Source organism: Peromyscus eremicus, chromosome 19, assembly GCF_949786415.1.
Source record: "Peromyscus eremicus chromosome 19, PerEre_H2_v1, whole genome shotgun sequence".
Lineage (NCBI taxonomy): Eukaryota > Metazoa > Chordata > Mammalia > Rodentia > Cricetidae > Peromyscus > Peromyscus eremicus.
The window spans coordinates 72,898,512-72,970,600 of NC_081435.1; positions in this window are offsets into that span (position 1 = coordinate 72,898,512).

Sequence of the window (72,089 nt, forward strand, 5' to 3'; positions counted from 1 at the left end):
TGTGAGATTGTGTCTCCTAGTAATGTCAAAACTCGAAATCTCACCAACATGGCTGCCTAGACATGACCTGAACAAGGATGACCCCAATAGACATGCTAAAATAGGAGAAAAGCTCAGAAGGCCTCAACCCTAGACAAAAACAAACAAACAAACAAACAAAAAAACTACAAGAGATGAAAGACTGCTGAGACTAGGAAAAGTTGCCTTCCCTAACATACCAATTGGTTATCCAACACTAAATGGTCAGCTCTGATATAGTATACATGCAAGTAGCATTATATAGACTTAGCAGATTGTATTTATGTATTTAGGAATGTGTGTTTGTGCAAATGTATCTGTCTGTTCGTATAGATAACAACAGCTGAAGAAAAAGAGGCCATGAATTTGAAAGAGCAAGGAAAGGGGCACATGGAAAGTCTTGGAGGGAGGAAAAGTGAGATGGAAATGATGTCAATATATTATAATTTCAAAAATATTTAAAAAGGAAGCAGGCAAATGAACAGTCATAGCAGCAGCAGAAATAACAACAGAACTCACCATAGACAAAAGAAACTTGGGAAGAAAAGGTTTGCTTCAGCTTACAGTTTATTGTCCATCATGAAGTCAAACCAGAAACTCTAGGAAAGCAGGAACCTAGCTGTGGGAACTGAAGCAGAGGTCACAAAAGAATGATGCTTGCTGGCTTATTGTCCATGGCATGCACAGTCTGCTTTACATACAACACAGGACTATCTTCCCAGTGGTGGCACTGCCCTCAAAGGCCCACCCACAGCTAATACTAGTCAAGAAAATTCCCCACAGAGTGGTTTATAGGCCCTTCTGATGGGGGGTTTTCAGAATCGAGTTTTCCTTTTTCCGGATAACCATAGGTTGTGTGAGGTTGACAAAAAATTAATGAGCATACCACATTATTATTAGAATATGCTCTCTAGTTTGACTCTGTGGGGAGCTGTGGCTCTTCTTTTACATCAATGCCTTTTTAGCTTAGAAAAGATGGTTTTTGTTGTTGTTGTTCTTTGTGGGGTGTTAATCTGAGGGGCAACAAGTTAAAATACCAAAATTTTAGCCAAATGAAGGAACTACGACGTTTGTACAATAACAATTCTTGTTTCCTAGGAGACTTGGAAATTTGGTGTAGAAAATACTCAAACTTGGAACTACCTGCTGATGACCAGATTGCAGTCACTCTGCAGCTGTATCTGTTACCGTGTGGTTGGTTACTCATGGTTGTCAACCTGACTACATCTGTAATTAACTAAAAGCCAAGTGGCTCGGTACCCCTATTAGTGATTTTTCTTTTTTTTTTCTTTTCTTTTTTTTTCTTTGAGACAGGGTTTCTCTGTGTAGCTTTGTGCCTTTCCTGGAACTCACTTGGTAGCCCAGGCTGGCCTCGAACTCACAGAGATCCACCTGCCTCTGCCTCCCAAGTGCTGGGATTAGAGGCGTGCGCCACCACCGCCCGGCTGGGGTTTTTCTTAATTAAACCATTTGAAGTGGGAAGACCTATGCTAAATCCATATCTTCTGAGGTAGAAAGATACACCTTAAATCTGGGCTATACTTCCTGGTTACAGCCTATATAAAGGACATGGAAGAAGGAAGCTCTTGCTCTTTGCCTGCTTGCCCTTGCTCTTGTTGCCCAGGTCATTCCTCCACTGGTGTTAGAACCTACATCTTTCGGATTTCAGTGAAGACCACCTGAGACATCTACCCTTGTGGAATGAACAACTACTGGATGCTTAAGTTAGTAGACAGCCACAACCTGTAAGCCACTCTAATAAATCACACACACACACACACACACACACACACACACACACACACACGTATATATATTCTATCAGTTCTATTACTCTAGAGAATTCTGAGTAATATATTATTGTATACCTCATGGATGAATATGTTGCAGATGCTACAAGTGAATTGGAGTGGCTGGAATGCAATCACTGATGCAGACACCTGTGAGCTGTTGTAAAGAAAGCGATACAGAAGGCAAGTGGCCTTATCTGTATAAAAAACAAAACACAACTGTGGCAGTTTGGTTGAGGAATATGTGGAAATCTGATTGTGTTATTTGAATAACAATAGCTTGAGAAAAATAATTTAGTTCTATTCATATAGCCCAACAAGATGTTATCATGAAACACATAACAACTAGTGCAAACCTAAACAGCATCAGCCACTGGGAAGGGGGAAGTGTTCTAAAAAGGAGAATTCTGCAAAAGGACTCAATTCATGGATGTTTCCCTTGACTTTGTTTGGTAAATCATCCAACCAATTCCTTAGGTAAGAAAACATGGCTGTGTAAGTAGAACAACACCAAATCCTTTTGAGCTTTTTTTGTGTAGAGTTGTGACTCAGCCTCTTACATGCTGCACATGACCTTACTTTGTAATGGTCTCTGTGCAAATATGTTTCTTTTCGTGGCACAGACTCAGAGAAGACAAGTGACTAATGTAGTTAGTGTTTGTTTCCAGAAGTGATAGTCTAGAATCTCAGTGAAATGCAGTCAAATTGTATTACAGCTCATGTTACAGCTGGTTCATATTTCTAGGTCATTAAAATTCTACAGTTTTAATCAGTGTTTAGCATAACTCAGAGTTCAAGTGAAGTTTATTGTGAAGACTCATTATTTAACCTTACTTTAGAATTTCTCAGATGCAAATTTGTGTAAGAAGAACTATTATTAGCTTCTTTTATCTCCACAGAATAAGGCTGTATATGATTATGAACCGTACACATAGATAGTGATTATATACTACTGTCTGCTGCATATTACGACAGTCTAGATATGACAAGGTATTTGATATATCTCAGTTATTTCTACTATAGAAATAGAAGCAAAGCCAACAAATCTCTGATATAACACTATATATATACACATATACATACATATACATATATATATTCCATCTGAAATCTTTCTTTTAATAAATTTATCATGTCAGTTTAGGTTTAGAAACAGATGGTGAAGATAACTACATCTTGTGTTCAGGCATTAGCTTTCAGATGTTGGAACTGATGAGATTCTTCATGCTGATGCTCAGTCCAGAAAATGCCTTCTTAGCACAACAGCTGGAGAACTCCCCCAAAGGGAAATAGTTACTCAGGATGTTATGTGGATTGTAATAACCTGGAGGGAGCTATTCGCTTCACTATCCTAATGCCCTTTAGACCTAATCACTACAAACATTGAAGCTGGAGATCCTTTCTTGAATTGTAAATTTAGGCTAGTTATCAAATTATTTACTAATCCACTATAAACACACAACTGAAACTAGTACTGTTTCCCAAAAATACGAGTAATGATAGAGGTTTTGTAAAAGAAAATTAATGAGGCTTTTAGATAGCCTTACATAAAAAATAGATATCATATCATCTGTTGATAAACTATGATGGACCCAAATTTTGTATTTAGTTCATAGAAATTTCATTATCCAGAATTATAATTTAAAAGTCTCAGATTTCCTCTGATTCTCAGTTTGGATCCAGGGAATATGGGACAAGTTGGTGGGGTCAAGTACATACAAGAGAACTGTCATATGCCTGTCCTGATATAAAGTAATGTGCTATGTTTGTATTTATAAAAAGAAAATATTATTTGTGATATATTTTAGTCCATTTTAATAAATGGACTAAAAAGCATGCAAAGTATTACTGCAACTTTGTCCACAAAAAGAAATGTTTTCTTATAGTCATCCACTTGTTCTAGCTCTTACAGTCTTTCTGCTCCATACTTACCTCTCCTTTATATTGTCAATTTATTGTGTTATTCTGTGCTCACTACAACAAATGCATTAGAAAGTAAATTTTCTTTTATTCTCTTTTTCTTCATTTTTCTTTTTTCCTTCACCCATTCCCTTCACCCACTCCTTCCAGGCATTCCAAATTGGTCTCAAACTCCCTATGTACTGAATATGACCTTTTATTTCTGATACTCCTGAGTGCTTGCATCACCACAGCAGGTTTATGCACTGGGATGACCAACTTATAAGGAGAAAAGATTTACTCTCAGTTTTAGAGATTCTAGTCTGTGATTGGTTGGAGCTATCATTTAGAGCCTGTGGCAAGGCAGCAAACTGTGATGGGTGTTCATGCAAAACAGGTCACTCATATTGAAAAATCAGAATGGAAAATGATGACTCTTCTATTTTCCTCAAGATCATGATCCATATTACCTGAGGTAGACCTTAACTGGGCTCTGCCTCCTAAGGTTTCTATCATCTACCGGTAGCACCCCTCTGGGGACAAACACAAGTGTCTTAGGAACAATAAAGGTCAATAGGACTGAGGAGATGGTAGTCAGGAAAGGACTTAGCATGTGGGAAGTACTGCATTCCATATCTCTACAGAATACCAGATATTATGATAACATGCTTGTCAAGACTCAAGCTGTAGAAGCAAGAGGATTATAAATTCAAGGTCACCCTCACATACATAGCAATTTGAGTCAGTCTGTGATACATGAGTCAATCACTCTCTTTCTGGATGTGTGTGTGTGTATGTGTGTGTGTGTGTGTGTGTGTGTGTGTGTGTGTGTGTGTGTGTGTGATTGTTGTGCATGTGCTCATATGACACATACAAACCCAAATTATATCTACCAATCAGCTGTAGTGGGTAGCTGTTTCAGCTTTGACCTGGAAGTACTACCCCCATTGAGGCTTCCAGTAACTGTCACACCTAGGAGGCAGGGCCGAGACAGGAGCCTTTAAGACCACAGATCTGGATATGTGGGCTCTCTTGGCTCCTGGATCCTGGACACTGGAGGTAGACTGAGCAGAGTTCTCCAGAGAACACCGCTGGACTGCGCTACACCTTTCCCGGACCCTGTAACCTATCCCTTTACTTGTAAGTTACCCCACAAAACAAACCTCCCTTTTTCGTTTTCTATTTGTGGTTTTTCAGTGATTTATAAGATGTGGTCTGACTATCTGGTGGAACTTGAATTTTCTTTTTGTAGTAATTCCCAAGTATATTCAACAATCTAAGTGACACATGAGATATGTTGATAGTCTCCTTGCTGATGTCATAAGCTACTTGCCACAGTGGGATGGATGCTTAGGCCTACTTTGTATATGAAATGAATATGAGACTTGACTGTTACTTATGAACTCCCCACAGAACAAATAACTGTTATTTTTTAATTTATAAAATAAATTGGCTTTAAAAATAAGTAGATCACAAAATAGAAAAAAAAAAAACCAAATTTAATATGAATTGATATCTTTGTTTTGTTTTGTTTTTTTGTTTTCGAGACAGGGCTTCTCTGTGTAGCTTTGCGCCTTTCCTGGAATTCCCTCTGTAGTCCAGGCTGGCCTTGAACTCACAGAGATCTGCCTGGCTCTGCCTCCCGAGTGCTGGGATTAAAGGTGTGTGCCACCACCGCCTGGCTGGGAATTGATATCTTACTAGATTTATATTATTAAATTTTTCATTAATTATATGAGGAATGCAAAATAAACTAGCTATAATGACCTCATCTGAAAGTGCTGAAGTATTACTCAGGACCAAGTCACTGATTATTCCAGAAACATTGCTCATATTTCATTGGTGCTTTTCCTCATATTCCTTATATCTGTGAATTCTATAAGTTAGTAATTACAACTACTTTAAGAAGTATGTTAAAACAATACTGTACATTTTTCAAAGAATTCCTGATCTACTGCTATTAAGGAAGAGCAGTAAGTACATTTTAGTAGCCTTAAATGCCACTCAGTTTTCAGTTACATTGAGTGTTACCCTTAGGCAAAGGTGAGTCATGCTTGCTGCTGAGCCCTTCTTCAATGATGAATAAGCATTCATTGTTTTCCCTGGACAGCCCATTGTCATCATATCTTCACGTCATAAAAATTGATAATGACACTCACACAAGTTTATATAGATTGTGAAAGCCATTAACTTTTCATACATTTTTATTTGAAATAAACCATGCAGCAAGAGTATTGATAATGTACAATCAATAGTGTTCAGTCAACACACAGTGAATCAACAGTGTTCACTTGCACACACTTCAGGAGCTCTGTTGGAAATATTTGAGCAAGAGATGCAAGTTACAAAGGCATGCAGAATGCAAGGTCCTGATGAGGACCTTTCAGATGAGGTTATTATAGCTAATTTATTTTGTATTCCTCATATAATTAATGAAAAATTTAATAATTATAAATCTATTAAGATATTAATTCACATTGTAACAAAGAATGTTAGTTAAGTCTCTAACTAGCATTGGCTTCAAAATTATTTTTATTACATTAATTTGTGTGTGTGTGTGTGTGGCCAACTGCATGAAACTATCAATAGTTATTTCCTCTTCTAGCATGTGGGCCTCAGGGATTCAATTCAGGTTATCAGGTTTGGCTCATGCACCTTCACATGCTGTACTATCTCACTACTCTGTCACTTTGTATCTTATATTTATCAGCAAATATATGATTTAGTTTTTAACACATTATTATTACCTTTATCCTGGCAGTTTAAAATTTCAGGAATGAAGGACTTAAAATATGGCTCAGTGGTTCAAAGTGGGTACTGCTCTTTCAGAGGACCCAAGTTTGGTTCCTAGCACCCATGTCTGGTGGATCACAACAACCTGTAACTTCAGCTCCAGGGATCCAATATCTTATGGCTTCCATGAGTATTTCAGACATATGTTCATACTTACATTCATGCCTATAAACATATATAAATAAGAAATAAAAATAAAATTTAAAATAAAATACATAATTGAGAATGTAGGAGAAACAGATTCATTATAGCCTCAGTATATTAAGGACTGAAACAGGGGCTTTGTCCTTTGGTCTACCACTTGAGAAGTGGAGAATAGTTTTCTTTGGAAATGTTGTTCAATGCTCTATAGGAGAGTCTATCTATACCTGGGTTTAAAAAGTCTCAAGTTAAACTATTATCCTGCCCATATGCTAATGCTAACACCAGGGAGTAGATGTTTTGCTCTACAGAGTTTAGGCTATTTTACGAGCATGCTTCTAGTGATTTTTGAGCATGTGCTTGTGTTTTAGCTATTCATCTATAGATTTAAAGAAATAAGTAAGCAAAGTAATTGTGGAATCATGATAGAGCTATATAATTAAAGAACTTAATCTCCACTTTGTAATACTATGGGGATTCCAAGATGTTTGTGCAAAGATTCTGGAAGAGCAGTTTTTAAGAGAATGGTGGAACAGGGTACAGGGAATATTAGTCTAGTTTTGACTAATATTCAGATACTGAACATAGGATGATTTTCCTCTGGGCAAATGAACACAGATATTAGAGATGGTACCTTTGGGGAATGTCTGCTCTGACAGGAAAGCAGTCCCTGTAATGTAAATAAAGGTCTTCACAAAACTCTGGCCCAACTGTACTACATAAATATCAAAACAGTCACGAACTATGCAAGGCCATGGAGTATACATCTCTTCTCATGCTATTTGTATGCATTTCCTTTATTTAAACACTTCTTTGAGTTGATTATAGCCAAGAAGTGAGAGATACAGGACTAGCTTTCAACAACATTTAATTTGTTAACAGAATTATAACCTAATGTCAATTAAAGGTTAAATCTGAGCTAGGCAAGGGGATGGCAACTTTAAAGCTGGGCAATTTAGAAAGACCTTATAACAACATGAAAACTGAAAGCAGGGAGCCTGGCAGGTAGCTCAGTTGGTAGGATGCTTGTCCAGCATGTACAAAACCTCCTTGACTCCAGTCCCCAGAGATGCAAAAGAGTTCAGTGTTGTAAACTCAGCAGAAATGTGAGATACAAAAAGGATTTTGGAATTAGTGTAACTTTCGCTTGTTGATTTCTCTTCAAAATTAATATAATTTAATGATGTATGCTGAAATTCTAAGTAGCTTTTGTTAATTAAACATAGGTTCTATATTACGTATACTGTGAATGTCCAAAAATTACCTCATATTATCAATTGGAAGTTATTAAGTATGAGCTACAAGAATCTACTTAGGTATCAGGTGCATTCAAGTGTGTGGGTGTTATTCACTGCTGGTGATTTTCACATGCTCCTTGCCACTTATATTTTTCTTTGTCAAATATAGTGTAATAGTATTAAAATGTCATTTTTAAAAATTATCCTGGGAGAACTTAGAACAACTCCTCTCCTCCAATTTCTTACACTCTTTGATGCATTAGGATAACTGCCTTCAGTGGTGCAGTTGGCTAGGGAGATCATTTCAGTTCTTCCATTGTTGACTCCATGGTACAGTGATTTGAATAGATTTTTATTCTGACCTCATTGGATAACAGCATTGATGCTACAGGAACGTGATTCACATTTGTTGCCTTTTGTTTATGTCTGATTACTATATTGTGTGAATACCATAATATGAAAAAATTATTATTATTTTTATTATGCTTGCAAAAATACCCCCTTCAACATTGTACCTGATGTGTCATCACTCTAAGAAAAGTCATTTTCCTGATTATTTAGCGATGTTCTTACCTTTGTGCTCATGGGTTGGAAACTTCAATGACATAGTAGTATGCTATCTCAAAAGATAAGAATATAAATAGCCAATAATGATCACCTTGCATTTGACCACCACTCAATAATTGGAGAACATACTGCCTTAAAAATTATTTTGATTAGGGATAGAAAGATGGTTCAATTGCTAAAAGCACATGTTTTTCTTATAGAGCCAGAGTTTGTTTCTAAGCACCCACATTGGGAAGTTCACAATTGCTTATAACTCTAGCTCTAGAAGATTCAGCACTACCTTCTGGCCTTCCCACACCTTACATGCACATGTGCAACTGCTTACCCCATACACATAATTAAAATATAGGGTATTATACAGGCAGGGTAGCACATGCATTTCAAAATTATTTTGATCAAAATACACTATATACATGTATGAAATTCTCAAATTTAAATTAAAATTTAATTGAACTGTGTCAATATCCTTAAAAAAAATCTGTGCCTGGCAAGTTTTGATAAGGGAAGTGACACTTTAATAGCATGAATTTATTTGGAAAATTAATGTTCAATGAGTTGTGTAGGTGTTGCCTTCAGCAATAGGGCCTTGAGGTTACTTTGTGGATAGCAAACTATAGTCTTGCAAATAGCCTGGGTTGTTTGTGGATTCTTATGAGGTCCCTTTGGCAAACAACCCAACTAGATGTAACTTAATCTTTGTACTGGAAGCTTTCTTCAGTGACAAGACTTGGCCAGTTGGGCCTCTGTCTCCCTCAGTGTTTGGCTATTTAATTTAGATTGCCTTCATATATGCATATATTTTAGGGAGTTTCTACTATATTATGTTTTCATACTACCACTCAAATGTCCCTTAATTTTAGCTGTCTCTCCTAGGTTCCCTTTCTCAACCTCCTCTCTCCCCCTCTATGCTTGGTCCTCCTATTCCAGACCTCCCCTTCATCCATATCTATCTATTCTATTTTCCTTCCCTAATGAGATCTATCCATTTTCTCTAGTCCCTAACCCTATACCTACTCTTTGTGGTTCCATGGACTGTAGCTTGGCTATCACTAAGCAGGCAATGTCCACTTATGGGTGAATACATACCATATAGTTCTTCCTGGGTCTGGGATAACTCACTCGGGATGATTGTTTTCTAGTGCTGTCCATTTGCCCCCAAATTTAATGATGCCATTTTCTTTTTTAGTGACTTGAGTAATACACCATTCTGTAAATATACCACATTTTCCTTATTCTTTTGTTGAGGAGCATCTATATTGCTTCCGATTTCTGGCTTTTATGAATAGAGCAGCAATGAACATGGTTGAGGAAGTATCTCTGTGGTAGGATAAACCATCCTTTGGGTATATGCCTATATAACTGGATCTTGAGGTACATAAGTTGCCATCTTCCTGAGGAGCTGACACAGTGATTTTCATAGTGGCTGTATGAGTTTGCATTCCCACAAGAAATGCATGAGTGTTCCTCTTGCTTTACATCATTGTCAGCATGAACTGTCACTTGTTTGGTTGATTCTGTCAGGTGTAAGATGAAATCTCAAATTTTGATTTGCATTTATCTGATTGCTAAGAATGGTAAACGTTTCTTTAAGTGTTTCTCAGCCATTTGAGTTTCACTAATGTGAATTCTCTGTTTAGGTGTATATCCCATTTTTAAATTGGGTTATTTGTTTTCTTGATATACAGTTTTTGAGTTCTTTATATATATTTGGATATTAGCCCTCTTTTGGATGTGTAGTTGGTAAAAATCTTTTGCTATTCTGTAGACTGCAACTGTGTCCAAATGATGGTGTCCTTTGCCATATAGAAAATTTACAGTTTCATAAATCCTATTTTTTAATTGTTGATTTAGTGCCTGTGCATGGTTTTCTGTTCATAAAGTCCTTTCCTGTGCCAATGTGTTCAAGGCTATTCCCTTCTTTCTTTTCTATCAGTGTAACTAGTTCTTAGTCCATTTCGAGTAGATTTTTGATCAGGGTGATAAGAACGGATCTGAATTACCTCTCCTAGCCTTTATGGAGGGGGAGGAGCTAAGTCCTGCATCAACTTGATGTGCCATGCTTTGTTCAGGCTCTTGGAAGGCTTGCCCCTTTCTAAATGGAGACTGGGGACTGAGGAGGAGTGAATGAGGAGGGAAGTAGATGGGAGTCAGAGGAGGGAATGGAAGGAGAGGAGGGAGGGAAAACTGTGGTTGGTATATAAAATAAATGAAAAAATATTAATAAAATAAAATTAAAAAAGCAACGTATCTATTTGTACTCTCCTACATGCAGATATCCAGTTTGACCAGCACCGTTTATTGAAGATGCTGCCTTTTCTCCAGTATGTGTTTCTGCCTTCTTTATCAAAAATCAGGTGTATTGATTTCTGTTTGGGCCTTCTATTGCATTGATCAACTTGTCTATGTTCGTGTCAATACTATGCTGTTTTCATTACTATATCTTTGTAGTCCAACTTGAAATTGGGGATGGTGAAACCTCCTGCAGTTCTTCAGTCAGGATTGTTTTAGCTGTGCTGTATTTATTGTGTTTTCATATGAAGCTGAAATTTGTCCTTTCAAGATCTGTGAAGAATTGTGTGGACTTCTAACTATATTCCTTTTTGTAAGTACATACATATACATATATGTTGGGGAATTGAAAATTAAATTATCAAGATGATCTTCAAACATCTATTCTAATCCCAACTCACCTTTTTATAGAGAGACATTATGACCATGTTGAGGTATAACAATCTAACCTCTTACTGATTCTCTGCATATAAACACCTACATTTTTATCTGAGGCCTAATCTGTCTTATGTATTCATTTTACACATTTATAATTAATCCCAGTAATATTAAAATTAAAATCAGTGTGATATTTGCATAAGTATAAATAGTATACATTTGAAGAAATGTTTTTGGATATGTGTTGGAGAATAATATTTTAAGATGTGTTACATTTGTTCATGCTCTGGAACATTTGCTTTAATGATGCAAAGATGTGTTGCATTCTCTTATGTTGCATTTGTTTAATTCTGTGAAGCTGTGTTGCTTTGCCTGTCTAAAATACCAGATGATTTAATAAAGAGCTGAATGGCCAATAGAGAGGCAGGAGAAAGGATAGATGGGGCTGACAGACAGAGAGAATAAAGAGGTGGAAAAATCTAGGAGCAAAGGAACAAAAGCAAGAGGGATCAAGGGGGAGGACATCAGGGGCCAACCACCCAGCCACCCAGCCACCCAGCCACCCAGCCACTCAGCCACCCAGCCACCCAGCCACCCAGCCACCCAGCCACCCAGCCAGCCATAGCGTAAGAGTGAAAGCAAAATTACAGACATAAGAAAAGCAAAAAGCCCAAAGGTAAAAGGTAGATGGGTTCATTTAAAGTTAGAAAATCTGGCAAGCAACAAGGCAAGCTAAGGCTGGGCCTTTATAATTAATAATAAGTCTCCATGTGTCATATATTTGGGAGCTGGGTGGCGTGCCCCCCCCCAAATAAAGTCAAGAGTAAAAGAGTGAAAAAACAACCAACAACAGATAAGTCCAGTGATCATCAAAACGTTTAAATACAGATGAAATTACATTAATATTGTTTGTTTCTCTTTTTCTCTTAAACTAATTGTAATCTGTTGTATTTCAGAATATGAAATAAATGATCTTAGACATTTTTGTATTATTTATTTTATATATTATATATATTAACTGTATATATGGCTAATTCATGTTTTTGCATTCCTCTGTAAAGGCATGCAATGTACAATATTATGAATATTCTCTATATTTTTTGAATGAAAGCAAGTAGCTTTTGTTCAAATAGGTATAGGAATTTGGATTTGGGGGAAACTTTGGTTGATATATAATGTTGTCTTTAGAACCTTAAATTTTACTGTAATAAAAATGTTTTCCTAAAAGAGTTGTAACGTATTTTAAAGTTTTTAAATACCCATTTTGATTTTTATCCGCACATACATGAACGTAAGCTATGTGTGTGCAACACTGAATTCCCAGGAGCTGGAGGTGGTTGGGAGCCACCAGGTATCGGTGATGGGAATTGAACTCATGTCCTCTGGAAGAGCAGTCAGTTCTCTTAACCCCTGACCCACCACTCCAGCTCCATAACAGATTTATTTTTATTTTGTATTTTATCGTTTATTTATTTTTAGGGTTTAGTTTTGTTGTTTGTTTGTTTGGTTTTTTGTTTGTTTGTTTGTTTTTGAGATAGGCTCTCACAATATAGCCCAGGCTAGTGTGAAACTTACAGAGATTTACCTCTCTCTGCTTCCCAAGTGCTAGAATTAAAGGCCTCTGTCACCACGCTTGGGATTTAATTTAAATTTTTCCCTTGGTATTATTTATTACTTCTCTTTAACAAATTTTGAATATGAGACTTCTCTTCATGCCCCAGTAGGATGGCTGAGAAAAGCTGTACACTTTTATTTACTTCATTTCATTCATTATTTCTGAGGTGGCTATGGTTTCCCAGGGTTCTTGGCCATGTGTGTGGAGTCAATTATTCATGTCCTTTACATCATCCTTCACTCCTGTGCCTGTGCACAAAGATATATAGGGTATTAAAATATTTTGCATATGAATTCTCTGTTATTTACATGTAAATGACTTCTCTCAATCTATTTGACTTTTAAATTTATGTTTTCTTATAGGAAAATTTAAAATAGGAAGCAATAAACTGTATTAATATTTCCAGTTATGGATATCAGGTTTGTGTTTTGTTTAAGAAATCCTGTTTAGTTTATATTTTAAACATGCCTATATTTTCTCCCTACAGTTTCTCAAGTTTTGATTTAGGATCTTTTAAATCTTTCTATGATGTTCTTATTGGGCCATGGAGAATAACTTCATGTATCTACACAAGAACAGAGAATTGTATAAATGTCAGTATTGCACTGACTTGAATGTACACAGTACTGACCAGCTGCACAGTTCAAAGGTTCCTTTTCTGTGGATATAAGAGTTTATTAATCTACTTATGCATCTACTTAAGATATTTGGCTATTTTTCCCTGTTTATTCCAGAATGTTATAAAAGATGTAGGGTCTGAACCTTTGGAAAAATTGTTCATAAAATAAATGTTAAGTGGTAATTTGTCAGTTTAAAGAGGGAAGGTCTTATTTAGAGTCCATCCTTCTAATCTCTATTTACTAATTTTTCAGTATCCATAAGTTTCTAAGATTATCACTTAAGCTTTATTTATAGCTTCTAAGAAAGCAAAAAATTCCGTTGTAAGAGATATAAATTACATGGATTAACATTTATTAAATATAGCCAACCATGAGATTCTTATTTTTTTTAATTTTATTTTATAATTAATTTAATTTCCCATATCAGCCATGGATTCCTGTCCTCCCTCCTCCCATGCCCCAGCCTTCCCCCCCAATTCACCCCCCATTCCCACCTCCTCCAAAGCAAGGGGAGACCTTGCCTTGGAGATTCTTGTTTTATATGGCAAGGATATTCTTTGGCATGAGGTGACACTTAAACATATAATCATTGAATTTGTGACTTTACCTAGGAACTTATAATTTGAAAAATAATTAATTATTTCAATGATATTAACAATTGATATTCCATGAAAGAATTGATTTTTTGAGATAATGGCTCTGAAGGCCATGTAAATACCTCAACAAAAAAGGTCAGTACTTCTGAGAAACATCAAGCACAAATAGTAGATACATTTGTATTTCTGCCAATCTAACTTTTCTAAACAGTCCTATTAACATGACCTCTTATATATTTAAGTCCTGAAAGGTTGATTTTTATGTGATAGTATTTCATGGTCCCAGTTTATATGACATTGCAAAAATACTCATTTTTTGGGGGTTGTCAGAATCAATGATGGCCATTATCTTACTCATGAAGGAATTTTTTCAATTAAAAACATCATATATATATATATATATACACATATATACATATGGTTTTATCACAAAGCATACTTTCTATGTCTGCCCAGTGCAGCATGTACACATACACACACACACACACACACACACACACACACACACACACACTTTCACAAACTGTCATACTACAACACAGGTGTAAAATATGGCTCAGCACAGAGAACTTTGAATTAGATTTATTGCTAAGACCATGATCCTGTTTTCCATCCTTTACAAGTAATTTACTTCAGTTAAATCCCAATTGCAGTCAACACTATTTCACAAAAGTGCATTTAAATACAATACTCAAATTGTCATAAAAATAAAAACACACATTTGTTTTTAAGAATTTCTATGTTGGGTAGTAACTTTAAAATGATATTAGTGTTATAACTGCACTAACATATACAAATGTGCATTAAGAACACACACTTATAATAAATAATTGTGAGTATACACACTTATAATAAATATAGGATGTGAGTAACAGGAGCTAATTGCCAATAGATTTGTTTAAAATGCACTCGGTAAAGATGGTGATGTTGTGATTTTCTTTTTTAAACTTCATAAGTTAACAGTTTTTTAGACTGTGCTGATTTAGACATCACAAGAATTCTGCTTCTTTTCTTTTATTCTCTCTCTCTCCCTTCCCTCCCCTCCCCTCCCCTCTCCTCCCCTCCCTCCCTCCCTCCCTCCCTCCCTCCCTCCCTTCCTTCCTTCCTTCCTTTTAAACTTATCAATGTCTCCTTAGTACCTGCCTGGAAAAAACAAAACAGCAAAACAAAAAATCTGCTCAATATATTAGTTTTGTAGGGGAACCAACATATTTTATAATACAATCACAATCTATTGCGGTGGATATTGCTCTGTATGCTGTGAATATTGCTCTGTATGCTGTGAATATGTTGCTCTGATTGATTAATAAATAAAGTGCTGATTGGTCAGTAGCCAGGCAGGAAGTATAGGTGGGACAAAGAGAGAGGAGAATTCTGGGAGCGGGAAGGCTGAGTCAGGAGTTGTCAGCCAGACACAGAGGAAGGAAGATGTAAAGATACCAGTAAGCCACAAGCCACGTGACAAGGTATAGATTTATAGAAATGGGTTAATTTAAGATGTAAGATCTAGCTAGCAAGAAGCCTGAGTCATTAGGCCATACAGTTTTAATTAATATAAGCCTCTGTGTGGGTCTGAGTGGCTGTGGGCCCAGGTGGGACTGGAGAAAACTTCAGCTACAATCTATGTTTAGATAAAAATAAAGGAAACAAGGATTGTGGCATTTTAATCATACAAAAATGCTTTAAAACAGCTACTTTTCAGATGAGTAGGAAATCTGAAGTACATATGATCTTTTATTGATGATTTATCACATTACCCCTTATGGGGTTACACGACCTTGCCCTCGTTCTGTGGGATCATGTTAAGAACATGGAAAAGATGCTTTTGGAAGAGTGACATACCCGGAATGAGAGAAACATTGCTTTGCTTTTTACAGTTTTTGGCAGTGACAAATGTAGGTGGTGTCATTAAAACATAATTAAGAGATTCAATGGCATTTTATTTCATATATTTTTGTGTGAATATTCTCTCTCTCTGTTGTGTGTGTGTGTGTGTGTGTGTGTGTGTGTGTGTGTGTGTGTGTGTGTGTGTGTATGGTTGTCAGGTGTCTTCTTCAGTTATTCCCCACTTTATTTTTTCAGAGACATGTGGTGATATTTTATTAGTGTTGAAATGTGATATTTTATTTGTATGTTAATAAATAAAGTTTGCCTGGAGATCAGAGTTCATAGCAAGCCATAAATAGACATCAGGTATTGGTGACACATACCTTATCTGATCACATGGCAGGCATAGTCTCTGTGTGTTCAAGGACACCGCCAAGTGTGGTGACACACGCCTTTAATCCCAGTACCAATCATAGAGACCTGGAGGTCTGTATAGACAGGCAGTGATGGGGAAGTCATGTGGCTGGGCTAAGAGCCAATGAGAAGGCAGAACAGAAAGGCAATAAAAGCACAGGTCAGACAGGAAGAAAATCTTTCTCTCTCTCTGTGGAAGCTACTGCTGGTGGTAAGCTAAGGCTAGTCGTGGCTATTTGCTCTGATCTCTTTGGCTATTACCTCTGTATTTGGCTCTGTGTTTCTTATTTAATAAGACTGTTTAGAAATTTGTCTACAGAGACATTCTTTCATCCATGTCAGAACTCACTGGTTTGGCTGTACTCGCTGATCAGCAATCTCCAGGAATCCTGTATATCTGGCTTTTTCTCTTTTAAAGTGGCTTCTGGGGCTGGAAGTCATGTCCTCATACTTTTTGCAGGAAGCTCTTTACTGACTAAGCCATTCCGCCAATCCAAATTTCTTGTAGTGTGTTGTGTGTGTGTGTGTGTGTGTGTGTGTGTGTTTGTGTGTGACAGAGACAGAGACAGAGAGTCAGAGAGACACAGAGAGAAACAGAGAGAGACAGAGAGAGAGACAGAGAGAGACAGAGAGACAGAGAGACAGAGAGACAGAGACAGAGACTAGGCTTTGGACTCAAGGCCTCAAACATATTGGGCATGCAATCTACCTCTGAACTATATCCACATCCACCAAGATTTGAGCACATTTAAAAATACAAAAATAAATTGATATTTGACCAAAAGAGCCAGTGTTTTCCTCTTATAAATGTGGCCAACTAAGTTGTGTTTGTCTATTTCCTGCAATTATGATCACCTCTTCTTAAAAGTCTTAGGTTTTTTTTCTTTACCCTGTTGCCACTGAGCACATCAGTGTTTTATAGTTAAAACCAAAGCATAAACTCTTAGAAGAAAATAAAATTCTTTGATATTTGTCAGATTAAATACATTCTTATCATACTGACTGAGGGATTATCTTTTTTTGTGTGTTCTTTCTGATCTTCAAGAGATATCTGATTCCCTAATTAAACAGGGGAAGCACAAACATCTTGTTGTATGCCCCCTCTGGGGTCTCACTTGGGGCTCCTTTGACTTCTTTTCAAATGTGTTCTTCAAGCTGTTCAAATTAGTCAAATTAATGTCTGACATTCCATGCAATCAGAGCGCTGGAAGGAGTCTTTCAAGTTCTCCTAAAACTAACACTCCAGCCTTACTAGATAACCAAGAAAGGGGCATATTTATACCACGATTTACTTCAAGCTTGTACTGAAGAATACTGCTTTATTTTTATTGTCAAATGTTCCTACCTAGTGTGTCTGTTTGTACATGTATGCAAGTGTCCCTATGTCTGCATATAACATAAAAGTTTGTATATATACATATATATATTCATATACACACACATACATCTCTCTCTCTCTCTCTCTCTCTCTCTCTCTCACACACACACACACACACACACACACACACACACACACACACACACACATTAGAGAGGATAAATAAGGCCAACACAGACAAAGAGACAGAGATCCTCTTCATTCTCAGAACTGATCACAGGCAGTTTCCATAAACAGCATTTTCATGAACAAGTTTGTATTCTCTTTTCTGAATCTGCACCTGCAGATCCATGTGTCATTTCTTCAGTGAGCTTTGGTTGCAGTTTTAACTTCCTGATGGTGGTCTTTGTGTGATTTTGCTCATCCAACCAGACCCCATTCTATAGACACACAAAGAATCCAGAATGGATGGAAGTAGAAGTCTGATCATACTCTGGTGATGATTTTGTCAAAAATAGTCATGCCCCTAGGTAAACTATGGATCTCAGTCTAGGAGTGAGGAAACATGAAGGTCACCTTTCCAACTCCCCTTCAACATAAATCATCTCACTTTTGTTTTTCCTCATCTACAATGATGATGTTACAGGGATGTGACAGACTGAATTAACTAGTATACATGAACAGCATTCTGTAAACACTAGCTACTTTGTGGTGAGATGTAGATGTGGTGGATGCTTAATACAAGCAACTGAACCTGAGTGTATAGGTATGTTTACCAGGTGAAGAGAATAAGATGATAAAAGATTCCCAAACTTCAGTGTCTGATAGAGTAGTCACTAGCTACCTGAAGCAATTATTTAAATTAATTAAATAAAAGCTTCCCTAATCAGGCATGCCATCCACATTTAAGTGTTCAATATTTATGCATGTTCAGTATCTACTAAATCAGAGAAGTAGATAAAGAACAGATTTCACCATTGCTGGAAGTTCCATAGGAGTTATTGTCTTGAATAGAACTTTATGGAACAACTCTAAGTCATGATGGTAAGGCTAAAGGTCAGTGAGTGTTTACCATGTCAGGTACCAGGCTAAAAACTTTAATGAGTTTAACTGGTATTTGGATAGACCATTTTCCTTTCAGAAACTCTGTGAAATACTCATTATCACTATTCACATTTTATATCTGAGGAAACAGAATTCTATGGTTTAATGAACAGTTTGTTTTTGGCATGCTACTGCGTACTTATAGGCTCAGCACTCAGGAGGCTGAGACAGGGGGATTTTGAGTTTGAGGTCAGCCAGGATTATGTATCAAAGGGTCCTGAAAGGGAGAGTGTAGCTTAAGTTTTCCTGCCTTGCCCACAGTCAGGACAAATCTTTGTCACCCGCCAGTCCCACAGCCGCTCAGACCCAACCAAGTAAGCACAGAGACTTATATTGGTTACAAACTGTATGGCCATGGCAGGCTTCTTGCTAACTGTTCTTACAGCTTAAATTAATCCATTTCCATTAATCTATACCTTGCCACATGGCTCGTGGCTTACTGGCATCTTCACATGCGGCTTGTCATGTTGGCGGCTGGCAGTGTCTCCCCCACCCAGCTTCCTGTTCTCTCAATTCTCCTCTCTGTTAGTCCTACCTATACTTCCTGCCTGACCACTGGCCAATCAGTAATTTATTTATTGACCAATCAGCAACACATTTGACATACAGATCATCCCACAACACTTCCCCTTTTCTTTTCTTAAAAAGGAAGGTTTTAACCTTCACACATCTCCAAAGTCAGCTTGGTATATTTGGGAATTTGGGCGTAGCTTCTCTTACTACTTCCTGCTGGAGGGGGGCACTGTATCTTATGGGGACACAAAGAATATTTTAGGATTATGGAGTAGTCCATGAGGGTGTATCGTCTGAGCCAGTTGCCTTGAAACGGTTCTGGATGTTGGATCATCTGGGCCATGGTGTCATCAGAGACCTTTCAGGGGGTCTTGGCTGGTCAAACCTGATGTATCTTAATCTGGAACAAATCCATAGCCCCTGGCTTTCTGTGGAAACAAAAGCAGAGCCTCCTTTCCAAAGCAACATATCCTTACATCCAAATTTTGAAGTCAAGGTACCTTTAAAATATACATTTTGGCATAACTCAACAGCTTTTATAATCAAATGTTTTTCTTCAGTTACGAATATCAAAGAGAACATAATCCAGATTCTCTGTGTGGTAGCCATCTTTACGTGGCTTATTTTTTTTTATATTAGCTTGAGCCTATTGCTTTAAACTGCAGCCTTCTAAGCCTGAAACGGCACTGGCGCTATGGCTGCTGGGTCCGCCCACTTCAGCTTCCCAAAATGGCGGTGGTACGTTTTCCGCCAGCTCTGGGAGCCATCAACTCTCAGAAATAGTGGGTCTATGCTTCTATCAAAGCAGCGTGTAGCCCAGAAACCTCTTTTTTTTTTTGTACTAGCAAAGGCTAAATCCACCACACAGCTTAATGTGCCACTTGTAGAGGCCTCATTCCTGCCATACTGCAGGTCAAGCATGCATGCCAGGAACTCGCCAGTATCTCAAACATGCAGGCTGCCACTAGCTTGAAAGAGACAACTAGGAGCTGTTTTTGGCTCCGTTTTAGAATCTTTTTACTCAAGTTTTAGGTGGAAACTCTTGCCAACACATTGGGTGCCATATTAGATATGTTTTAAAAATTGAGCAGATATATTTTAGATAGGTCATCTTCAAACCCTTCAGAGAACTACAGAATATGGCATTTAAAATGTTTTAATAACTTAGAAAATTTTTCTTTTTTGTTATAACTATGAGACATGTCGGCTCCTGGCAGTACCAATCTACTTCAGAGAAAATATGGGCATTGAAGAAACTGCGTATGGAGTTAGCTTTCATTGTGGCAAAAGTTAGCCACTGGACAACAAAGTATCCTCGAATCAACTTCTGACAAAATGGACAGACAGGACATGAAACAAAGGACTACTGATTCTTGCCTAAACAAGCGTGGTTATGGCTTTATCAAAAGGCATCTTCTGAGGCCAGGACAATATGGCACCATCCCTGAAGTGGGCTTCGCAATCCGGAAAAGGTACAGTGCCCTTTTCTTCGAAGGCAGCTGAACAGGCAGTGGGCCGATGGCTTCTGATGTGCAATGGAACAGCAGCTGAAACAGTTATTCTTGAAGAGTAACTAAGCTCATGCCTCTCAATAGTAGACTGGCATTTGATAGAGGGATGTGGAGAAGAACGGGATGCTGAGATGAAGCCATATGTACACAGCCAAGAAGAATGGACAGCTGAATTAAAAAACCATCAACAATTTCCAGAATTTAAAATCCTGAATCATGACATGACACTAGTGGAATTCAGGTATTTCTGGTATATGGACTGCTCTTACCCAATGTGAGGTTGAACTGTTGACCCTGTGTACATCCAACTTCACAAATGAGTCTGTCAGATATGCTAAGCCTATAGACTGAAGATGATGCCCCAGCATTGCGGAGAAACCTCAGGCGACTGTCCAGGCAGCTGGCTGTTTCTGTCAACTCACAAATTTTTTGGAAGTTGCTTGCATGCACTTTCTATTTTTATTTTTGTTAGCTAATATTATTTCCTTCTTGGGTCTCTGAGGGAGTTAAAGATTAGTTAGTTATAGTTGAAGGTTAGTTAGTTATAGTTGAAGATTAATTAGGATAGAAAATGAATTAGATACATTTTGGACTTAACAAAATGGGATAATGAAATTATTATCTCTGAATTTGTCAAATACAAATGGACTAGACATTGTTTAGACATTTATTATTTGTATATATTGTATATAGTTATTGTACTTTTATTTATAGTTTTTCTTTTGTTAGTTATAACCTGTTTCTTTTTTTTCTTTTTTATTAAAATAGAAAAGGGGAAATGTGGTGGTATTTTACCTGTACTGAAATGTGATTTTAATTGTATGTTAATAAATAAAGTTGCCTGGGGGTCAGAGCTATTAGAGCCATAGCAAGTGCGTGGCGGTGGTGGCGCATGCCTTTAAGGACCTGGAGGGCGGTACATACAGGCAGTGACAAGGCAGTCACGTGTTTAGGTTTACAACCAATGAGAAGGCAGAACAGCTAGACTATATAAAGACATACACACAGGAAGTAGGCCCCTTTTTTTTTTCAGAGAGCTCTCTTGACTGAAGAGGATCACTGAAGCAGGAAGGGTGAGGCTCTTAGCTCTGACCTCTTGGCTTTCTTCTCTGAATCGGCTCTGTGTATCTTATTTAATAAGATGGTTGGTTATATCTACAGGAGAGGAGAAGGAGGAAGAAGAGGGAAGGGGAAGAAAAGGAAAAGACAAGATATGGATTCAGGACACTTATGGAGATAAGATCTCAGAGAGTTATACCTTATACATAATTTTTTCATCCTCTTCTCTTCTTTCCTTTTCTTTTCCTTTATTATTCCCTCTTTACTTTTTTTGGGGGGGGTGGTTCTCATGTAGCTCAGGCTAGCCATGAGCTCACTATGGATGATCTTGAATTCCTGATACTTCTGCCTCCCACTTTGTTAGTGCTGGAATTAGAAGCATCTAATGCTATACCCAGCAATGAGACTCTTTTTCCACTTATTAAGTTTGTTATATCATCTGTTATTGTGCAAGGTGATTGTAATAAGATAAAGATTTTTAAAATATTCCAACTTTCACTCTTCCTAAACTGAATGTGCAGAAATTCCATCTTCCCCAGTCATACTTGCTATCTTCAAGAAACAGTCAGCAAATACCAACAGAGAAAAAAGGGAAAGAAGTCCTTATACGCAGCTGGTAGATTGGTGCAGCCATGTCAGAAATGGAAAGGACTTCCATATGGGAAGTTCTGGGAATATACTCAAAGTAACCCAATTTAGCATTCCAAAAACTGTTTATTATAAATTCTGGAATTGGCCTGGGTGTCCATGAGCAGGTGATGGACAAATGAGGCTTTAGATGAAAGGACCAGGCAGATGCCATCATAGGCTGCTCAGTCTTCTCTCAAAGATCAGGACTCAATTTCAGTTTCCTGAGACTTGAGCAAGCAGTTTCTGGGAGGGCCATGAACAAAAGGCTTAGTTCTTGAAGCGGCTCTGTTTCTGCATGTACTCTAAACGCTCAAGGTTCAGCCAATTGTTTACTGTCTGGGACCCCTCACAAACTTAGAGCTATATGCATGTGTCAAGGACAGGGCCTGGGCCACTGAGTCAGCCCCCACAGTCAGTACATGCTAGGCCAGCCAGCCTCCATGGCAGCTCAAGGACAAAGCCTGGGACTTGGACAGGCCTTCCCAACTGTAACCTCCAACTAATCCTAGCCAATTAAAAGCTACTAACATGATTGCCTCTTGCATAAACCAATCCTGATAAACAAATCTGTGGGGCTCCAAATGTCTTTCTGATAACCATTGTTGAAAAATTCCTCTGGATTATGACCAGTAAATCCAATGGTTACGTACCCTCACCCAATCATATGACGCAAAGGCTTGTGACATCCTGCTTGTGGGTTTCCCTTTAAAACGCCTCATTCTAAGAGCTCAGGGACATCCTCCTCCACTCCCTGTGTCGGAGTGCTGGAACACAGACCAAGTCCAGGCTTGTAATCAATAAACCCCTGTGTGTTTGCATCGGATATCAGCTCTGTGGTGGTCTTACTAGGGGGTCTCATGATGTGGGCACAACAAGATCAGCTACAAGGATTAAAATTATATAGAAAGTGGATTGAACTGAAGATTATAATATTTACTGATATAAGCCACTTCAAGCAAGACAAATATCACAACTTTTTCATTGTATATACTGTCTCTCTCTTTCTATCTCTCTATATCATCTATCTATCTATCTATCTATCTATCTATCTATCTATCTATCTGTCTATCTGTCTATCTGTCTATCTGTCTATCTATCATCTATCATCTGTTAGTCTGTATGTCTATGATCTATATGTCCTCTACCTATTGAAACCATCCATCTATGTTATATTTTCTTATGACCATATATTTTTGTCTTTATTTATCAGTTGTTTATTTATGGTATAAAGATAGGGTGGGGGATTTAGGACAAGGAAGGGGACCAGTAGAAGAAGAAAGAGTATAAGAGAGAGTAGTTCAGGGAGAACACACACACACACACACACACACACACACACACACACACATACATGCATGCACACACACAGAGTTTTGTTCAAGCAGGGTTCCTCTGTGTAGCTTGGTTGTCCTGGAACTCGCTTTGTAGATCAGGTTGGCCTCTAACTTCCAGAATCTGCTTGCCTCTGCCTCTCATATGCTGGGATTAAAGGTGTGTGCCACCCTTGCCTAGGCAATATACTTATATTAAAATGTCATAATGACTGGGTGGTGGTGGCACACACCTTTAATCCCAGCCCTTGGGAGGCAGATCTCTGCAAGTTCAAAGCCAGCTTGGTCTACAAAGCGAGTTGAGGATAGCCAAGGTTATACAGAGAAACCTTGTCTCAAAAATCAAGCAATCAAATAAAACAAACAAATAAAAAGTCATAATGAAGCCCACAATTTCATACAACTAATATATTCTAATACATTTTTTTTTTGTTTTTGTTTTTCGAGACAGATTTCTCTGTGTAGTTTTGGTGCCTGTCCTGTTTCTCACTCTGTAAACCAGGCTGGTCTCGAACTCAGAGATCCGCCTGGCTCTGCTTCCTGAGGGCTCGGATTAAAGGCGTGCGCCATCGCCGACCAGCTGCTAATACAATTTTTAAAATTTTACCATGTTGCCGGGCAGTGGTGGCGCACGCCTTTAATCCCAGCACTCGGGAGGCAGAGCCAGGTGGATCTCTGTGAGTTCAAGGCCAGCCTGGACTACCAAGTGAGTCCCATGAAAGGCGCAAAGCTACACAGAGAAACCCTGTCTCGGAAAAAAAAAAAAATTACCATATTGAGATATTGAGTATCTAGCCTGGGAGTCAAAGTAGCTATTTGGACATTGACATAAAAACAAGAGCCAGTTCTATGGATCTTAAGTCTGATTCTTTTCTGAGTGTTATCAGCCCCTTTATCTCCCTCAAACATGTGGGCACATATTTGGTGTATTCCTGATAAGCTTGATCTTTAAAAACCCACAGTCAAACATTTCCTCAGCTAACAATACAACCACAGCTCTGCATTTTTTCCCTTCCTGCAGAAAAGGCAGCTTGATGAAGCATCATGCTGAGCTGGGCCTCTGTTTTGTCTCTTTCTATCTTACATTATGTCAATAGTAACAAATGTTTCACTATTTGGCTTACTGATGCTTTGACAGTGTTACAAATCTTCTAACATCAATCATGCTAATGATAAAATTAAGACAATCAAAGCTGATTATTGAACTTCTGAAGGCAAACTGCTTTTTCCAAAGCCATAATAGTTTTGTCACAAGACTATGAATTCCCTGTTTCTGCAATCTGCTCTTGATTGGCATATGTCAATCTCCTTTACTCTGCACACCTTCCTTGCTATTTTTAAGTGACATTTTGATGGTACGTGTGACTCATGCAAAGCTAATAATGCTCTTCACATTCAGCTCAACTTGGTTTAATAAACTTACATAAGCAGAAAATTAGTAGCATTTGTGTAAAAACAAATCTACAGAATTATCTTGTACCTAGAGAATTACTGCTTCAATGTGGCCTAAAAATGTCTCCGTCTGATTACTTCTATCATTCTATCAATCATTTTCTGTGATATTATTTCAAAGTAAGATAAAAATGATGTTGTCACATAAAACACAGCACACTATTTACACTTCAATAAAACTGTGCACCAGCAATATGTTCCAGGGCTATCTAATCATAAAAGAGACATGCCATTTATTAACCTAGGAAAGAGTAACAGGCCAGGAAAATTATTAATAAAGATTCTCAAGTGACTTATAGAATTCTTGATATATATATATATATATATATATATATATATATATATAGTCAATAAACATTTCTTGATTGACTAATAAATTTCAATTTCATGCAAAATGCCATTCAATGATGTTGTACTTAAAATATAAATGTCTTTAACAATATCCCTGTAATCATGATGATGTTATACAGAATTTCATGTTCATATATTATCTTCATGTACTTGTAGGAAATTTGAGAAGGAAATTTAACTTGTTTGATGATTTCATAGTTCTTCAAATAGAATCAACTTTATTTTTAAAGAAATCCTATTAAGTATGCTTGAAATAAGATGGATATTGTAAATTAATCAAGTGATTTATATTTATGCCAATCTCTAGGCAAGGTAATTCATATATTATAATTTTTACATGATTGCATGCTATAACAGGAGACAGGATGACACAGGAATTAATGTGTGGAATGTCTAATTTTGATATCAGAGAGAGAGAAAATTTGTGGACTATATCATGTCCAAAAATAAAACAGGGATGTAAATGTTTCTATGGTGTAAATTATTAACAGTAATGAAAGAGTGTGTAAGTGAACAACTTCATACAGCATTAAGGGAGCCAACTTTAAACAGAACTCAGTGTGAGACACTGAGGACTCCCAGTCACTGTGCGTTTACTCTGAGAAGTTTACAAGCTATAAACAGGAATAGGCATTTTCAGCTGAGATGTATGGAAGCTCTCTCAGGGAAACTCCATCATCACAAGTCATCCACAGTGTGGACAAAACAGTTCAGTGGGGTCTGAAGAGAAAGTACAGTGCGGCATAGACCAATGAGTCTCAGGAGCCTCTAGGCTGCTGTAGCTAGGCATCTACAACCCAGTACGGAAGTGACAGAGTTCTCAGTCCTGGCAGTTAGAAGCCTCAGACCACACTACTGCAGGGTTGGCTGTTCCTGAAGCTAACGGAGGTGACTAGGTTCCAGTGTTATCCCTGTGTTTGGCTTTGGTGGTGAAGTCACATTCTTTGCCTTGTTCGTGTATCCCTGGGTCTCACACATCATTCTCTTTCTGTACCCATATGTCTACTTTTCCCAAGGACACCCATCACCCATTGCCAAGAGGAACTTATTTTGTATGTTCCTTCAAAATTCTCCTGGAATTCAAATCAGGTTACACTAAGAGTATAGCACTTTAATAGTGAATTTCTGGGAGACACAGCTCAAATGGTAGCATGGGAGGATGGAAGGCTAAATCCAGAGGGCCAGAGTGTTGTGGGATAAGGCTCTTGTACACTGTAAAGATCTGTCACTCCAATTTGTTTAATAAAATGCTGATTGTCCAGTAGTCAAGCAGGAAGTATAAGCGGGGAGAACAAGCTAAGAACGCTGAGAAGAGGAAGGTCGGAGTCAGGAGTTGCCAGCCAGAAGCAGAGGAAGCAAGATGAGAATGTCAAACTGAGAAGGTACCAAGCCACATGGCTAAACATAGAAAAGAATTATGGGTTAATTTAAATGTAAGAGCTAGTCAGTAGCCTGAGCTACTGGTCAAGCAGTTATAATTAATATAAGTTTTTATGTGGAAATTTGGGAAATAGCTGCTGGATATTTGGGAGTTGTTGGTAGAACAGAAACTTCTGCCTACAACAGAGTTTGGAATGACTTGGAGAGCCTCCTTGAGACCTGTGCTCTTCTCTTTAATACTCTGAACAGACCGCATTCACCTCTGATTTAGCCATCTCTTGAACAAAACACATAATAGCACATACCTCAGGCAAAATGAAAGGGAGGGGGCTTTAATCTACTTCTATAACAAGCACATATTCTGTGGTTTAAAGCAATCCATATTTATTTTCTTATGGTCCCTGTAGGTTACTGTCTTGATGATATTATGCAAGAATTTATTTTTATGACTTTTTTAATTCTCTGCAACTGAACATGGAATTCAAAGGGAATTTTTAAGTGTTCCCTTAGAACTATCTGCACAAACAAAACTAATATTCAAAATTAGCTTCATTTTCTTAGATAACACATTAAATATATTATATAATATCTGCATCTTAAAATAGGAAAGTGACAGTTATGTCAAGCTATATCTCTATGAGTTATCCTATAAACTCAGATATAATTCAAGAATGATGAAGTATAAGATCTGTAGAAAATTATATTTACTGTTTTTAGTGTAAGATAATGTCTTTGGGGAGCAACAAAGAACTTGATACCTAATCCTGGCCTTGAAAAAAATGAGAGGATTCGGATGCAAGTCTTCAAATCAAGTGAAAAACCACATATAATGGCTAGAGACAAGCAGTTAGTATTTTAGTTACTTAATTGATTTTTTTAAATTAAGATGTCATTCAGGTTTCTTCTTTTAGGAAGTCTTGGGAGAAATCTAATTCCTTCCCTATCTCAATCCTGAGAGTTCACCCAGCTTTCTTAGCTGTGGTCCCTTTCTCCAGCTTTAAAACCACAGACCACACCATGCTGACCTCTGCTTCCGCCACACATTTTTTCAACTCACTTCCCTGTTTTTAATCTCTCTCCACAGAAACTGATGCTTAGATGGTTAGACGTGGCCATTCTGTGTGATCCAGAAAGCCTCCCGTATCAAGGAGATGCCACCACTTGAAATAAATGTTGATTTCAAACATGACTGTTCTCTCAACCCCATGATGGATACTGCTAGTAGATACTACCATTATCTCTATTCTCTGTTTTCTCAGAGACGTAAAACAGCATTTCCGATGACATTTGCCTTCTTGATGGTGAGCTGTGGCTGAAGGTGACCGCAGTGGCTAAAGTGACCACTCCCTCCCAGACTTTGGCATTGAAATCAGGTAGGCACTCTCTCCACCCTGCACTTCCTCTGACGAGTGACTGGGCAGCAGGTGCAGCAGCAGGAGCATCTAGTTAGAACTCTCAAGGATCAAGTCCCACCAGAGACTTCTCATTTACATCATAACCTTCCTGCATGTCTTTAAGATATCCTGTGTATGAAAAGATAATTGTTGGAAACTAAGCTACTGATATGCAGTTATTTTTCACTGCAGAAAAACTATTCAGGATTAATATATTCTTTCAAATACATTTAAAAATTATTGTTTTTCATATGTTTGAAATTAATGTTTAAATTTTTATACCTTTTTTCAAAGTTATACATGATGTAATTTCTTTTTGTTTATTCTGGGCTTGGGGAACACTGTGGAAGTGGGGGGGGAAGAAGGATTGTAGGAGCCAGAGGGGTAGAGGACACCAAAACAGGCCACAGAATCAACTAAGCAAGGCTCACAGGGGCTCCTAGAGACTGATGTGGCAATTACAGAGCCTGCATGAGTCTGTACTAGGTCATCTGCACACATGATGTAATTTCTAATATTAAAATATTAATATTCTAATATTAATATATATTATAAATTTATTTGAAATGGGTTAACCATATTTCTTATTCACAGAAACTAAATATCATAACTTGATATCTATCATCATTTATGCTAAGAAAATAAATAAGCTAGCTTTCTGTAACACAGTTTCTATATATTTCCTTTATTTTCTTCAGTTAATGTTTTTTTTATTAATTGTCTCATAGTGGCATTTCTAATAAAGCATTCATCAATGCTTTATGTTATTGCTAATATGAAATGCTTTTCGCAAAAAGTGTTACATAGTAAAATGTCTCTTAAAATACCACAGACAGTTGTTGGAGTTCTGTTATCATTAATAAAGGTATAACAAAGTCATTTAAAATATACTCAGTGTCTGCAAATTTACTGGTTGCATTTTATTAAAAGGTTATTACAATTAAATAAATGAGATTTTAACTTTTTTAACTAGTTCAAGAATCAGTGTATGAATGTAGCTTACTATTAGAATTTTATTTTAATCTTTTTAATAAAAAATGCTTAAAACTGTTGAATTAGCCATTTTTAAAAGCAATAACATTATTCAAGTTATATTTTTAGCTAAATGCTAGATTTTTTTAAGCAAAAATTAAAGTATTATTCAATTGTGCTTCCTTTAATTTCTTACAAAATAGCCATAAATAATTAGAATTCACCAAATTTGTACAAGAATATGTTAACCTGACCAAACTACTTAGAAAACTCTTTCTGTGTTTCAAGAAATTAGTCACACTGTTAAAGTCATGTCACAAGGTGACTGTGACTTAGGGAATATGCCTAAGAAAAGACACTTGTATAATCTGCAGTGTGATCATGATACTAGATCAGGCCTCACACTTGCAAGGTCTGGAGGTGGGAACTAACATGAGACTTCCATCGTGACTTCACCAAGCGTATCTGCTCTTTTGAGAAGTACTGAGGTAGTCATAATCTTTGAGGAACGCTGATGGTTATCTGTGGCCTTGAGTCCTTTCTTCCTTCACGCAGGGCCCCTTAAACTCTTCCTTTCTCATCGGCATCAGTGGTGTCCAGCACACCCAACACCTGTGCTGTCACCCACAGCTTGATCTCAGTAACCAGGCCGTTTTTGTCTGTCTTCCTCTAACTGAGCATCTTAGCCAGGTCTCAAATACATCATTCTCTCAAGGAAACCACACTGACTTCTCAAACGTCTTTGGAACTCTTTGTCTCTGACTCTTTCTTTTTTCCTTAATTATTTTTAACTGTTGGAACAGCCTTCCAAAACATTTTACCTTATTTAGTGCTGTTTTCTTCTAAGAAATTTCTCAGTAGTCTGCAACACTGTATTTTGAAATCCATACTGAAAGATGTCACTCTATTCCTCAAGTTCTTAAATGCTTCCCAGTCTCCTTCCAAGAAGATGAAAGTGTTCCCACTTTAAAGTTATCTAGGAGACATTCTCAACTGGACCTGAGGCACATCACTGTGTCTTATTTTTCAGAATTCTTCAAGTTCTCTAATGTTGCACAGTCTTGTTCTGTTTCCTTAGAGCAGTTTTCCTCATAAGCATCCCGTGACTACAATACAAGCTGAAAAACAACAACAACAACAACAGCAAAACCTAGCTCAGATTCTCTGCCTTTTAAAGGAGCTCATCCGAGCTCTACTACTTTATTCCAGAACAGCTTCTGTGTCCTTCCTGTGGACTTCAGTGTCAGCCTCCATTCAGTTGAACCACAGCATATGCATTCATTTTCTAACATGTGTCTTTCCCATGGACCTCAGTGTCAGCCTCCATCCAGCTGAACCACAGCACAGGCATTCACTATCTAACACACCAAGCCTCTGAGAGTAAGATCAGCAGTTCTTTTCATGATGTCCCGAGTGATGAAGGAATATTTGGCTTAGTCAGTAGTGGTTTTACAAAAATGAATTCATGAAATTACAATGTATTTCAGACATAACGCCCGTCGTATTCTATCAAGTTTCTATTCTCATTAGAAAAGAAGGTGAAATATGATTTAAAAATCTGATTTAAGATAATTTGTACATTTTAAAAGAAAATTCTTGCTAATAAAAGGTCTCTTTTATTAAGTTATATTTCTTTTAACAAAAGTAAGTCATAAATTGCTATGCTCTTTTGCTTTTCAAACTTGAAAGTCTTGATAAGAAAGGAAAGAAAATGTGAAAACTCATTTGCCATCCACAAATGGTACTTGATGATTGATGTAGAAAGGCTAGGAGAGAGAGAGGAAAGAGGAATGCGGATGGAAGAAGGATGAGAAGGAGAAGGAGGGGGAGGGAGAGACAGAGGGAGGGAGAGACAGAGGGAGGGAGGAAGTGACTTGGACTGACTCAGGACCTCTTAAATGCTTCTGAATTATTCTTTGAGAACAGAATAGTGTTTCTCTAGTCTTTTTGTGTCATAAATGAAAGAATATGAAACAATTCACTATCTATTTCTGGCAAAGGTTTTGTTATTTTTTTTATCATAAAAATCTCGAGAGTCATATTTCTTTGAACTAATTTCTCATATAAAAGGATTCTGGAGTTTACAATTAAGTGGATTAAGTAATGAGTATAAATATTTTGAGGAATAACAATTTTAAAGAGCATAGTACTTTTGTAGACAGAAATAAACTTCATAGCATTCAGAATTCTGTTGATTTTTATTTTATTTAGGTTCAAAGGTCATATTGAGACAAATGAGATTTTTTTGTGCATATGTTGAGGCATTTATAATAATTTGATGACAGTTTTTCTTTTTGTGTTTCCATTTTAGTCTTAGGAATGGAATAAAATTTTCAAGCACCACTCTATGAGTCTGTTGAGTTGTGTATCTTTAAGAGTAAAATCTATCACATACTCAGAGTTCTGGGTACAGGTCAGCAAATCACACTCAAGTCATTGTTTGTACCAGCTGTGTGTTTCACTGATGTGGGAAGACACAGCATCATGATTAAGAAGAGATATTTAGAAATTGTATTGATGATGTAAGCTATTATTTGATCAACAAGAGCACCTGTAATTTAAACTTTATTTTAATAAAAACTTAAACTATACTGTATGTATACCTTTTAAATATCAGCACATGGATGGGAAATTAAGTTTACGGTATTATGTAAAACAAAATAAAATGTTTATAAATCCATTATTTTATTGAAAGAAGATCTAAAAATAAATCAGTTCTCTTCCCCCTCTCTCTTTCTCTCTTTCCCTTTTCTCCTGCCCTCTTCTCTCTCTCCCTCTTTTCCTTGTCCATCTCTCTCTCTCCTTCTAATTATTCCTCCAGTTCTCTCTCTTACTTTGTCTCTCTCCCTCTCACTGTCAACTTCCACCTCCCCCTTCTCTTTCTGTCGTCTTGTTCATTTCTCATCCATTCTATATTATTTTGATTCCTGTTACTTTCAGTGTTACTATAAATTTCTAAAGCCATGGGATCAGCTGCTGAGTGACTTGATGTTTCTATTATCTTGTCTCATTGATAAGATTTAGTGAGTTTTGTTTTACAAAGTCTGCATGTTCTTAGGGAAGAGTCTCCAAGCCCAAACATGCTGTTCCTTTTCTGTAGGGTTTGTATGAGCTCATCAAACCTCTAAAAGGCTCTGTCCTGACAGTCTTACCAAAGAGTGTGCTATGTCCAGAATGTCAGATGTTCTCATGAAGTATATGAACCTGAAGCATCTGCTGTCCTTGTGTTAGAAAAATGTTACTTATCAAATAATTGTTTTATCTTTATCATCCTATCCAATGAAAATGAAGCTTTTCAGCTACCTGTGGTTTTGTATTTAAGTTCCTTTGGAGAGAGTGAGATTGAAGCTAGATTCTTCCTGTAGCACTAGGTATCCTGTATTGACTGTTAAATCTGTCAGTGAACAAAATGTCCCATCCCTGTACCAAAGATGGATAGATCCTGATTGTGAAAACACCTCATTTTAAGATCCCCTACTTCTACTATGACTATAGAAATTCCTGGGTGGTTATAAGATGTTTTGGGACTATGTGCAACAGTCCATTTAAGTATGATGAGGTTTAAAAGAAGATAGCAGTTAGCCACCTCTGTGAATAGGACACAAAATCAGTACAATGCTTAACTACAAATTAGCAGATAACTCTACACAGAAGGAAAAAGATGAATAGGTTCATGAGGCATATTAACAGGCTGTGACTGCATGCTGAAGTGTAAGGAACCCAGTGGGATTACATTTTCTTGATATAGAAGATCTATCTTTTCTCTTAGGAAAAGGAGTGCCTATGGGTAGGAGAAATGACTCATAGAGGTAAGAGTATTTCCTGCTACTCTAAGGACCTGAGTTTGGTTCATGCATCCCATGTCCAGTAGGTTATCAACCATCTGTAACTCCAGGGTATCCAATATCCTCTTCTGGTCTCTGCAAGATATTAACATGCTCTTTGATCTCATCCTTAAATAGTAGTACAGGGACCCAAGCTTACAGTTCTACACAGTACAGATCACAGGTGCTATTTACTATGGCACATGCATGGCAGGAAAAGCTGGTGATGTGATGATATTTACTTTTGGTATTCATGCATTTCTCATTTAGTGCAAAATCAAAGTTTATCTTTCCAGATAATATTTACTGCTCCTTGGGATCACTTCCATTACTGCTAATATTCTTTTCCTACTAAAGCCTCCTAAATGATTAGTGAGAACTTACCTGCTCTGCTAGAGACACAGTCCACTTAAAGAAAATAAATGGAGAAGACTTAATTCTTCATGTAATGTTCTTTTATCTTTCATAAATATTAAAATTATATTTATACAAAATACAAATTAGAGAAAATACACTTTGTCCTAGTTACTTTACTTTGCTGTGATAAAGAACATGACCAAAAGTAACTTGGGAAGAAAAGCTTTATTTGGCTAATAGGTTATAGTCCATCATGGTGGAAACCAAGGCAGGAACTCAAAGCAGGTGCTTAAAGGTGAGAACTTGAGCAGAGACCATGGGGGAATGCAACTTTTTGGCTTGCTCTTACTGGCTTGCTCAGCTTGCTTTGAGATACAATCCAGGACTATCTCCCCAGGAGTGGCAGTGTCCATAGTGAGCTGGACCCTCCCACATCAATCATGAATCAAGAAAATTTCCCACAGATATATTCACAGATATATTTTTTGGAGGCAATTATTCATTTGAGGTCCCCTTTCCTCCATTTTTAAAAAGTTACCAGCACATGCATATAATATCACACTCCTTATGTCTAAGGTGTTTTCACATAAAGGTTCTTCTAGTATTCACCTAATGTTAGAGGAGACAGTAGTGCCATATACGTCACTTTCTACATCTTAAAGTTCTGCTGTGTCATCTTAGATGGTAACAAGATAGATCTTATTGCAAAAATCCACTGAATTAAAGTGGATTCATTGCAATTATACATGTTGCAGTAAACTTTACCGTATGCAATTGTGTGTCTTTATAAAAAAAATACTTAATTATATATATTGTATTATATATTGTATCTAATTAAATTCCTAGAAGAGCACTTGTGCATGTTTGGCAAAGAGGAAGTTGGCCAACACCTATGATGATATATTGTGTGCCCTAATAAAGCTTGCCTGAGGATCAGAGGGCAGAGCCAGCCACTAGATTAGACATAGAGGTCAGATAGTGGTGGCACACACCATTAATCCTATCACTCGGGAGGCAGAGATCCGCCTGGATCTCTGTGAGTTCAAGCCCACACTGGAAACAGAGTCAGGCAGTGGTGGTACACACCTTTCTTTAATCTCAGTACCGGGAAGCACACACAACTTTAATCCCAGGAAGTGACATGGCTGGGCACTGAAAGGTACGTAAGGCATGAGGAAACAGGAACTAAAGCAGTTCAGTTGAGACCCTTTTGGGTGAGGACTCGGAGGATTTCAGTCAGAGGAGTGGAGTTGGTGAGGTAAGAGGTGGTGGCTGTGGCTGCTCTGCTTCTCTGATCTTTCACCTTTCACCCTGATATCTGGCTCTGTGTTTTTTTTTTTTTTTAATTAAGAGACCATCTAAGATTTGAACAACACACACTTCATGGTATTATTCAGACAGACCAGCACACAGGAGAGCTGCTGATCTTGAATAGTGTTACACACAAGAAACAGAAGGTATCCCATTTCTAAACAAAATTAATTACATTTTTCACAGTTATTCAAGCAGATGGGTTTATATTTTCTCTCCACTACTAAATATGATGCCTTTTTGAAGACATTTCCATCCTTTTCTGGGATGGTCTTTTTGCTGAATTCTCTTGTCCTGCATTCTAAATCTATCAACATACTTGGTTATATGACATTCACTCTTGACATATTTTAAATGGTGTTTGTGTTGAAATACTGAATGGAATAGGATAACTCTCAGGACACCTATCACTCTGCTCTCCTCTCTCTCAGATGACACACTGTATAATTAGATTAAAAAGAAGCTAGCATATCATCTCTGTGCTGGCTCAGAACCCAGCGTCAGCCCCGAATGCCTTAACCTATTTGCCATTTGAATAAACCTAGAGATCAGTTGCTCAATACTTAATTTGCTAAGATAAATCCAAGACCTTCACATCAAAGCCATTTTAATTATGTAATACAAAGCTGCACATGAATTCACATATCAAAGGAATATTAAATGCTCACGTAACGCATTCACCATCTCTGAGACGCTATTAAGCCCAAGACGAGAACTAAGCAGGTTATCTAATTACAAACATACATTACAAACTCTATTGCCTCATTTTGAAGCTTTATATGTCCTCTCAACATTAAAGTTCCCTTCCCGAGCTTACAAAGATGAGCAAAGAATGGGAGTGAAAGGTTACACGCACCTGTATTGACCCTGTCACTAGCTGCCCTGTGCTGTGTGACAATCCCCACATTTTCCTGACAGCTTTAACTACGCACTTATTTTCCTTAAGCATTTAAGTGTGACTAACTGTCAAGCTCTTAAACTGAAGTCAAATACTATTTGGGCTTTTATATTCTGGAAAATGAGAGGCCTGCCATAGAAATGAAACCAAATACCATAAAACAACTGAGTATCGGGCACTTTCTCAAAAGAGAAGAGGAAATAGTAGAGCAGCAGAAGGTTAAGACAGCAGGGATAGAGGCTGAGGAGCTCTCCAGGTGCAGGCAGGGGCTGGGACAGCAGAGATGGAGGCTGAGGAGCTCTCCAGGTGCAGGCAGGGGCTGGGACAGCAGAGATGGAGGCTGAGGAGCTCTCCAGGTGCAGGCAGGCGCTGGGACAGCAGTGATGGAGCCTGAAGAGCTCAGTGGGCGAGAGCAGGGGCTGGAGCACATCCCCACTCTCTTTCTCATTCTCCCAAATGACTTGATGGGCTGGACATATTTTAATATCACTCTAATAAGAAGGAAACTGAGGAGCTGGGATGCTGAAAAATGACTAAACAGTCATGTGTCCAGCAAGGAGACTCATTCTGATGTGACCATCTTCGGCTCTATGATACTGAAAACTGAGTGTGCACTCAAGGCCTCAGTTCCTTTGCCTGCATAGAACATGTGACATGCCAGACCAGAGACATGGACATGGCTGCTGATGGAAATCCAAACTCAAAAGTTTCACTGCATATCTTCAGGAAGGATTTTCTGCTTCTGGGACCAGCAATTGTTCCGTTTCACTGAAAATGGAGACAATGATGCTGTAGGGGAAGTTTGGACAGTTATTCCATTGCACATATCTTCCTCAGTTCTTGATTTATTGACAGTCAGAGTTCCTGTTTTCCCAAAGGAGAGATATCCAAGGAAACTTAAAACTCTCCACCAACAATCCTAAAAGATTTCCATTATGTGGAGAAGCGAGGAATGTAACTGATGAAAAACAATAGGGGTACTTAAAATTGCAAGTGATTCCAAAGTTGTTTTACATATTTTAGGAATAAATAGCATTAGAATTCTTTCCACTGCATTCAAATGATGCTGAAACATAAACCATGATTGTGTAAAATGTATTTTATATGTTCAATGTAGTCCATCATAAAATGAAATCATTAAGAGTATTCCAAAACTTACTCTGATGGTGATCCTTAGTCAGGGATGCTGCAACTGGCTGCCGTTCACCTAGTGAGGCACCGAGGAACACATACATGCACATGAACACATACGAATAAAATAATATATTTTTGTAATCGCTATGTTTGTGAGAGAGAACACTCAAATCATATGTAGGTATAGTTTATAGTCATCATGCTGCAATTAATGTTATAGTTTCAAATTCAATGAAAATACTTTTTAGCAGTAAGAAGTACTGAACTTATAAGTTTCTCTAATATTTCTCCTTCATAAAATACCTGTCACATATGTATTAACTCAAATTGGAGAAGGAAAACAATTATATTTTCTTACATTTTGTAATGTATCAACAATTAGATCGATTTCTTTATAGCCGAACAAGTATGATTGGTCTTACTTACATCTTGTTTGCTCGGACATGTCACTTAATGAAGGAAGAAACTGGTAAAGGAAATGACTAACTTTTCAAAAATACCTTGAGCTGTGGTTACAATTATCTGTCTCTAAAATGAATATCAGACTTCATCTACTAAATGTGTGAATAAACATTTTAAAGCATCATTTTGTTTGTAGTTTCTCTCATTTAACTTCTGACAAGAATCTCAGTAGCACTTCAAGGTCTATGCCAGGCCTGTCTGTGCTATGAACATCAGTAATCAATTTCTTTATGGGTTATATAATAGGGTGTCCAAGGTCACTACCCCTGAAGTGAGGAACAAACTCCTTTTAACAGTTCCACCATGAGCTAGTAATTTATGTTCTCTGAAATTTATTTTTCTTAGTTGTAAAATGAGAGAAAACCATGATATCCACTCAGAAAATTACTGGAAGATTTGATGAGTATAAATATTTTGGAAAATGAGTGGCCCAAGAGTAGAACTTTTGAAGTCCTATATAGATCTAATTATTGTTATGATCTTATGTAAATTTATCAAAACTGTATGAATTAGCAATTTACATTTCTGATTTTTAGTATTAAGAACAAACTCAAGGTTGAGAAATTTGGCTTTCATTATCCATTGTCACAGATCTGAGAGACACTGTATACAGAATTATGACTCAGGCTACTTTATACAATGTCTCTTTGTTTTCTTCCTGAGCTGTTCTCTTGCAATTCTCCAGATGAATTCTTCCTAGTCTCTAAGCTTTGTGACTATGTATCAGCAATGACTAAAGTTACAATGAATTTAAAACTTACCTATAAATAACGTTTTCCATTGCGTTGATATTTTAAACATAGGGTGTCATAACATAGCCCAGGGTGGCCTTCAGCTTGTGATTTTTCTTGCTTCACTCTTACAGAGACTAGGATTATAGAAGTGTGCTTCCGTACCTGAGGTTGCATGCATATTAAATTCTTTCACCAAAATAAAAGCTAGAATTTTGCTGGATGGTGTGCTTGGGAGGCAGAGGCAGAGGCAGAGGCAGGTGGCTCTCTGAGTTTGAAGCCAGCTCTGTCTACAGAGACACCCTGTTTCAAAAAACAGAAACAAACAAACAAAACAAAACAAAATAAAGCTAGAATTTCATCCAAAGAATGGCTGCAGCTTTAAATAACAAAATTCTTTCAGAGCCTGAAGAAGCAGCATTTTTTTACAACTGAAAAAGTATGTTTAAATTATGTACAAATTAAAATTATACCCACAGGTGTTTTATGGATAACATTGTCAATATATTCAGCACACGGTTTTTTATTTAGTAGACATTATTTCATCCTGAAGATTTTTAATATGTAAGTTGAAAATTGACAAAAGAACTCCTGTGGGACTCTAAGACTAGCCTAAGCTACAAGAAAGCAGTAACAAAATGATTCTACCCATCTCAAAGCATGTATACTGACTTAACTATGTTGCAATCACATTAAAAAAATTCTGTTCACGTTAGTTGACAATGTTTTGTTCACTTTGTAAAACAGAGTTGAATTTAGAACCAAATGTTGCAAGCACAAAAACATTTGCACTCTGGTATAATAAATGGGGAACATGTTCACTCAGGGTAATACAGAGTAAAATCTCACTCCTTGACCTTGTACACAGAGGGATAAGAATTTAGTCTTGTTCCAGAAAGATCCATACTCATGCTTTGCATTATAGAAATGGTAAATAAATGATCTTGCTGTGAGTTTTAAAAGTCATATGTGAAAGACTTGTAACAATGAGCCACAGGTTGACACTGTAACTCTGGGTAGGTGTCTACACCTAACTGCTGTGAGAAAAGAAATGTACCTCAGGACACATTCAAAGCAGGAGGAAGTGAAAAAGAACCTGAACACAGAGATTGATAATAGTACACTAAATCTTCTTTATGAGAACCATTTATAAAAGGGTAGAAAGACATGCAATTATAAAGTAAGATTACTAATGTACATGACCTTACCCCATTAACTTATATAGGCATATTAAATATTATCTTTCCCAAACTTCCTTTTGAAGATAAAGAAGATGAAAATGTTTAAAAAGAAGTGTCATCTACCTGTTTCAGTGTGAAAACAAAAATAAATAAATAAAATGTATGTGGATGTGTGTGGAAATCTCTTAACTGATAAAGCTCTTCTTGTCAACAGGAAGGCTCGATGTTATAAAGTGATAATACATTCAAAATTTGACTACTTTGTATAAAACTAACAGTAAATCTCACTAAACAACTTTAAAAACACTGAAATCAGTTATTAGGTCTAGTTTTGTGTGGCACTAAAATATCTGAATTGAGCTCTACATGATTCATGGAGACAAATATCAGTATTAACCTAAATTGCTACAATTTTCCTTTGAAACAACAGCAGGAAACATGCCACATAATGGTCTTCTTCTTGCACATCATTTCAGAGCAAAGAGATTAAGGTACAGTTTGTCATAATACTTTTCCATTCCTTTTGTTCTTGGTATTTTATTATTATAAATAATACATTTAATTAAAATATAGGTACAGCATTTTCCTCTTTCCCTTTCCTACCTTCAGCAGCTGTTCTCAAAAATATCCTCTTTTTCTTTTATTATTGTTATATATATTATTCATGTGCTTGCATGCGTGCGTGCCTGCGTACGTGTGTGCGTACGTGTGTGCGTACGTGTGTGCGTACGTGTGTGCGTGAGTGTGTGCGTGTGTGTGTGTGTGTGTGTGTGTGTTTGTGTGTTGACATGTGCTTTTCTGTCATGGTCTTCATGTGCTGTAAAGAGAAACTTGATTGATTAGGGGTGCTAGCTGAATTTTTTCTGGTGGGATAAGATTTAGAATATAGCTGGAATTATGCTGCCCTGGCAAAGTGGAAGTAGTAATTTTTTTTCTCTCTTCCATAACATCACTATCCCTGGGAAGTTGTCTGGGTTTTTAGTACCAAGTATAATTTCCCTACTGTTGAGTGGACCCTGAGTTCAATTACCAGCAGGAGGTTACCACCAATATGTGAGTGACGCTTCCTGCACCTTTATGACTATCTTTCCACTCTGCCCATTGCTGTACTTTGTAGGTGTCGATACTAAGTAAGACTATTAATTGCTTCCATCTCCTGGCAACTTGTAGAATATCTTCTAGTACCATATAAGAAAAATAAACAAAACATGTATGGATTGTAGCTTGGGTATGTAGAAATCTCTTAAATGATAAAGCACTTCTCCCATATCAGCAAGAAGGTTCAATGTTATAAAAGTGATATTATATTCAAAATTTAACTACTTCATATAAAACTAACACTAAACCTTGCTAAACACCTTTGAAAAACATTGAATCAAGCCGGGCGGTGGTGGCGCATGCCTTTAATCCCAGCACTCAGGAGGCAGAGGCAGGCGGATCTCTGTGAGTTCAAGGCCAGCCTGGTCTATAGAGCGGGTTCCAGGACAGGCACCAAAACTACACAGAGAAACCCTGTCTTGAAAACCAAAAAAAAAAAAAAAAAAAAAAAAAGAAAGAGAGAAAAACATTGAATCAAGTCATTACCCTTAGTTTTATGAGGTACTAAAATCACCCTGTACAAAAATGAGCTCTAAGTGGATCAAAGACCTAAATTTGAAATCTGAAACCAAAACACTAAAACTGCTAGAAGAAACATAGGCAATACCTTATTAGATACAGATTTAGGAAAGGACTTTCTGGACAGAATTACATTAGCCAAGAAATCAAGGCCAATTGCAAGCTGGGGCCTCATAAAATTTAAAAGCATCTGTGTTTCCAAGAAAATAATCAAGTGAAGAAGAAATGCACAGAACGGGAGGGAATCTGCCAGGTATGCATCTGACAGAGGATCAATAGACAAATATAAAAAGAACTCAAAAAACAAAGAGTCAAAGAAACAAATAAACCTAGTAAAATGGGCTAGGAATCTAATCAGAGAGCTTTCAGTAAAATAAATAAAAATCGCTAAGAAATACATCGCAAAGTGTTCATCATCCTTACACATTTGGAAGATGGCAAATTAAAACTACTTAGAGATCTCATCTTACCTCAGAATGGCTTAGATCAGTAAAACAAATGACAACAAATGTTGGCAATGCTGTGGGGAAAGGAGAATGCACATCCACTGTTTATGTGAATTCAATTTGGTGCAGCCATTTGGAAAATCAGTATGGAAAATCTATGAAAAGCTAAAAATAAATCTAACATATGACTCAGCTATACTGCTCCTTGCCATATGTCCAAAGATTAAACATCTTACTCCACAGATACTTGCTCAGCCATGTTTATCACTGTTGTATTTAATAGCCAGAAAATGGAAACAACCTAGATATCTTTCAGCATATGAGTGGATAATGAAAGTCCAGGACATACATGCGATGTGATTTATTCAGATTTCATGAAATTTACAGGTAAATGGATGGATTTAGAAAGCGTAAAACTGAGTAAGGTAACCTGGAGCCAGAAATACAAACACTACCTGTTCTCTGTTATCTGTGGTTCCTAACTTCATACCTATCTATCTATTAATGAAACCTTCCCCAATTGGCCGTTTTTTGCCTTCTCCTGCATGATGATCTTCTGTAAGAAGACCTTCTCCACATCTCACCTTCACTGAATCCTCCTCCTCCATGTGTGTTATTTCCTTCTCTCCAACATTACTATTTTCTGTTCCATGAGTCCTTTTCAGTTCATGCCAAGGATTCCATCTCATCACCTGAGAAAAGGATGTTGAGTAGTACCTTTCTGCTCTGTTTAAATGAACTTCCACAAATAGTGCAGCTTCAGTAATACCCACTGTTCATCTCAGTGTTCTATGGGTCAGAATGTCTGAAGTCTATTGAGCTCAGCTGGTTGTGACACTTGACATCTCAGGGCAAATGGAGGATTGTAGGTGAAAGACCCTAGCCCTTCAGGCTTACACCCCCAAGCCTTAGGAAAAGAGAAACTTCAAGCACTAGGAAATGAGAAACTAAAAATCTAGTTCCAAGGGCCACCTGACTCAGTCACTACTCAATCACCCCTGTAACAATATAACAATGTAAAAATATTTCTGTTAAGAGATGTGCTCAACTGTGACTGGGATAGTTGCAGGTGTTCCAGGAAGGACCACCATGACCTCTGTGTAAACTCCACTCCTGCCCTGATACCCCCCCTTGAGGTTTGAGGAAGAATGTGCATGTGGACGTGACTGTACCCACTCTGTGATCACCCTGTGATCAGGCCATGAAATTGTATGGGAATTGTAATCTTGTGGGTTTTGTGGGTTTTTCCTTTAAAAACCCTTATGGGGCTGCAGTAAGATGGGACTCTTGCTCTTGGGAGCATAGTAGCCCGTCTATACAGAAGCCAATAAATCCTCGTGCTGTTGCATCAACTGGACTGGAGTCTGGGTTCTTGTGGCGCCCACTTGAGACCCTAAACTTTGGGGTCCATCATAGGGAACACAATATCACCACAGAGGAGGCCAGGAGACTGAGCTTCCAGTCAGAGACTCCAGAGGTGGATGCATCCCTATCACTGGCCTGCAGACAAGTTGACTCCTTGCTTGCCTAGTTTATAAGAGTCTTGTTTTCTGGCCAGCCATGAGGGTAGTGTCCACATCAGACTAAAACCCCTCTTGAGCATGTGATTTCCTCCATCAGTAGCTCTTTTCATTTCTTAGGTCTGCCATTCTATGTATAAGTCTCTTGTAATACTTGGCCAATCTGGATAAACCTTAAGATCAACTCGATAGTGATTTTGGTCACATGAGCCATGTGACTTGACTAGTTAAGGAAAACTAGTAAAATCCTGGGAATGAGAGTGGTGGCTACATTCCTTTGGCATCTCTCATTTATGAGCTTTCTGATGTTCTCATTAATTAAATTGAGGCCTTATCACCTATGCCACAATCTACCTATTCATGGGGAGTCTGGGTGATATCATAGTTTCAGAAAACATTTAAAAATACTAAAAAACAAAACAAAACAGAACAAAAAACACCCCACCTGTTCTGAAGAGGTAAATCAAAGATCCTAGTTCAGAGCAGCTATGTTGGATCATTTATTTGTGTTCAAGGCTGTAGGGTGACTAGTCAATTATTTTCATAGATTGATGACTATAACTGAAAGCAACAGTGTTTTGGGGAATTTTAAATCCCTTCATGTTGTGTGCAAACTTATCCCTTCAAGTTAAATCAGTTCTACTTAATAAAAAAAGGAATAAAATTCTGAGTGCCTTTCACTAGAAGAAAGTGAAAGAACAACTTAGAAATTCAACTTAACATCACATGATCACATCTCTCCATTTCTTAAATGTTTGAGGAACAGACATGTTTCTAATTTCTTACTTTTGGACTGTTCACTCACAAGGATTTATTTAAAAATTAAATTGTCATTCATCTGGTATTGTAGGTGTAAAACATCACCCTTCAAGTTAAAAGAGACAACACATTGATCATGCTTTTACCATGCAGAGGAGCTGAATGATTTCTGTGCTATCATGGGGCACAATGAACATCAGGAACAGGAACAGCTGATGGTGTGAGCCACGGGACCTGGCATCTCCAGCCTGTGTGAATTTTGGAGCACACTGCACTCTGTACTCACTTGGATAAATGCAAATGAAAAACCATCTAACTTTCCAACTGATACACCAAATAATTGCTAAAGGATATCCCAAGGGTAAGCACTGCCTTATAACACATATGGTCCAGCATCTGCTTAACACTTCTTCCAACCCCCAGAGTGAATATAGGATATACTTCTTAGGTCAAATGAATGAGTCCTTGGGGGACGAGAAAGGTAACAGGGGACATAGAATGCCTTAAAGAACATTATTGTGTTTATCTCAATATTGCTTAGCAGAAAGGTAAAATATGTTTGCTTTTATAAAATTCAAATTTACTTTGAAATTGGAGATTTTGCATTGCCTACAATTTAGTAAGAGCTACCATGCTGCTTACTTAATTATTCTAACTAATAAATAGGAAGATGCTTTATATGAATGAAGTAAAAATGATTGAAATAGCAGATGGAGAAAATAAGAAAATATGCATTGTGTGCTTGGTGTTTCTTTTCCAGGCACAATATAACAATGTCACTTGATCCTAACCACAAGGCTGGGAAGTGATTTTGTAGCAAAACCAGAATTTGGGGCAACCCCCAGTGGCCAGCCCCTTTTCCACAGGGTTTTGTTTCTACAGTGATCTAAAGAATAAAAACTTCAAAACAAATCCATGTACTCATGGCACATGGCCTCCTCATAGAGCATGTCTTGTGATATGAAAGGAAATATGTTATAAAACCCCAGAACAAAGGTGCCAGCTAGGAAGACAGACAGAAGGATGCGCTGGAGGATATGGTAGCAGTTGTGAGGATGCATCTACCAGATGCTATGGAGTTCTGGCTGCCAGATCCCTCCAGATCTCTCCAACCACTTGCCAGGCATCCAGTAGCTATTTTTATTGCTGCTTCTGGCATATTGCTCATGTCTACTATAGCCCTCCTTTCTCACTGATTTCTGTGACTCTGGGATGCCTGGAACTTTTCCTAACTCCCTCACACACCTATCTGTTCCTGTAAAATAATTTAGTGTTCTGTGGAGATATTGGCCTCTCTTTGCCATCCCGTGTTTTATCCTTCTCTTCAATTTTCAGTCCACTCGTACTTAATTATCATGGTACCTTAGGTACTAACATATCATCTGTGTCTAAATGGTTGTCATTCTGTGCTTCTTTCTTTCTCTCCCTACCCAAACTCACCCTTCCTTTGTTGACTTTCTGAAGATAAATGAGAGTCTGCTCAAGTATTCACTTACTTAAATTACAAACTGAACATCATCTTGGATTCTTCCTGTCATGCCACCTCAGAATCTATCACTATAAATTACTGCTTCTATGTATTTTCAAGCTCAGTTTTTCCTTGTCAAACTTAATGCTAAACTCAGATCTTCTTCGACCCGAGTTTTCTCTGTGTCTTAGTATGGGTTTCTATTGTTGTGAAGAGACACCATGACCATGGCAACTCTTGTAAAGGAAAACATTTAATTAGGACTGGCTTACAAGTTCAGAGGTTTAGTCCAAGATCTTCATGACAGGAAGCAAGGTGGCATGCAGGCAGACATGTTTCTGGAGAGGGAACCGAGTTCTACATCTAGATCAGTAGGCAGTAGGAAGAGAAAGAGAGAGAGAGAGAGAGAGAGAGAGAGAGAGAGAGAGAGAGAGAGAGAGAGAGAGAGAGAGCCACTGGGCCTGGCTTGAGCATTTGAAAGCTTAAAGCCTGTATCCAGTGACACACTTCCTCCAAAAAGGCCATATCTATTCCAACAAGGCTATGTGTTCTAATCCTTTCAAACAATTCCACTCCCTATGAGCCTATGGGGGACATTTTCATTCAAATCACCACACTATTTGACAGCCCTGTCTGCGATACTACATGTACATACTCAATAACATGTCCATGATTTGTTAGGCCAATTCACATTGATCTTTTCCTTAAATATTTATTTATCATGTCCCATTACTTTTCAGTGAAATTACACTGTCTTCAGTATGACCTAAGTTCTTTATCATCTTCACCTATTAAAATATCACATATTCAAGGGTGAGTAGATGAAAACTACATATTTTGTGTCCTGACTGAGATAATCTAGGCAATTCTACACTAGAGGCCACTGAATCCATGTCTGCCGTGCCATGTAATAAGGTTTTACACTAGCCACAGTGATCTTAAATTTTCAATTTTCCTGGTTTAAGGCAGACATCATTACCTGTAAGACAGATAATAAACCAATTTCTTGCCATTGTAGCTTCATTGGGGGCTACTTGGAAAACGGAAACTTGTGTCTCTGAGAGTTAAGACTCAGAGTAAGTGAGAAAGAACAAGATGCATGTCACCGTGCTTTTGCATCTTAATCTCAGGAACTGACATCACATCACTTCCCCCGCACCCCATTCATGGTTAGATGAGTATCACTCAGTCCAGGCATGGAAAAGAGGATGTCTCGTACAGCTTCTAGTGTCAGTGGGAAAATTGCTGGGTGTGTCTAAGATAGCCTGCTTACATCCAGAGGCTTCCAGACTCGAACTCCTACGTTCTCTTGTTCTGTGTGGATATTTGACCACTCTTTCATGCTTATTGAATCTCATTTTGGAACATTATTTCTTCTTTTTGAAGTACTTTTCTATCTGTATCCAAGCTTCATAGTTATATCTACATTTCAAATTCATAACAGGCATAAACACAACTGTAAGAATTTCACGAAATTTATTATTTGCCTCGTGTTTCTTTGTATTTATCACTGTTTTATATGTGCTTAACTAAGCTAGATTTATTAGTGTATGAATTTTTCTATTAGAATAGAGTTATTTATTTTTCATTTTCTTTTTGTGCTGGAACTGAAGCCAAGACCTAGTGCATCCATGGCAAGCAGTTTACCACTGAGCTATGCTCCTAACCTGACGATTTCCCAAGAGAATGTAAGTTCCTTGCAGTGTGGACTCAGTTACATTCATTGTTCATAGAATAAACATCAATTAATATTTTTAACTGATTAAACTCATAATAATATTGTCTTTATGATTAACTACATTCAAGTTATGATGTATCACTGGAGTAATGCTCTTGTAAGACTTTTTTTTCTTTCGAGACAGGGTTTCTCTGTGTAGCTTTGCACCTTGCCTGGAACTCGCTCTGTAGACCAGGCTGGCCTCAAACTCTGCCTGGCTCTGCCTCCCAGGTGCTGGGATGAAAGGCGTGCACCACCACTGCCCTGCTCTCGAAAGACTTTTACAAGTGAAAGGATAGATTTAGTCCGTTGTGGCCATCTTGTATTCACCTAGCATGATGTAAATTATAGGACGGTGATGCTGGGCAAACTGGAGTTTCTTCGAAGAAGATGACAGCTCAAGGGTGGTACAATGTGCTGCGAAGAGACAAGGCTGGCTGGAGCCATCGTCATCTTCAGTTAGGCTTAAGTGATGAGTCTATTATTTTTCTCAGTTTTGTTATGATGCCCATACTTCAGACAGTTGGATTTGGTTTCTTCTTAATCTAGAATTTCAGTGTCAGGATCATTGTGCTGTGGTGTGTCATTTTATTAACTTTTGGAATACAAATACAAAGTATTGTGTTTTATTGTGTTGTTTTAAACACCTATGATTATACTTTGCTCTTGTTTTTCTTCCTCCCCTGATGCCCTCCCCTTTGTTTCATATCACCACCAAACTGTCCACTTCTTGCTATTGCGTTCAGGTATTCAATTACTCTTTTTTCATACCCCATCTGAAGATCACTGCCTCCCTTCTTGTAGAGGGAGGAGAGAGAGAGAGATAGATAGATAGATAGAGAGAGAGAGAGAGAGAGAGAGAGAGAGAGAGAGAGAGAGAGAGAGATACTTTTAAATCTAGATTTTTTTACATGAGTGAAAACATTTAATATTTGTCTCAGACTCTGGGTTATTTTTCTAACAATGATTTCCAGTTCCATCCATTTTTCTGCAAATGTCATGATTCTATCTTTTTAAGTTAAATGATATATTCAACTGTTCTTTAAATTGAAGACTATAAAAATAACTAAGGACAACTAGTTAATTAATGCCTCCTTCATACTTGGATGTCTGCTAATGATGAAGTCGGAAAGTTTTAGACCCCAGCACAGTCATGTAAAGAGGTACTTAAAAAAATGAAGGAAATGTCACAGTATCAATCAACAGATGTATCTGATTCACATTCCCTTTTTAGACATTTTATATCTCAGCATAATATCTTCATTTTGAGTAATTTTTTTATTCCAGTATTCTCTCATTTTGGCACTAAAGCATTAAAGAAGAAAAGAAACCAACAGTTGTGAGAATTTGCTGAGATCATGTAGGAGAATATCAACTATTTTCTAAAATTAGAAATGCTTAACCAAGGTGTTTAGACTTTCAAGGTTAAAGAGCTAAACGTGCAAATCAGATGCCAGCAGATACTTAAAAGCTGAGTAAAAAAGTTAAGTGCCATTAGCAACAATATTGTTTTATAAAAAGCTGCAATTCCAAAGCCAACTGATGTCAATGTTGATGATAGTGATGCTAGGTTGACGATGACAGAGATTTCCTGTGTCCCATAGCATAGCTGTCACCGCTAAATTAAATTCTCTCTGAATGCTTTATGCAAGTAAATTCAAAAGTCCTATTAAGAGACTGATTCTGATATAGAAAGTATGCCAAATTTTAATTTATTAGTAAGTTGGAGACACACTCCTGAGACCAGCCAAGGTGTTTCTGAACCACTAATAGATGAGATAATTATGGAGGAGGGAAGTAGACAAAAGTAGTGAGTGGTGGGAAGATGGGAAGGCAAGAACCTTCCCAGGAGAGCTCCCTCCCTGAAGAAAGCTGTCCCCGAAAGAAGGCAAGCAGAACTGAGATGAGTTGGAAAACAGTTCCAGGGATGGTCAAGCTGAATGAAAGGGCTCAGACTATGAGGTGTCTGCCTTAGGTAAGAGGCCAGCTTCTGGAAAAGAACAGGAAAGGCGTCCCTTACAGAATGAATAGTATCCTCCTTTCCTTTCTGTTGCTATAATAGAATTTTCTTCAACAAAAGCAGCTTAGGAGAGAAAAGAGTTAATTGGTTTACACTTCCAGGTCACAGTTAATTATAAAGTCAGGGTAGGAACTTGATGCAAAAATCATGGTGGAATGATACTTTTTGGCTTGCTCACAGGTTCATGCTCATTTAGCTTTCTTATATAGTCCAAGGTGATCTACTCAGGGAACTGGCCACCCAGAGTGGTCCCCGTTTCCTGTGTCAATTAACAATCAAGACACTTCGCCATTGATGCGCCCACATGCCAATCTGGAAAATGCCTCAATTGAGATTCCCTTCCCAGGTGACTGTAGGCTATGTCGAAGTGGATAGCTAAAGCTAAGTATGACCAGCAGTGAATGTTTTATTTAGAATTGAGTGACCATGATAAAGATTGTTTTGAAATAAGATTGTGAGAAGTCAGACTCTCCAAAGGTACCTTACCATAATTCTGACAATTCAGCACTTTGAACCAAATATCTGAACTCTCTAGCAAGAAACTGGAATAATTTATTGTTGCTCAACAGAAAAAGAACATTGAAGAATGTTACACATAGGCACTATAATTCTTCATTTAATAAAATCTATTATAAAAAGAAAGTAGAAAGTAAATGATCCTGTTTCATTAGCCAATTAGAATATTCAAATAGAAATAAGAATCTTATGAACATGGTTGTGCAAGTGTCCTTGTGAAATGATTGGGCATCATTTGGGTATAAGTTCCAGAGTGGTATAGCTGGGTCTTGAGGTAGATTGATTCGCAATTTTCTGAGAAACCTCCATTTGATTTTCAAAGTAGCTGTACAAGTTTGCACTCCCACTAACCATGGAGAAGTGTTCTCCTTGTTCCACATCCTCTCCAGCATAAGCTGTTCTTTGTGTTTCTGATCTTAGCCATTCTGACAGGTGTAAGATGGTATCTCAGAGTCATTTTGATTTGTATTTCCCTGATGGCTAAAGATGCTAAACATTTCTTTAAGTGTTTCTCTGCTATTCGAAATTCTGCTGTTGAGAATTCTCTGTTTAGGTCTGTACTCCATTTTTAAAATTGGATTATTTGTGATATTTTTTGATGTCTAGTTTCTTGAGTTTTTTTTTATATATATATTTTGGAGATCAGTCCTCTGTTGGAGGTGGAATTGGTGATGATCTTTTCCCATTCTGTAGGCTGCCACTTTGTGCTATTGACAGTGTTCTTTGTCTTACAGAAGCTTTACAGTTTCAGGAGGTCCCATTTATTAACTGTCACTCTTAGTGTCTGTGCTACTAGTGTTCTATTCAGGAAGTTGTCTCCTTTGCCAATGCATTCAAGGCCATTTCCCACTTTCTTTTCTATCAGTTTCAGTGTAACTGGACTTATGTTGAGGTTTTGGATCCACTTGGACGTCAGTGTGTGCAGCGTGACAAATATGGATCTATTTTCATTCTTCTACATGTTGACATCCAGTTATGTCAGCATTGTTTTTTCCATTGTACAACTTTGGCTTCTTTGTCAAAAATCAGGTGTCTATAATTGTGTGGATTTATGTCTGGCCTTTGATTTGATTCCTTTGATCCACTTCTTTGTTTTAAGGCCAATACTATGCTGTTTTTATTACTATAGTTCTGTAGTAGAGCTTGAAATCAGGGGAAGTGATACCTCTGGAAGTTCTTTTATTGTACAGGATTGTTTCGTCTATTCTGGGTTTTTTGTTTTTCCATATGAAATTGAGTATTATTCTTTCAAGGTCTGTAAAGAATTTTGATGGGGATTGCATTGAATCTGTAGATTGCTTTTAGTTTTATTCATAATAGTCAGAATCTGGAAACAATCTAGATGCCCCTCAACCAAAGAATGTATAAAGAAAATCTGACACATTTACACAATGGAGTATTACTCATATGTTAAGAACAATGACATCGGAAATTTGAAAGCAAATGGATGGATCTAGAAAAAAATCATCTTAAATAAAGTAACCCAGACCCAAAATATAAACCTGGTATGTACTCACTCATAAGTGGTTATTAGCTGTAAAGGATAATCATACTATAATCCCCAGACCCAGAGATGCTATGTAACAAGGAGGGCCCAAGGGGGAATGCATTGATCTCCCTGGGAAGGGGAAATAGAAGAGATATTCTTGGTGGACTGGGGGGTGGGTGGGTATGGGAACTTGAGGGTGCAGGCTAGGGAACAGATGGAGGCAGAGAGTAGTGAAAAAGATGACTGGAAAGGGGAGCATTTCAAGGTCAGGTAGAAATTTGATGAAAGGGAAACTCCCAAAATTCTACAAAGACGACCCAAACTAAGACTTCTAACAATAATGGATATGTAGCCTGAACTGGCCATCTCCTGTGATCAGATTGGTGACTATCCCAATTGTCATCAGGGGACCTTCATCTAGTAAGTGATGGAAACAGATGCAGAGACTCACAGCCAAACATTTGGCTGAGCTCAGGGAATCGAGCTGAAGAGAGGGAAGAAGGATTGGAGAAGCATGGGAGGACAAGGACCCACAAGAAAACCCACAAAACAAATGATCTGGCTCATAGGAACTCACAGAGTCTGAACCAACAGCCAGGGAACCTGCATGTGACTGACCTAGGCCCTCTACATATGTGACAGTTATGTAGCTTAGTCTAGTCATGGGACTCCTAACAATGGGAGCACAGGCTGTCCCTAAGGCTTTGGCGGGCTCTTGGAAACTTAGTCCTTTTAGTGGATTGCCTTGCCCAGGTTTAATACAAGTGGAGGTGCTTAATCTTAATCTTACCACAACTTGATATTTGATATGCCATGCTTTGTTGATACCCATGGGAGACCTGCACTTTTTTGAGCAGAAACAGAGGAGGAGTGGATTAGTGGGGGTGCAGGTGGGGTGGGGTGGTTGGAGGGTAGGTGAGAGGGAATGGGAGGAGAGGAGAGGGAAAAATTTGGTTGGGCTGTTAAATAAAGAAATAGATAGATAGATAGATAGATAGATAGATAGATAGATAGATAGATAGAAGAATCTTAAAGCAAGGGAAAAAAACTAGAACATGGCAGTAGTGAAATTTACAGTTTAATCATTTAAACCAATAGTTCTCAGCCTTCTAATGTGTGACCTTTTATACAGTTCCTCATGCTGTGGTGACCCAACCATAAAATTATTTTCATTGCTACTTAATAACTGTAACTTTGCTACTGTTACGAATTGTAATGTGAATATCTATATTTTCTGAACATCTTGAAAGGGTCGTTTGACCCCCCACACACACACAAGGGATCATGACCGATAGGTTGAGAACCACTGATTTAATGAACAATTCCCCATATACAATGTAATTTAGGAGCCATACATTTAAAAATGGAAAAAGTATTTAAAAGTGAAAGTAAATAGTAGTAATAAAGAAATTTATAGAAAAAGATCCTCTGATAAATAAGTAGTGAAATGTAAACTTTTAAATGACAAGCTATGTATGGCAATGGCACTTTCCTGAGTTGCTTGTGTCCACGTGAGGTATGTCCTAATTTCTGTGACTGTTCTCTAAGCAGCTTATACACAAGGCTTCAGGTGTGTCTTACTTTATTTTGCATGATACTCTTGCTCTTAATCCTCATATCTAAGCCTATATTAAAATTTCTTGGGGCTGGAGAGATTGCTCAATCATTGAGAACACATAGTGCTCTTGCAGAAGACCATGATTTGCTTTCTAACACACACTTTGGGTGGCTAACAACCACCTATACCACCAGCTCCAGGGAATTGAATAACTTCATTATGCTTTCATGGGTACCTGTACTCATGTGCACATATATACAGAGCTACACATAAAAATACATATAATTAAAAATAAAATTAAAAAATAGAGTCAGTGAAGCAAAGAATTGGTTCTTTGAGAAAAATCAAGAATGACAAACCTTTAATTAAATTAAATTAAATATAAAGGAAGAAGATCAAAATTAATAAAAGTAGAGATGAAAAGTGATCCATCATAACAAACAGTGAGGAAATTCAGACAATCATAAGAAAATAAATTTTAAAAAACCGTGTATTCCATCAGACTGGAAAACCTATAAGAAATGGATGAGTTTATTGATATATATGATCTACCAAAGTTAAATCAAGGTGAAAGAAACAATTTAAAGAGATCTGCAACTCCTAGTGAATTAAAAAAAATTAAGTTATGGTATAATTATAATATTTTTGCATTTCTTTTACTCCCTCCAAACTCTCCCATAAATAGCTTTTTGCTCTCTTTTATTGAATATGTATGTGTGTGTGTATGTATTCATTCATGAACATTACATGCCTAGTCTGTGTAATGTTACTTGTATATATTTCTGCAGGGCTGACCATCTGGGATTGGATAACAAATTAGTATACCCTTCCCTGGGAAAGACCATTTCTCCAGCTCTCATTACTCTTTAGTTTCCTATGATTATTTGTGTAGAGTTGAGGTCTCCTGTGATTTACTCCACCCACTCTGCCATGTCTGTTGGTATCATCTTTGTTCAGCTCATGCATGGGGAGTCATACTGGTAAGACTTTATGGGTGTAATTTCTGACAACACTAGGGACATAACCTCACAACAAAAGTTCTGATCTTCTTTCTTTCCTCTGTTCTGCAGTTTTCACTGAGCCCCAGCTGAGAGTGTCTATTGATGTATCCATTAGTTCGGGGATCCACATCTCTGAATTCTGTTTGATAGTGGTTTGCTGTAGTGGTCTCCTTCTGTTTAAGAGATGTTTCATTGAAGAAGGGTAAAGACTATGCTTATCTGTTGGTATGATGACAAATGTTTAGGTTGTTGTTAGTTATACTGGTTTAGTAAAGTATTGGTTTTAGGTTGTCCTCTAATATCTATGACTTTAGTAGCACTGAGTAGTTACCTAGGTTTCCAGTATTGTTTCCCTTTGTTGAGCAAGTCCTAACTCCAATTAAAGACCTGTTGGTTATGGCCAAGGCATGCATGTTACTGGTGTGCCCTAGGGTGATTGTGCCATGCAAGTCATTTTTGTAGATCACAGCCATCAAGGCTGAGTAGAAGTGTTGGTTGCTTTTCTCCTTTGGAAGTTTGCATGGTACCTACTGGTATTGTTAAAACTAGTCTTCAATGAGGGGACATTCAGGTCAGTTTCAGATCAGGGTTCTTCTGATCCCTATTTCTGAAGTGTATGATTTTTTTCAATAGGGACTTACCTTCCACCTCAGGGCAAGGGGAAACCAAGGTCAATAGCCATAGGCTATATGTTTTTGGATCCTCCTCTTGGAAAGCCCTGAACAACAACTCAGAAGAAAGCTCCTTATGTCTGGTACTGGGTTTTTGTTATGTGATCTTTGTCATTGATAGCCCAGATGAAAAACATCCATGAAAACTATATACACACTGAATTATATGTACTACAGTTTTATAAGTACATAGTTAATAGTTGTGGCATTTGCAGACATCTTTGTTACTTTACTTTTCTCCTTTCTTCTGTGTTTATCTCCCTCATCCCCGAAAAGTCCCCCTTTTGCCATTTCCTCTATGGGATCACTTGTACTCTACTATTCCCTTTGTTCTCCTACTTCCTTCTTATGTATTTACCTTCCTCCCCTCCCTAAGGGTCCTCTTTATTCTTCTGATTAAATAACCTGTACACTGCTAATCCCCTCTGTATATTGCTTCCCAACCTTCTATTCTGACAATATTCCAGTTTTACTTTACTGCTCTCTTCAGTTACTGCAGAGACATCTAAAGATTTGTATCTAGAGGCCTCTAATGAGATAGAACATGTGTTATTTGTCTTTCTGGTTCTTTGGGTACCCTACTCTATATAATCTTTTCTAATTTAATCCATTTACCTGAAAATTTCATGATTTCATTTTACTGTACTGCAGAATAGTGTTTCACAGTATATGAGTATCACACTTTCCATATCCATTAGTCCACTGAAGGACATCTATATTGTTTCCATTTCCTATCTATTGTTGGTAGAGCAGTCATGAACATGACCAAGCAAGTAACTGTGGAGTACTATGTTGACTCCTTTATTGCATATGCAAGGAGAAACACAGCCAGGCCATACTTTAGAGTTAATTTTAGACTTTTGAGAGTTCTCCTCATTGCATTTCACAGTGGCCACTTCAGTTTGCAATCCCACCAAGAGTGAGTGAGGGTGCTCTAGTATTTGATGTCATTGCTTTGTTGGTCTTTGAAATTCTTGCTGGAGTAAAATGAAACCTCAAAGTTATTTTGATTTGCATTTCACTAACTGCTAGGGACAGTGAACATATTTCCAGATGTTTCTTAGTGATATCTTTTTATTCTTTGGGCACTCTCTGTTTGTGCCCAAGACCTGTTTTTCAAATGGGTCATTTGATGTGTTTCACTCTTCTTTTTTTGACTTTTTAAATAATATGTTCTTGATAGTAATCTATTGTAAGATATAGAGTTGGAAAAGGCTTGCTTTCATTCTGTTGGATATCTCTTAACCTGCTGATTGTTTGATGAGGTTTGCAGACAAATGGATGGATCTAGAAAAAAGCATCCTGAGTGAGGTAACCCAGACTCAGAAAGACAAACATGGTATGTACTCACTCATAGGAGGATACTAGGTGTGGAACAAGGATGACTGGACTGCTACTCACATCACCAGGGAGGCTACCTGGAAAACAGGACCCCAAGAAAGACACGGGGGATCGCCCAATGACGGAGAAATGGAAGGGATCTACATGAACAGCCTGGACATGAGTGGGGGTAATGAAGGACGAGGGTCGAGGGAACGAGAGCTTGGGGGAGTGGGAGATCCCAGCTGGATCAACAACAGAGAGGGAGAACAAGGAATAGGAGACCATGGTAAATGAAGACCACATGAGAATAGGAAGAAGCAAAGTGCTAGAGAGGCCCACAGAAATCCACAAAGATACCCCCACAATAGACTGCTGGCAATGGTTGAGAGACAGCCCAAACTGACCTACTCTAATTGTCGTGCTAGAAACCCCATCCAAAGACTGAGGGATCTGGATGCAGAGATCCATGACTAGGTCCTGGGTGGAGCTCTGGGAGTCCAATTAGCGAGAATGAGGAGGGTTTATATGAGCGAGAATTTTTGAGACCAAGGTTGGATAAAGCACAAATAGCCAAACAAATGGAAATACATGAACTATGAACCAATGGCTGAGGGGTCCCCAACTGGATCAGGCCCTCTGAATAGGTGAGACAGTTGATTGGCTTGATCTGTTTGGGAGGCATCCAGGCAGTGGGACCGGGTCCTGTGTTCATTGCATGAGTCGGCTGTTTGAAACCTGGGGCCTATGCAGGATCACTTGGCTCAGCCTGGGAGGAGGGGACTGGACCTATCTGGACTGAGTCGACCAGGTTGATCTCAGTCCGCGGGGGAGGCTTTGCCTTGGAGGAGGTGGGAATGGGGGGTGGGCTGGGAGGAAGGTGAGGGGGGTCAGAGGGGGGAGAACAAGGGAATCTGTGGCTGATATGTAGAACTGAACTGTATTGCAAAATAAAAATAAAAATTCAAAAAAAAGAAGTCAAAAATAATTTATCAGCTCTCCTCTCCAAAAGTAAAATGCATATAGCTTAAATGTACTACAGAACAAAGAATTGAAGTGAAATACTTAGATAAGTGGTGTAAGAGGGAAAATGAAAGATATACTGTATGGTGAAGCAGACTATAGATTATATATCTCTTAGGACCATGTGCAGTTTGTGTACCTGTGTTTGTACACACACACACACACACACACACACACACACACACACACACACTGAAATATTCAAATATTCTGAGCTAAAAGATGAACTTTCCAATTGATAACTTATCTGTTCTTCTAATTAATTTGTTGGACTATTGTGAATTCTCATATAGCTTTGCATTTTTGTGTTCCATGACCCCATGATAGCTGTATTCTTATTTTTTAGTTTTTGTTCTTACTTATTGACTTTGCAGAAGAGTATACACTCTTTCTTCCAATTAAATGTGTATAATATATATAATTTCTTAGCACCAGTCTTTATTTAATATAGCAGATAATAATTATTTTCATTTTTTCTTTAAGTGCAAAAGCTTATGATTTGAAACATTTGAATATCCACAGTGCCAGGAAGCCTGATGCATACTAAGACCATTCAGAGTTAGCATTGTCTGAAATATAGCTGAATTACATAATTGTTCTCAGCAGGGGCAGAAGAGTGATTGGTACTGAGTGTATGAACATTGTTCAGGAAAAATTCATGTTCCCATCAGAGCATCTATTTAACAGTGCTTATTTCCCATGCTTTACGCCTAGAAGATCTTGTTTCTAGAACATTAAGAACTTACATGAGGTAAAAGTTAGATTATTATAAAGGAATCTGACATTAAAAAAATAAGAAGAATGACTCATGATTGTAATCCATTTGAGAGACTGAAGAAAAAAGTTTGCTATGACTTCAAGGCCATCTAGGTCTACATAGTGAGTTGTAGGCTAGCCTGGGCTACAGAGTAAGATGCTTTTTTAAAATAAGTAAAATAAAAATAATAGGATTTTAAAGTTGAGTTGATTTGTAATATAACTTGTTTTAAACTGTCTTTTGATACAGTGGAGTATCAGAATAACTGTTAGATTTTAATCTCATGGCCATAGTAACTCCCATGAGCAACCTGCTCTCAGGAAAAGATGACTTGCACCCCTATGAGCATCAGCTTCCTGAACTAAGGTTCCTTAAGTAGTTACTAGCTGGGTTACCCACACAGAATCCTATGATCCTGTGTCTAAGTACCACCTTGCCTTATTCCAGGGTTAAAAGTCCCCATTACTGTACCTGAAATGTGCAACTACAGATATTATCAGCCTTATCTCCTCCTAGAGTGCTTTGTGCCATTTAATCTCTAGACAGATAAATCTTAATTATCCATTTCCTTTTTGTTTAGAATTTCTCTCCACCTAAAAAGTCATTTCTTCTCATCCATTGGGTCATCATGTGTGATTACATCATCTCTTTCCTTAGTTTGTTTATAGCATACTTTTCAACCAGTTTCTTCCTCTTATCCATGGAATGTGGCATTAATGTGGTATGATTTTTAATCACATTTTATAGTAAAAAATATTAAAATTTACCTTCACAATTTACACAGATATTGTAAAAAAAGTATTAAAATAAAACACAATAGTAAAAGTGTAAACTTAACTTACCTACAACTCAAAATGATAAGTATTTCTTATTAAATTATATTTATGATAATGATTTTTAAAACTCTCAAGCTTGTAAAAATTAAAGTCTACCATATACATTTATTAATGACATAGCTTCAGAATAAAATGCAAATGATATTTATTGTCAATAAATTGTGAAAGGGAATGTGTTGGATATTAAATGTTATGAATCATGATGTTTTCATCTTATACAACCAATGTGATCATAATAAATAATGACTAAAATGAAATGGAGATGGCACAGAAGGTTAAGAATCAGTTTTTAAAAATAGGTTTGAAATAAGATTACACTACTTTCTCTCCTCCTTTTCATCCCTCCAGCTCATCCCAGGTAACTTCCATACAACCCCTCCTATAACCCCCTACTCTCAAGTTGATAGCCTTCTAGCCAGTTTCATAAATCTAGTAAGGTCATGGACTTCAGAAAGGGTAAAAACTACTTATATAAACTTCAGATGATGTAAATCAATATCATCTCAACTATACTGAGAAAAGGGAGTGTGAAAATAATTTAATAAGCCAAATGCTTATCTTTCAAGGAGAACTGTTAACAGCCTCAACATAAAACTAACAGGCAGTGAACCCACAGGATGTGTTAGTCATGCCATTTGCAATCCAGAATCACCCAGTGTTGAAGCCATAAACAGTCATAGTCTCCCAGACTTGTGGAAGAGATTGCAATGGTTATACTCATTTCAAATCCTTTTGTTTTAATTATATGTTTTAATGAGCAAATAGAACACTTCATTACACTCCTTGACATCTAATATAACCCAAATATATCCATTTTTAGATATCTTTCTGCTGTGGGATGGTCTGTATGTCAAGTGTGTTGCTGATTGGTCAGTAAATAAATCACTGATTGGCCATTGGCTAGGCAAAAAGTATAGGCGGGACAAGGAGAAGAATTCTGGGAAGTGGAAAGCTGAGAGAGAGACACTGCCAGCCGCCACCATGACAAGCCACATGGGAAGATCCCGGTAAGCCACGAGCCATGTGGCAAGGTATAGATTAATGGAAATGGATTAATTTAAGATATAAGAACAGTTAGCAAGAAGCCTGCCACGGCCATACAGTTTGTAACTAATATAAGTCGCTGTGTTTACTTGATCAGGTCTAAGTGGCTGTGGGACTGGCGGGTGAGAGAGATTTGCCCTGACCGTGGGCCAGGCAGGAAAACTCTAGCTACATCTTTCACTTTACTGGGGCTAGAAAATACTGCTCTAATTTCTTGAATGATTAAAATCCAGTGATCATTTTAAATATGTTTCTTTGCCTGATGCTGTCTGTTAAGAAATAAAATAATTGACCCAGGAAGAGACTATTTGCCCTACTGTGGCAGAGTGGCTGGAGTGCATATCTGAAAACAAATTCTAGGCCACCATATTTGCTTATTATTGCTTCTGTTACAAGATGCTTAGCCTTTCTGAATCTTGTTTGCCTATGTGAGCTGGAATTTATATCTCCTTGGAAGGATGCTGTAACGTTTAATTGTGATAATTTGAATATTGTTCTTAAAGAATTACTGTTTTCAACCTTTCTCTTTTTCTGATCATTCCCTTTCTTCACTGTTGGCTGTGACAAGGTGAATATGTGAGGGGGATTTAGTGACGTCAACTCTATCAGTTGCAACTATCACAGGATATCACAATAAGGACCATGCATATATGTTCTTCTCATTTACATATAATTATCTCAAAATTTTATACTAATTTTCAACTAGGATATACTGTCAAATGTACAGTTTCTTTCCATATTTGACTTATGTTCCCCTTGACTTGCCTTATGTTTTTTGTTTCTTATTTAAAATATAGTTAATGAATTTTTTTAAGAAGTTAATTTTTTTTTAATTTCACACATCTGCTTTTCTTCAAGGGCATTAATGTGTCAGCCATCATGAACAAGAGTAATTTTTGTGAAGCATGCATGAAATCTTACCTCCTTAGTGCAAAGCCATGTTTTTCTTTTTACTTTTTAAAGAAGTATTTATTAAGTATGTGTGCATGTGTGTGTGTGATCTTTGTGTGTGTCTGAACGTGTGTGTGTGTGTGTATGTCTGTATGTGTGTGTATGTGTGTGTATGTATATCTGCATGTCTGTGCAAGTTTCTGCATGTGTATGCGGGTGTGTGTGCGTGTGTGCATGTCCACATGCTATTACATGCTTGTGAAGGTCAGAGAACAACTTGCAGGCATCAGTTCTCTTTCTCACATTTGATGCCTGAGGATCAAACACTGGTTGTCCATCCTCACATCAAGCACCTTTACCTACTGGGCCATTTTGCTAGTCCAAGAACCACTTTTTAGCATGTCTTCCTAAAACATATTAATTATTAATTTATGTGCCTTTATTGCTGCCCAATGGAGCTCAACAAAATATACTCCTTATGGCTCCTTTTATTTTGTTACATAATTTCTTTCAGTGTAATGTTGCCACTAAATTGTATCCATAATTACACATTTTGAAACGGTATCATTAAGATCTACTTTGTTGGTGTCTATGTTAAAACACTTGTATCTGAAATGAAAGAAACACAAACATGTTCATTATTTTAAGATGGATGATGGGTATGCCATTCATAGGACTCAGTTAAAGAGATGGAAGTGTACAAGCTGTGGTGGAAGATATACAGCGCTTACCAAATGTATTTTTTTTTTTCTGAGACAGGGTTTCTCTGTGTATTTTTGGTGCCTGTCCTGGATCTCACTCTGCAGCCCAGGCTGGCCTTGAACTCACAGAGATCCACCTGGCTCTGTTTCTTGAGTGCTGGGACTAAAGGTGTGTGCCACCACCACCCGGCTTCAAATGTATTTTATATGTGTACAAGTTTCAGTGTTGAAACAATATTACAGTGGGTTAGACTCTCACATCTGTAGGATCCTTTAAACATAATCAATGACTAATACAAAATGAAATTGGACTTAATGTTTTACTGCATTTGATGCTCCTGTGTTATAGAATGAACAATATATTCTTGAGTTCATTTTAAAACATACCATTAATTGAGATATTGAGTTTGGGCCTGGCTCCTGAATTAGAACAGATATTAAGGAAGTCTTAGCAGACCTTCATATTTGCAAGAGAATCTCCAGATTCTCCAGTGCTTATCAGGCAGGCTGCTGAAGAGAGTGCTGAACAAAAGAAACAGTCATTGTGTTTTTTATATTATTATGTGAGATTGATCAAATATCCATACAGCTAATGTATAATGACAGTTTAGCACAGCAAAGAGAAAATAGGTTTTGACAAGAGGATACTTACAAAGAAATTGACATAGAATTGAAGTCAGGAAGAATATTTCTGAAATGATGCTTCAGCAAAGACTGTGGGAAGATATACCAGGCAATGGGGGCGTCGTTACAAAGACCCCATGGCAGGTAAGTCATGTGCCACATCTGTCCTTCCTTTTCTCGTTCTCTAATAATTGCTTTCTGAAAGTGAAATGTGGAATGGAAGGCAGGATGTTTTAGTTTTTAGCTAATGAAATGAAGTTTACAAAGTAAGATTGTTGGCAGGGTGGTGGTGCTGCATGCCTCTAATCCCAGCATTCTGGAGGCAGAGGCAGGCAGATCTCCATGAGTTTGAGGCCAGCCTGGTCTACAGAGCAAGTTTCAGGACAGACACCAAAACTACACAGAGAAACCCTGTCTTGAAAAACCAAGGGAAAAAAAAGTGAGATGGTTAATATTGTCAACTTGACCAGATCTTGAATCAATCTTTGTCATGTCTGTGGGGGCTGTTCTATTTTGGGTTAGTTGAAGTGGGAAGGCACAACCTGAATGTGGGCAGAATCATTCCATGGGCTGAAATTTTGGACCAAATAAAGAGGTAAAAGCAAACTGAACACCAAAATTTATCTCTCTGTGCTTTCTGACTATAGTTCAATGTGATTGGCTGCCTCATTCTCTGGCTACAATGGCTTTTTTACTTTGAACTTTATCTCTGGGTTAGGAACAGAGATAAATTCTTCCCCAAGTTGCACCTGTCAGGTATTTTGTTATAGCAGTGAAAGGTCCAAATACTATAAGAAGGATTCAGTGCTGAGCCACTTTTGACCCAAGTACATCAGACAGCAGCACATAGAAAAGGAGAAGACCAAGCCTTCCCTCAACAACAGGAAACACATTTTCATAATGTTTTATCCAAAGATCAGTGTGAATTTCTCAAACCGAGTCTTCCAAATATCAATTTGGACACATTATCCCATCTTTGTAGCTTAGTCAGCTGGTTTTGAGTTGGGGCTTTATAATAGAATTTACAAAATGCACCAGTTGTATTGAGTTATATTTGTTCTATGTTGGTAAGAAATGAAAGAGAGGGGCTGGAGAGATGGCTCAGTGGTTAAGAGCACTGACTGTTCTTCCAGAGGTCCTGAGTTCAACTCCCAGCAACCACATGGTGGCTCTCAACCATCTGAAATGAGATCTGGTGCTTATAATAAATAGCTAAATCTAAAAAAAAAAAAATGAAAGAGAGAGCCAGAGAGAGAGGCAGAGACAGAGAGACAAACAGACAGAAAGAGAGACACAGAGAGAAGGGGGGAGGGAGGGAGGGTAAGAAGGAAGAACAATCAGACTGACTGCCTCACAGCTACACCATGTGATTCTCCTGTTGAAAAGTCACCTTTGATGAGGTTCAAACTGATGAAATCAGTCAAAATGAGCCCCCATGATGATGCCATCAAAACCCACACAGAAAAACAGTACAAGCACTTTCTTTTTGGCCAGCTAAGTATGTGACCACTGCCCTTCCAGAGACTGTGAACTTGAACTCATACTGTCTCCTTTCCTTATATATGATTATCTCCACACCCAATCCTGAAGCTGTCACACTGATTATGTCCCATCAGAAAACCCCTCCTGAATCACCAACCAAAGCAGACTTTCTATAATAAAATCTTCATACTCTCCCAATGGGATTCCTACCACTTTCTTATGTTATATTTTTTTTTCCTGCATGAAAAGCAGGCCCAACTGTTAACTTGTTTAATTAGAAGTATATTCCTCATAGTCACTGAGATACTTACAATCCATATCTACACAGGTCATGTTTTACAGAGGTGTTTTTTGTTTTGTTTTGTTTTGTTGTTGTTGTTGTTGTTGTTGTTTTTGTATGGAAAACATTAGGTACAGCTACCTCACATTGACTAAAATAAAATTTAAATATAGTTTTACTGTCTTGTGGAAACAATTAGTGTAGATGTGGATTATTTGTGTCCTTATAGGAAGTTTAGCAGAGAGAGACTGCTGTAAGAGCTCTGAACAGCTCATCTCTGAAGCCCTAATTTTCTTTTATTACAGTTTAAAAGAAAAGTATTTTAAAATGCTCCATTTTTAGGTTATTGTGTTAAACTTTTAAATTATGTTTTATTTAAAAGTTTAGGTGTACCTCTGTTTTTAATACAAATAATCTATCATTAAGACAGAAATATTATTACAAAAATATGTATATTTGTATATAAGATATATATTACAGCAGTATTTAATATGCTTTTTAGCATGCTAACCCATGTTGATAAATTAGATATCAAACTTATGCTCTTAATAGTTTCTGTCTTTTTTATTTTGCATGTATATATGCTGAAATTAATAACCCTCCAAAATCTTAAAGGTCAATTGCATTCTCTTTTTCTGCCTCATCCTATCTATATATTTACACATTAATTTACTTAAATTTTATAACAAATATGAATAGACATGTCTATACATTTTATTCATGAAGTATTTTTTAAGAATGATAATGGGATGTTTTCTTCTGTTTTCACGTAAGTGTCTTTTCCTCAGATTACAATCATTAGCCAAACTCTTCTGAAGATGATAAGGCAGGACAGTTTTTTTTCTTGCTCTGTGATTTTCTGATCAGCATTACCTATTGTGTTATTACTTTGTCTTTTTATTTCTAGTCCATCATCTGAGTTGTTAAATATTATTATATCTTCATTTTCTTTTCCTTAAGACTCTGAGGGAAATCCAACTTTTCTTTTGCTGCCCTTTCCTTAAGAATACATGGGGGACCTGGACACACATGTTCCCTGTACAACCATATGCATGCTTTTGGCTTATTCATTATCTGTTTAACTGTGAAAATCCTACAGTATTTGCATTGGGAAGAAGCAACTATGTTCTTTCAGATCCTTATTGTGTGCATCCAGGCAGTATGAGATGAACTCCCTTTCTGGACATTTGTACTTATGAGAATTCTTCCTCCCAGAGTGCTTACTTCTGCAATTTTTTTTCAGCCATAGAACCTTAACAACATGAAGATTGAGGGGCACATAGGCAAGACTTTAAGATGACAATGTCTAGTGCTTGTTTTCCTTAACTACTAGAAAAATGCGAGTTGTGTGTTTTTATTGTTTTTGGACAAGTTGATACTGTGCCCTTAAGGAGCTATAATGTACACTCTAGCCCTCTTATCAGTTATGTACTAATTTCTGAGGTGACCCCACTATCTAGGCAGATTTGTTGTTCAGTTCTGGCGAAATGTTTCAAGGCCAAACCCTTCCAGGAAAGTTCCTCTCAATGACAATTAGAAAGCTATTTTGATTGCATTATGAAAATAAAGTTTGTTCTCAATCAGAGGACAGAGCTTGCCACAAGCTGACCAAAATTAACCAGAGAGGTTTTGGAGGACTGAAGAAGTGGTAAGGTGAGGCTTAGAGAGGATCTCGATGATTTTTGAATGGAGGAATGGAAGAGGTAGGAAGTCACTGGTTGCTGCTCCACTGCTTCTCTGATCTTCCAGGTTCTTACTCTGATATCTGCCTCCTGACTTTTTATTGATAAAGAATAATTAGATAAAAGCCATTGGCCCCTGGCTTTGCAGCCAATGCAGCCACCACTGCCACAGCTACCAAAGTCAGCTAGCTTTTCCTTCCTTGCCCCAACCCCTCTGAGCATGTCTGGGATTTTTCTGTTACAGCCTTTCTACAACAGCTCCAGCTGCCACCCAAACTCCATAGGCCCCTAAACCTCTAAGGTTAATTTTTGTCAGCTAGTGGCTAGCTCTACCCTCTGATTCAAAACAAATTTTATTGTCAGAAGGCAATCAAAGTATCACACAACAGTCATTTGTAATGTTGTAAAGGTCAAAGATTACAAAAACAATTTTGGAAGCAGAGAATTGACTATTCTGATTCTTTGCTATTGGTTGAAAACATTAAACAATACCGACTATCTTGCATGTATTAAGACAGCATTGTAACTAGAGAGATGGCTTAGTGGTTTAGAGCACTAGGCTCTTGTAGATTTCATTCTATTTCTAGTACTGACATAACTCCTAGAAATTAGTGGGATTGTTCAACCAGTAAAGGCTCTTGCTGAAAAGATGACTTGAATTTGGCTTCAGGGCTCACAGGGTAGAAGAAGGGCAGAACAGGGTCTTGAAAGTTCTTTAGCATTCTACACTGTGGTAACATAGATGGACACACACACACACACACACACACACACACAGAGGGAGAGAGAGAAAGAGAGAGAGAGAGAGAGAGAGAGAGAGAGAGAGAGAGAGAGAGATATTTAGTAATGTAATGTATTTTTAAAATCACCTGAAATTCTGTTTTTTGTCTTTAATCACATTTAAAAAAAAAACCTCCCACCTGAGAAATATAACTTTCTATGATGAGACTTCTTCCCTTTCTTTCTGGGGGACTAACAAGGGCTAAACTAAATGTCAGTCCCATAATTTGCATAATTTCAAAGAAACTTTAATTTTATTGTCCTAAAAAATAATTTTTACCAAATTCACTTTTCTGTATTCCTGACCTGTGATAACAATTCAGCAGGTTTGCCTGTGTTTTTCCAACTCATAATTAATGCGGTTGTCTAATTATCTGCTCTGGTGAAGTGGTGAAGTCGCAGTGTTGTGCATCTGTCTTTGGAAAGTATATCTAGCTTTGGCACAGTCACTCCTGCTTGTTTTGTAAAAACTAGACAAAGTCCCCTCAGGAAAAGAAAATGGCTTTGCTTTCATCGTTTCAAGAGTCCTAGGAATGCGGATTTGTCCTATAGACGTATCTTGTGTTTTATGCAGTTTCTGTCACAGCTAGCAAGGTTATCTTAAAGTGTTACTATCTTAGAAAAAGTAGAGAAATAGCATATTCAAGTGCTATCTTAGCCCATTTTGTGTTGCTATGACAAAATACTTCCCATTAAGTTTCATATAAGAAAAATAAATTTATTTTAGCTCCTGGTTTTGGAGGCATAAAGTCTAGGATTGAATGCTGGTGTTGCATAGAGGTAGACATGAATTGTAGGATTTCAAGCAGTTCATGTGTAAGAGGTCAAGCAGTGTCCTTGTTTTACAATAAGTGAACATGTATACTGATTAGATATGATTCTATAGTTCAGGCTCTCAAGATGGACATTAATTTCTTCCAAGGGTGAGCACCCCAGAACCTTCTTATCTGGAGCCCCACAGCCTTCTCTCTACTATTTTCATTTATCTACAGACTATTATAAACAGCATCTCACTATGGACAGAGCTTCCAGCCCATGAACTCTTAAGATTAAAACATATCCTAGTGAAAACAGCTGTTTTATTCTTTCATTGTTATAACTCATCTACAACTTAAGGATTATTTGTTTTATGTGGTGGTATTGTGTTCCCCGAAACATTGTGGATGCTAATAAACTTATCTGGGTTCAGAGAACAGAACAGCCACAATATTAAACATAGAGGTTAGGCAGTCGTAGCACAGGCCTTTAATCCTAGCTTTCCAGAGGCAGAGATCTACCTGGATCTCTGTGAGTTCAAGGCCACATTGGAAACAGCCAGGCATGGTGACACACTCCTTTAATCCCAGAAAGCGAGCCTTTAATCCCAGGGAGTGATGGTAGAAAGTAGGAAGGTTTATAAGGCATGAGGACCAGAAACTAGAAGCATTTGGCTGGTTAAGCTTTTAGGCTTCTAGCAGCACAGTTCAGCTGAGGTTCATTCTGAATGAGGACTCAGAGGCTTCCAGTCTGAGGAAACAGGATCAGCTGAGGAACTGGCAAGGTGAGGAAGCTGTGGCTTGTTCTGCTTCTCTGATCTTCTAGCATTCACCCCAATAACTGGCACCAGGTTTGTTTTATTAATAAGAACTTTAAAGATTCGTGCTACATCTGGCACCCAACGTTCGTGGTATGAATTCTTGAAAAAGCTACTTGCCTGTGGCCTTGAGGGCCCCAGCTCAGGCCCGAGCTATACTTGGCCAGTTGTGATGGTGCACACTGGTAGGATTTGCTGAAGGAGGCCGGCCTAGGAGGCTTGCTAAGAAAAAGCTTCGGCCCAGCCACAAACGGTGGTGGTGGGACCATGGAGGCAGCGCTGCTGCTCCAAGTTGCTGGTTTCTTCTGATCATGTCGGTGACTGCAATGATGCTGCTACCTGGGACAAAGGGTTTACTGCTACTTGTTCAGAGAAGAATTGCCAGGACCATCGTGTTACAAGAAAACATTGGCAAAGGTCAGTTTGGAAAAGTTTGGCACATAAGTATACTAAAGCCAGGACACTAGTCATCACATAAAGTAGGTTGGTAAAGCAGACCTTTATAGATAATAGTAGTACTGACTACATAAGAAGAAAACAGCAACTAGAATATCCACTAAACATTTGTATTGCTCTGGGAATCATTCTAAGAGTTTATTAGGAAGTTTCTGTACTAACAACAATAGTGAGGGCAGTCAAAGAGGACATGGAGCCTACCCTGGAGACCTCAGAAGAAGAAAAGATTGTTGGCAAACAAAGGTTGAGAGCAATGGATGGTACAACTCTAGAAGGTGTGGATAGTGTACAGAATGGAGTAAATGAGAAAGTCTGGGGGCAGAATATGCTCAGGATAATATTCGTTACCCAGGAGTGCAATGCACAGCAGACAGAAACCAATGCTGTTTTCCTTATCATTCAAAGCAGAACTTTTCAACCCTATTACAAAGTTCTATCCTGATAGTACATCGTAGATATGTCATGGAAAAAATCATAAATTTTGTTAGAGCCAGGAGTGTCATTGGCTCTAGCCATCACTATACATCTGGTGTCTGGGACAGAGTGACAGTATCTGAGGCCAGGGATGACACATTGATTTTTCTTTAGAGAAGAGTGGATGTTTGTGGGTACAGAGTAGTAGTCAATCATTTTTGTTATTTTGAATGTCATGCAAGTTTGCAAAAATAAATCTCAAATATCAGTTTAAGTGACTATAGTCTTTCTCTGTGTCTGTCTTTGTCTCTCTCTCACACACACACATGACACCACACACACAAACACATACACACACACATACATACATAGATACACACACTTGTGAAATTATAAAATCAACGGTTTTGTCTAATATCTGATCTAATCATAATATTGATTTTTGTTTAATTCTGGAATATCTCCCATAGTTTCATGATTGGAAACCTTAGTACTAATTTGTGCTATTTTAAAGGTTATGGATGCTTTAGGAGGTGAAAATAGACTCGTAGAAATATGTCATTAGGAGAGCAATATGTTCAGGAGATGACATTTTGAACCCCTCCCTTTATATTTTTTACAATTTTATATGTGTGTAGCATCTTTACATCATTTTCTTGCTCTCTTCTTCCAATTCCAACACATCCAGTTCCTCTCTACTCCTGCCCAAATCCGTGACATCTTTAATTATTATTATATTTAAAACTACATCCTGCTGAGTGCATTTAGTGTTGCTCATAAGTACATATGTCTGGGGCTGACCACTTGGGATTGAACATCTATCAGGGGACTTAATCTTGGAGAAGACAGGTTAACCTTTCCTCATGGTTCCTGGCCATGTGAACAAGCCTCCTCTAAACTCCTGTCACAATGTCCTCTAGGCCATGGTAGAATGAAATCTCTTTAGAACAGTGAGCAAAATAACCTCCCTCTTCTTAAGTTGATTTTGTTTGTACTACTAGTTTCATTTCTATTGCTGTGATAAAAACAAAAACAAAAACAAAAAAACTGTGACCAAAACAAGTTATACAAGGAAGGGTTTCATTGGGGTCAAGGTTACAGAGAGTTAGACTCCATGATGCCTCCATGACAGAACTAAGGTGAAGTTGAGGCAGAAACAGCTAAGAGCTCACATTTGGAATTGCCAGCAGGACTTTAGAGAGCACTCAGAAAATGCCCACCCTACTGACACACCTCCTTCAACAAGACTAAACCTCCTAATCCCTTTTAAACAGTTCCACCAACTGTGGCTCAAGTTGTGGATCCACTGAAACATACGAGCTGATGGAGCCAATATCATTCAAACCACCACAGTCAGGTGTCCTGTTGTTGGTGATGAGAAGAAAGCACAGGAATAGAGCATCAGTCCACACTGTCTCAGCTAAGAAAGTTATGATGGTGTGTTGGTGTGTACACAAACAGTTCTATGTGTTGGTGATGAGAAGAAAACACAGGAATAGAGCATCAGTCCACACTGCCTCAGCTAAGAAAGTTATGATGGTGTGTTGGTGTGTACACAAACAGTTCTATGTGTTGGTGATGAGAAGAAAACACAGGAATAGAGCATCAGTCCACACTGTCTCAGCTAAGAAAGTTATGATGGTGTGTTGGTGTGTACACAAACAGTTCTATGTGTTGGTGATGAGAAGAAAACACAGGAATAGAGCATCAGTCTGCACCGTCTCAGCTAAGAAAGTTATGATGGTGTATTGGTGTGTACGCAAACAGTTCTATGTGTCCGTGTGTTTTTTAGATGCAGGACGTATTTCCTTTTTAAAAACGTTTACATATTCATATTAGTGCATGAATATTTTGCTTGGTCCCTAAGAAGGTCAGAACAGGTGGTTAGACACCCTGGAACTGGAGTTAGGGATGGTTTTGAGAGATCATATGGGTGTTGGGAACTTGAGCCCAAATCCTCTGCAAGAACAAGTACTGCAAAATGCTAAGCCATCTCTCGAGCCCAGGAACAGATAACTGATAATATCCCCATTTCCTTTGTAGGGGAAGCTCTACCTTAATGCAAATTTAAATACTAGCTATTTTTGTTACAGTGCTCTCTTCTGTTGCCTAATGTGCCACTGAAACACATTAAGAGAAAATCTGATTTTATAATACTTGTTTAGTGCATTTATCTCTTCCAAACTAATTATTTTTTTAATTAAATATTCAGAAATTTATGTACAAACATTCTGAGTCTTTTAACTTTGAAAGCATATGGATAAAACAGCAAAATTGAAAATTACTAAGAGGTAAAGGTGTCTTTTACTTAGAAACTCTTTAGGACTAAAATGGATAAGAGTGCGGATAATATTCAGAGGTTAGTAGATATTGATTTTGATGTTAGTAGATATTGATTTTGATCTTAAATAGTTGCAAGACTAGAAAACTAAAAAAAGTTTAAAGCTTGAACATGATGAGAAGAATAGCTGACTGACTGGGCAAGAAGAATGGCATGTAGCTGAACAGTGGGTGTGACTACCTGTAGGGTGGGGTTGGAGAGAGGGAGGAAAAGTCGCTTGTTATAGATCTGCTGTTTTATTTTATTGGAAATTATGCTTTATTCATGTTGTGTTTGTGTGCATGTGCACACGCACCACGGAATGAAGGTGTAGACCAGAGGACAGCAGTTTTCAGTCAGTTCTCGCCTCCCACCATGAGAGCTCTGAGGCTTGAGCTAAGCTGTCAGCTGAGCCTTCTCACTGGCCTGCGACGTGATACAGTTTTAAAGAGAAAGAAAGGAAAGAGAGAAAAAGTAGTTTCAGGTTACCAAACCCCTCACTTTAGAACATTTTTTAAAAACTATGTTTTCTCAGTGAGTCACTGTGACAAATGTGTTCAGTGACTAGTTTGTCTGACTCCCATTGCACTGAGAGTCGATGGAAGAGAATAATTTTTATTATTTCTTTTGTTTTGAGATTATAATGTAATCACCCCATTCCTTTTGCCCTTTAAACCAATGTTTCTCAACCTTCCTGATGCTGTGACCCTTTAATACAGTTCCTCAGGGTGTGGTGATTCCCCCCATCATAAAATCATTATAGTCATTTCTTCATAAGTGTAATTTTGCTACTATTATGAATCATAATGTAAATATCTGCATTTCCCAATGGTCTTGGGTTGAGAGTCACAGGTTGAGAACAATGGTTTTAAACCCTCCCATATATTCTCTTTCAAATTCATGGCCTCTTTTTTATTAATTGTTGTAGGAATTAATATATTCCTAAATACGTAAGTACAGCCTGCTCAGACTGAGTAATATTACTTGTCTGTATGTTTTCAGGACTGGCCATTTGGTATTGGATAACAAATTGGTGGGCTTTTCCTAGAAGTGACTATTTCTCCCACTCCCAGCACTCTGGATCTGCCTGTCATTTTTGGTATAGGTTTGAGATCTTGTAGGCTTTTCCCCATCCACTCTGGCATGTCCTTGCTCAGCTCAGGTTCAAGAAGTCATGTTGGTAGGACATTATGGGTGAAGCAGCTGACATTCCTAGAAGAGAATATGCTTCTGCAGACTGAAATCTGTCAGCTAGTACAAGTGATTTTGCTACAGAAATGAGACTTCTTAATGTAAGTAGGGAGCTCTCAGAAGAGATAGAAAATAGACCAACTGGCCGCATATCAGTCATTTCAGTGAAACTTATGAGTCAGCTATGCTTGGGGAGACTAAGCACACCCAATATTGTGTACCTCTAATCCTCTAATTAGTGAGTTGAGTGGTGTGTGTGTGTGTGTGTGTGTGTGTGTGTGTGTGTGTGTGTGTGTGTGAAGGATGAAAGGAAGTTCTGTTTGAGTGACTGACAAGGGAAAAGAAAGGTGCTGTATTTTGGGGTAAAGCTCAATATGACTAAGCCTAACTTAAAATTTAAAAAAATTGATAGAAAATAAGCTTGCAGATTATAGAGAAATATACTGATATTCACATGTTTTACTATAATGCCTGGATCCACACACATTTGCTAGGGTTTGTAAAGTTTCTTTAAGACGGTTCTTTATTTCCTACTTCAAAAGACTAAAATGGAAATTGTCAGCCATGCAACATTTCATGTGTGTGATTTATTGCTAAATGTTTCTCGTTTTCTTGACATGTTCCTGATACCCAACTTCCAAAGAAACTGAAAATCAGGGAGGGAGAGAGAGAGAGAGAGAGAGAGAGAGAGAGAGAGAGAGAGAGAGAGAGAGAGAGAGAGACAGAGAGAGAGAGAGAGAGAGAGAGAGAGAGAGAGAGAGAGAGAGAGAGAGAGAGGAGAGACCATTTTTCTCAATGTTGTGTTATCTATGAATATAAACACACTCATCTATGG